This window comes from Gossypium hirsutum, chromosome D06 (genome assembly GCF_007990345.1).
Source record: "Gossypium hirsutum isolate 1008001.06 chromosome D06, Gossypium_hirsutum_v2.1, whole genome shotgun sequence".
In the NCBI taxonomy this organism is placed as follows: Eukaryota; Viridiplantae; Streptophyta; class Magnoliopsida; order Malvales; family Malvaceae; genus Gossypium; species Gossypium hirsutum.
Genome location: NC_053442.1, coordinates 6063690 through 6125174, shown reverse-complemented (window position 1 = coordinate 6125174; position 61485 = coordinate 6063690). Strand labels below are relative to the sequence as shown.

The 61485-nt window shown below is 32.1% G+C and overlaps 3 protein-coding genes and 1 long non-coding RNA gene across 9 annotated transcripts; 2 read left to right on the top strand and 2 right to left on the bottom strand.

The window, feature by feature from the left end:
• The first annotated feature begins 6222 nt into the window (after positions 1-6222).
• Positions 6223-11171, top strand: LOC107918181 (serine/threonine-protein kinase MPS1). Of its 4 annotated transcripts, none has more exons than XM_016847710.2 (6): positions 6223-6581; positions 6868-7245; positions 7433-8475; positions 9021-9221; positions 9925-10086; positions 10443-11171. In XM_016847710.2, the coding sequence occupies exons 1-6, from the start codon at positions 6440-6442 to the stop codon at positions 10995-10997; spliced, it is 2481 nt and encodes an 826-aa protein (XP_016703199.2). In that variant the 5' UTR covers positions 6223-6439; the 3' UTR covers positions 10998-11171. The 4 variants fall into 4 exon arrangements, with proteins under 4 accessions (XP_016703199.2, XP_016703201.2, XP_016703198.2 ...); XM_016847712.2 differs by having other exon boundaries at positions 6227-6581; positions 7502-8475; XM_016847709.2 differs by having other exon boundaries at positions 6227-6581; positions 6859-7245.
• Positions 11172-13975: 2804 nt separating this feature from the next.
• LOC121218252 (uncharacterized) lies at positions 13976-15078 on the bottom strand. Of its 2 annotated transcripts, XR_005914438.1 has the most exons (3): positions 15019-15078; positions 14402-14720; positions 13976-14295 (listed from the first exon to the last, which is right to left on the bottom strand). It is a non-coding gene; the product is annotated as an uncharacterized lncRNA (long non-coding RNA). The 2 variants fall into 2 exon arrangements; XR_005914437.1 differs by having other exon boundaries at positions 14402-15071.
• A 31676-nt stretch (positions 15079-46754) lies between these two features.
• LOC107907685 (alpha-galactosidase 1) lies at positions 46755-52038 on the bottom strand. Its single transcript, XM_041096427.1, has 15 exons — positions 51977-52038; positions 49132-49223; positions 48954-49010; positions 48822-48856; positions 48629-48732; positions 48459-48534; positions 48313-48371; positions 48172-48237; positions 47983-48066; positions 47841-47905; positions 47677-47759; positions 47499-47589; positions 47359-47408; positions 47127-47267; positions 46755-47029 (listed from the first exon to the last, which is right to left on the bottom strand). Exons 1-15 carry the CDS (start codon positions 52036-52038, stop codon positions 46937-46939), a joined length of 1158 nt encoding a protein of 385 aa, XP_040952361.1. The 3' UTR covers positions 46755-46936.
• On the top strand, positions 51847-59224 carry LOC107918183 (oxysterol-binding protein-related protein 1C). 2 transcript variants are annotated; one of them, XM_016847715.2, is made up of 10 exons: positions 51847-52801; positions 52900-53256; positions 55109-55208; positions 55694-56136; positions 56425-56580; positions 57345-57512; positions 57605-57745; positions 57886-58116; positions 58282-58395; positions 58724-59224. In XM_016847715.2, the coding sequence occupies exons 1-10, from the start codon at positions 52229-52231 to the stop codon at positions 58889-58891; spliced, it is 2451 nt and encodes an 816-aa protein (XP_016703204.2). In that variant the 5' UTR covers positions 51847-52228; the 3' UTR covers positions 58892-59224. The 2 variants fall into 2 exon arrangements, with proteins under 2 accessions (XP_016703204.2, XP_016703203.2); XM_016847714.2 differs by having other exon boundaries at positions 51848-52801; positions 55691-56136.
• The last annotated feature ends 2261 nt before the right edge of the window (positions 59225-61485 follow it).

The following is a 61485-nucleotide window of genomic DNA, read 5'->3' as shown; positions in this document are numbered from 1 at the left end:
TAAAAATGCATGGATTAGATAAGTAAGGTAAGGTGGGATATTTGGGGGAGAGAGCTGATCACCAACAACAAGGTGCACCCACTAATTACACCATAATTGCCCTGAAAAAAGCTGTTTTGATTCCTTTTGCATCAAAATTAGGCCACTCTGCTGCCCTCTAATTTAGCTTTTTAACTCCCCACTTTATTACCCAAATCATTTTTTTTAATTTATTTGTGACATCTTAATTATTAAATTATACATTTGACATGCTGGCTGCTGTACTGCTGCTTTTGAAATTTTGAAACTAAGAGAGTAAGCACGATTTGAATCCCAGAATTGCCTCTTCTTTAACGTTTTCGACAGAGGGTTTTTTGGGTCGAAATAGTCTTGCTGCTTTCTACCTTGCTTGTCTTGATTCAAACAGGAAACTTAGATTTAACTCTTTCAATCTCACCGGTTGATGAGTTGAATTCGAAATAGAGTTAAATTAGTTGATCTGTGAAACAATTGAATCGGGTTACAAAAGTTTGTAATTAAATTGTTTTTTGTTAATTTTGTGATTCTTTTAATAATCTGTTCAATTGATCTAAACATATCAGTTTAATCGTGAATTGGTAGTTTGATCAGTTCAATCACTAATTCGATTTTAAAAATCTTACCTTTATTTTGTCAAAATTTAATCTTCATATACTTTTAAACTGAAAAGTTATTCCACTTTAATAACATTCTTAAATCTTATAATATGTGAGTAAAAAGTTAATAATTAGTGATCCAACAATTTATATGCAATAAATTAGCAAATTTAAGATGTACTTCTCAATTAGACCCTTTTTGTTGATTGACTTTATTATTCATTGAAGACTTGAATCATTGTATTTGTAATTAACTCGACTCAAAAGTTATTTCCAATATATTGTCAATTTTTTTTTTGTTTTTGTATGTAAGAAAAAGTCTATAACTGAGTTCACATAATAATGAATTTTGTAAACATTGAACTGGAAAATAAAATTTAATGTGGCTTAAGTAATGTCACAAATTTGAATTTTATAAATGAAGAAAAAAAAATATTGGAAGAGTTTTAGGTGTCCAACCTAAAGTCAACATTAAATTTATTTAGAGCTCAATGTATTTATTGAATATAAAAGAATATATAAGATTAGAATTAACAAGTGTTGGTGTAATGGTAAGACATATTACACTCACAAGGGGAGACCTGTCTTCAAATCTTGAAGATGACATTGTTAGTTTGGATAAACCACAAATCCCGAAAGTTTCAGTAATTTTTTCACGAATTAATAAATACAAATACATGTTCAACCTCAGTATACTATTAAAAACCAATAAAATAATTTTGAAGCCTATTTTCTCGTAAGTGTACGATTATCATCTAAGTAATAAATAGAACGAAATATTCCTTAAAAAGTGTTTCAAGAATCAAATCCACAAAATTGAATGTGAAAATAGAATATCGATAATGACAATATATCGCAAAGAAATTAGAAATAGAAAAATAAAGAACACAGAGATTTTACGTGGAAACCCTTTCGGGAAAAAACCACGGGCAGAGGAGAAGAAAATTCACTATGTCGAATTCGAATTCATTACAAGAGAAATAGACTATGTCTATTTATAGGCTTGTAAAACCTTATTCTAATAAGAGTGAAACTCCTTATTCTAATCAATATTAAATAGATGGAGTTTAATAAGGTTTAAAAAAAACCTTATTCTAAAATAAAATAAAAGAACTATAATTCTATAGAGATTTTACTTTTATTTTATTTTACCATTGTATTTGATTTAAATAAGGATTCGGGTCACTTAATTCTAATAATCTCCACCTTGACACGAATTCTTAAGGAACAAGTTCTTCATCTCGAACTCTCAACGAACAAGTTCTCCACCTCTTCCATAAAACCCCTTAAGGGTTTAACTTCAACAATGAACACCAACCAAGTCTAAGCAATGCTCAAACTTGGTTATAGGAAATGACTTAGTCATCATATCTGTAGGATTTTCATGAGTACTAATTTTGCTCACAATAATATCACCACGAGCAATAATATCACGAACAAAATGATACCGAACATCAATGTGTTTTGTTCTCTCATGAAACATTTGATCTTTTGTAAGGAAGATGGCACTCTGATTGTCACAAAATACTGTATTGATTTGAAGGTCTTCATTGAGTTCACCAAAGAGTCCTTTCAACCAAATAGCTTCTTTACAAGCCTCAGTAATCGCCATGTACTCAGCTTTAGTGGTAGACAAAGCAACTGTAGTTTGCAAAGTGGCTGTCCAATTGATTGCACAACCTCTGATTGTAAAGACATAACCTGTGAGTAATCTTCTTCTATCAAGGTCTCCAGCAAAATCAGCATAAACATACCCAATGATTCCATCTCTAGTTCTTCCAAACTGTAAGCAAACATCAGTAGTACCTCGTAAGTATCTTAAAATCCACTGAACTGCTTTCCAATGTTCTTTACTGGGATTCGCCATGTATCTGCTAACTGCACTGACTACATATGATAAATCTGGACGTGAACAAACCATAGCATACATGAAAGATCCCACTGCACTAGAGTATGAAACATGTGACATGTACTCAATCTCATCATCTAATTGTGGGGACAAAGCCGATGAAAGTCTGAAATGGGCTACTAAAGGAGTATTACCAGGCTTAACATTCTGCATATTGAATCTGCAAAGAACTTTCTCAATGTACCCTTTCTGACTTAGGTACAATTTACTTGCTTTTCTATCTCTGAGAATCTCCATAAATCAAATCTATTAAATGAAAAAAAAACTAATAAGTAATCAACCTATAATTACTAATGGAATTGGGTACCTAAAGAAGTAAGCACTAAACTAAATCTTAATCGAAGGCTAAACACTCGACACCCAAAAGTAGATGCAGAATAAGGAATTAGTGACTAACATGTAATAATGTTAGTATTAGACCCTAGTGCTCTTTCAATGCATGTTAAGTGCAATGTTAACCTCTGACCCTAAACTCTTACAATACTTGTTCTAGCATATATTGACTTCTTGATATCAATGTTGGGTGTGCTAGTTGGATGATTCTAATAAAGGTCAACTCTTGCAATTCTACCCTAATTACGTTCATACTTATGATCATCACTCTTAAGCGATTTGAGTGCCTCCAATTAACAAAGACTTTGCATACATTTTTAACCAAGTCAATTAATATCAAACTACATGCTTCATACTATTAGTTGCCAAAAGGTTTAGCTATCCATAGAATCTAAACAAGCAACAAAAACAATATTCACAAATATTATCATGTATGCGGTAAAAATAAAGAGTTGGAGTTTAGAAATGATGAATGGTGAACTGCTAAACCTATATTATTACCTTTAAGCTTAGAATCCAAGTATCTTATTTTCACTTTCAACTTGTGTATTAAGTTGTTAACACAATGCTGGAAATTAAAGGAAAAGTTCTTTAAAATTGAAGTTGGAAAATATGTTGAGGCAAAATGAGTTGACAATCGTTAAGTAGCACTTAGCAGTGCCAACTGTAAAATGTCATTGATGTGGTTAAATACTTGTCTAATTTGGTTTGACAATTTAATGAAGAAAATTTTTAGACTCAATAATGTATTGTGTTATTAAAGATATTTTGATTCATTTATGAAAACCAATCCTTGGCATTTGAAGATTTGATTGGATTCGTATGAATGAATTAAGTACTTGAAATATGGAGATTTCACCGAGATATTGTTGTTGGTTTTGAAAAGTATATCTTCAATTGATTGTATTTTTATTATTGAGGTTGTAATAACTATTTTGAAGGAGTTATTTTATATTCATTTAGATTCCATATTAGTAAGTCGAAATTGATATATGCTTTGAGGCTTGTCTAGGTTATGTATGAAAGTTTATTGAGTGCATTCTAATATGTTCATTGAGGAACTATTTTGTGAGAGAGTGTAAATTGAATTGTAAACATTGTTAAGTGTTTACTCTCAAGTTCTTAGGGGGAGGAGTTGGAGGTGAATGTTTTAGTTTTTAAGTTCAAAGGTGAGATCTCTATACTTGGAGAGCGGTAAAGTATGACATAGGGAAGTCAAACTTCATAAACAAATCTTAGTGTTCTTTGAGTTTTTGTTTGGACAGATTTGACAATGACATGTTGTAATAATCACTGCAGTCTAGCACTTCTATTGCAATTCTCATTTTAAGCAAGTAAACAATTTAAGGTAGCGATAAAATATCTTACAAATTATTTTAAAAGGGAAATATAAAATATAGAAAAATAAAAGTAAAAGTGTCTCAAAAAATTAAAGAAAACCTAAGCTAAAAACAACAACAAAATAAACCTATACATAAAACTCTCTATCAACTTCCTCTCTTTCTCAATAGTTGAAAAATACCCATTTATACTAAGGTACTCGGATAATCCATTTTACAATTTCACCTTTAATGAATTTCCTTTTTTTTTTTTTTTGGTTTAAAGAGGCGTGACCTTGCAAGACTAGCATCGTGACGATGCCTTAAATTTCCCTAGGTTAATGAGTGTCACGACTCTCAATTGATAAGTTGTCTTCTTCTATTAGACAGCGGTTTGCGTCGCAACTCCATTTCAATGTCACGTCACAACTTTGCTTGGATGTTTGGTTTCTTCTCAAACATTGATGTAAGTTGCGACTCAGATAAAAGCTATGTCACGAGTTCAAGGCTGATATTTATAGGTATTCTTTAGAACAACATTCAATAGGGTCACGTGCTTCTCTTTTGCGTCGTAACTCCCATGTTTGCTTCATCTCTTTGAGAAAACTCAAGGCTTAGGCCTGCAACTCCCATCAATCTGCGTCACGACCACCATTGAAGTATCAGTCCACCTCCCATGAATTGACGTCTTCCATCTGTGAGATGAACATGTACAAATAAGGGATTAAACTTAAACACTAACAATTCATAAAAAATGTAAAAAATTCACTATATGGTATGCTATGATGAAAGATCCTGAAAATACTAAAATACTCTTAAAACATTAGTTTTAACTTAAAAGTATGCTAAGAAAATATGTTTTAACTTAAAACATGTAGTTCATAATAGATTTTTTTATTAATATTTTTTTTTTGAAAAACAGATAAATAGATTATAAGCATTTCAATTGAACTATATATAGAGATGACAATGGAGTAGAATTGGATATTACCAAATCCACCATGCTTGTTCTCCTACGCCATGAACGTTAAAATTTAAACATTATTGTCGGTCTCATGAATATTGGATAAACTTAATTATAATCACTACTACTCTTTCCTATTTGTTATTTATTAGTTATTTATAATTTTTTAATGTGCAATTGATATATAAGTAGACCTGATCATGGGTCGAGTCACTCGACCCGATTCGAATGCCTGTCCAAAAAGTGGAAGAGTTTAGACAAAAATATAGACTCGAAAATGGGTTTGGGTAAAAAATGAAGCCCATTTTCTAAATGGGACGGGCCTCGAGTAAATTTTTTTGTTCGACCCAACTCGAATTTGCAAAAAAAAAAACTATTGTGTTTTGTTATTGTTTCCACTACTTTGCTATTGTTTCTACTGTTTGTTGTTGTTTTGATGTCATTCTGCTATTATATTGTTATTATATTGTTATTACTATTTGGATATTATATAATTATTGTTTTATAGTTAATTTTGATATTATTTTAGAGGCATTTTCTTGTTAAGTTACACCTATTTTAGTGTATTTGATGTATTATATTTTTTAATTTTAATTTTATATAAAATAATATTATAAAAAAATTTAATACAGACGGGTTGGGCCGGGCTCGGTTTTAGCATTTTTATCCAGGTCGATCTTAGGCAAAATTTTAGACCAATTTTTTAGGTCGGACCAAGTCTGAGCCTAAAATTCTATTGAGGCCCGACTCAAGCTCAGCCCATGATCACCTCTACATATAAATATGGAAGAATAATTTTAAAATATGCCACTTAAATATTTTAGGGTTTTATTTCATAATGTATCATTACATTTTAAAATTAAATATATAAAGGTAGAATAGTAATTTCAGAATGAAATGAGTCAAGCAAATACTGGAAGCACTCCATGTTTTCATTCGAAGAAAAGAACATCAGACCTCGCCCCACATCCACATCCACATCTCTTCTTGTTTCAAAAGGGTATTTGGGCTCTTCCTGCGGAGAGAAGGTTTCTAAATTGAAATTGGCCCAAAGGCCACCATTTATTTATATATTTATTTGTTTATTGGAGAAAAAAAAAGAAAAAGAAAAAAGAGAGCGCCAATAAACCGTTCAAACTTGGTCTACTGCCATGGACGGACGACGACGACACTTTGATAACCCTAACTTCTCTTGACTCTCTGTTCCAATAATTTTTACCTAATATATATTTTTAATTTTTTTTTCCGATTGAAACTGGCCCTTATCGCCATAGACTCGAAATGCCGTTCAGATCCGGCCATGGACGGGGAGGCTAACCTTCCGGTTCCACCATCCGGCAATCTGGTCCGCTCGATTCCCAATCAATACACGTCATCATCTTCCTCTCCGCCCGGTCTCATCCGTGATGTCCAAGCCGCCTTCAAGCGCCATCGCTCACTCGGTACAGTTCATTTCTCTCCTCTTCGAATTTAATGTTCTTCAGATTTAAACCCCAAACTTTTACTTGGTTTCTATTTTAATTTAGTTTTTGTTTAAGGGTTCTTTTTTTTCCTGTTATATTCATCCCAGTTAAGCTAGTCTAGCTCGGTTTTAGGGAATTGGAAATTTAGGGTATTCGGTTTTAGGGTCTACTCAATTTTGCTTATTGGATGGAAATGTTGTTAGCTAATGAGATTATGTGTGGTTCAAATGTAAATAATATGTTGGAATTTTGGTAGGGCTTCCAGGTACAATGCAGACGAATGGTATAGTGCCTAGACGGACAGTGGTTCCTCAGCGCGCAGCTTCTAGAAATGTGGGTACGAATGCTGGTGCTAACAAGTCTCGGGATTGTATCTCGTCAAGCAATGGTCATTTGGTCAAGGGCAAATTTATGGTTGGGGAGTATCAAGAAGATGCATCCAATACAACACCTTCCATCACAGGAACTATCACCAAAACCTTTGATGAAGATTTCAACCCATTTGATGTTGGTCGAGATCCTCCCAAGGAGTTTGTTGATAAAAAAGAGAATTATCTGATTCCTTCGCATGATGTAGAATCTAAACATGTTGACTGTCAGAGAAAGGTTCAGTTTTTAACTGGAGATAATGCCACTTCCCAGGGTAATATGTTTACAATGCTCTTAAATTGCTAGTTTATGTTTCTTCTGGTTGCTTTGTTGCCACTGTAGTTTGTAGTTTGTGGCATTGTGACAAATATAGTTGAAATGTAGCTCATTATGTTTATGTGTAGTTCCTGTATTTGTCACTATGCTCTGCAATGTATTTTCTCTTCCCTTTTAATCTGCAGGGGCCGATGATGGAATGGCCATTGGATTGGAGAACTTATCATCTCATATGGATTCCCTTTCCTTGACAGAAATGGAATGGGATGCAGTCAATCAAGTAGAGGCATCAACTGTTGTCAATAATGAGTCAAAGCACCGGAATTTTCAGAACACAGAATCTGGCACCACTTTGAAGTCTGATGGTGGGATCTCTTCTTTGGCCAAAAGAACTACAGTTATTCAAGATCAGATACATCAGTTAGGAAACTTTTTAGGGCAACCCCTCACTCAATCTTCAGTTGTAGGGCCGCCATCTTCTACCATAACATCTATCCATTCAAGTTCAGCTCCAATGCTTAACCTGACAACTTATTGCTCTCATTCTCTTCAAGAAGAAGGTTCTCATGTGGAAAAAGAACCACTGGGATATTTTGATGTGAATTGTCAACTTGGAAATCAAGGAGATATGATGCAGCAGCCATTCCCTTCAACTAAGGAAACGAGTGGAATGTTACTTGATCAGACAGCTCTTGCAGCAAGGGCTTCTACCTCTGGCAATGATAAACAAATGGAGGTAAAGGGATTTGACTTGCCTAGAAAGCAAGAAGGATGTTTGGCAAATAAGGATGAACTTTCAAAGGATCCTTGTCCTCAATATACTAAGTCAATCAAAGGTCAAGATTCTGCAGGTGATGTGACTAATATACAATCTCAGGCTCCACCGCCAAAGGACTTAACTTTGGATGTAAAATTAGACCCTTTGAAAGAAGAGAAGCAAAGGAAGGCTGCAAGTAATAAAGGAGCATCAGCTCCTCGTAAAAGGAATTATGATCCTGATTTGTTCTTCAAAGTAAATGGGAAGCTGTATCAAAGGCTTGGAAAGATAGGCAGTGGAGGAAGTAGTGAGGTTCACAAAGTCATTTCATCAGATTGTGCAATATATGCACTTAAGAAAATCAAGCTCAAAGGTCGTGACTATGCTACTGCATATGGGTTCTGCCAGGAAATTGAATATTTAAATAGGTTGAAGGGAAATAACAACATCATCCAGTTAATAGACTATGAGGTACCTCCTTCCACTCATAGTCATATGTTCACTTCAGATATGCTAAAAAGGTTAGCCTTTTGATTGTTCCAGTTTGTTCATCAGCAACACAAGATTGACTAGCTATTATTTATTTAATGGATTGGTTATTATATTGCTCAATTTCTTTTCTATGCTACTCTAAAAGGCTTTTATTACAGCCTTTAACCTTGTACATGATGAAAATGTTGTGACAGTTTTGGAGGAATTGAATGGTGATATGGTGTGGAACTTAGTTATGTCTTATTTTCTGCTGTTACGACTATTGGAAAAGTGTATGGCTATTGGAGTTTTTAATTTGTCATAGTCTCACCAATGTGGTGCGGGCCAGGGCAGGGGTCTGCTACTGCTGAAATTCCTCATGGCACCATGCATGCAATATTAGATCTTATTTGGCAAGAACAGTTATCATTTTATTACAATAAGTGGCTTTAACTTTGGTGTTATATATTGTCAGCTTTCGTTTTTGATAGAATTTAGCCTGAAGCAATTTGTGTGGAATATTTAACAGTGTTTCTTGATACCAGGTTACAGATAAGAATCTGCTCCGAGAAGTCATGAATGGCAGCATGTCAAATAAAGATGGCAGAGTCAAGGATGATGGCTATCTATATATGGTACTTGAATATGGAGAGATTGATTTGGCTCATATGTTATCCCAGAAATGGAAGGAAATGGATAGCTTCAATCAGACTATAGATGAGAACTGGCTTCGATTTTATTGGCAGGTTTTAAAGCTAACCCTTACTGTGAATATTTGTTGCTAAGATATTCAACTTTTTCACTATATATGCTTTAATCTTCTAAGAGCATTTCCTCAGCATTTCTAAAAGTTCATTTGAAACTTCATAATTCTACTTGTTCGTGGTGGGATTCTTGAGTGGGAGTCCACCTAAATAAACATCCCTTTATTGAGGCTAACAATTTTATATTTTCTGGAGGGAATTCTGGTTGAACTGTTTTAAAAGTTCATTTGAAACATGATAGTTCTACTAGTTCATGATGGGATTCTATAGTGGCAGTTCATCTGAATAAATGTTCTTCGTTGAGGCTGACAGTATTATATTTTCTGGAGGAAATTATAGTTTTTGCCATTCTGTGTGTTACTTATTTGTATTTAGCTTTTGCTTGAATCTGTTAAACTATTTCTTCATTGTTCTTATATTTTGGGCATAAATCATAAAGTATGTTCTTGATAGCATGTCCCTTGAGATACATTTGCATTTTCCATTGGTGTAACTAGGGAAAGTTGTATGTTTTTGTTATCATCTTTAGTGAGTTGATTTTTCTTTTTTCTTTTTTACTCTTTTATTATCAGGAAACAGGGATAGGTTATGTTTCCTTGTTTATAGTTGTTTGCTATTTATACAGGGTCATTTTTTATATTGAGAAAATGCAGATTATTCATTAGTTTGTTGAAGCAATTTGCAGCAAATACTTCAAGCTGTCAACACTATACACAAGGAACGTATTGTACATTCAGACTTGAAGCCAGCTAACTTCCTTCTTGTAAAAGGTTCTCTAAAACTTATTGATTTTGGTATTGCCAAAGCCATAATGAGTGATACAACCAACATCCAAAGAGATGCACAGGTACCCATTACTCATTGGTCTTTTCAACTTTTAATTTAAAGTACTATGTCCTTTTATGAAATAAATTGTTAGCTTTTACATCTGTTGTTCAAACATACTATTCTTATCAGTTAGATCTCTGATTTTATGCGACAGAATGATGGTAAAATGTACTTTTAATTATCACATAGATACTGCTTTTTATCTATGCTCTGTAGCAACATGTTACATCATGTGTCAATTTATCTGAAGTGGTTGATCACTAGGTCAACAAAAGTGTTTTGATGTTTTGGGTCTGTACTCTATATGGCTAATGCTTTATAGCAAAATCTCTTGTACATAATTATGTTTTATGACAATTGAACACCCGATTACAGGTGGGTACTCTGAGTTACATGTCTCCTGAGGCATTCATGTGTGTTGAGAGCGATGAAAATGGAAATACTATAAAGTGCGGCCGGCCTTCAGATATATGGTCCCTTGGGTGCATACTTTACCAAATGGTTTATGGGAGGACCCCTTTTGCTGAGTACAAGACTTTCTGGTCCAAGTTCAAAGTTATAACAGATCCAAACCATGAAATAACATATGGACCAGTTTCTAACCCGTGGCTACTTGATTTAATGAAGAAATGTCTAGCATGGGATCGAAAGAAGAGGTGGAGGATTCCTCAGCTACTTGAACACCCTTTTCTAGTTCCCCCAGTCCCTCCCCAACTATCTTTGTCTCAAAACCAAAACTGTCAACTGCTTGATCTTATAGCTAAAGAATGTTCCAACAACCAAGATGCTTTGATGATATCAACTCAGCTGAGTCAACTACTTAGATACCCAATGTCACAGATAACATCCCAAGAACAACAATGTAAGTTGCTCTCTCAAATCTCAAAGCTTTGCTGCCAGCTCCATGAACATTTAAGCAAGTTAGGGTGAGAGTTGGTAATACTCTGCTTGAGGTTTCTTGAGCTCATTCTTTGGTTCTGTTGTAATGTTATGTAAAATTCACATTGTGAATCTCAGTCTTCTGTATTTTTTTTTCCTTTTCAGTTTGTGACAAAAAAAAAATTGTGGTATCAATTTTCTTGATAGATGAAACCTTACCCTTCATTGACAGTCTCCATGCTCGTTGAATTAATAGTGAAATTCAAAATCCAATACCATATGTATGGTCCAAAAAAGGGCCAATAATGAAATGCAAAATGGGCTCATGACTGGTGCTGAATTATCCATAAGGGAAGTTATAAAATGTTAAGTGTGCGAGAGCAAGAGCATGACATGAGAATATTTTAAGAGAAAACGCAAAGTCGGAATAAGATACAAAAAAAGAAAAGGTTTGGGAAAGAATATGCTTTTGTTGTACAGAATATTAGGTTTCCCTTTGATTCTTTCTTTTGAAAACAACAGTTGCCCAAGGCACCATATTTCATTGGCAGGCTGTAGTAGTTTCCATCTATCTTTACATCTCAATTCCATGATTCTTCTTCAAGTTGTTTACCATTTCGTTTATTATAATAATAATTATAATTAATAATAAATTAGGGTTTTAGTTTGAGACAGTTTTGACTTGTTCAAAGGACATAGTCTGAAGAAAACTTGAATGAAGAACATTCCATGCAACCTTCTGCTGGTTGCCAAACTGTCATGTTCTTACATGTGCACAACTCTGCCTACTTTTATTTTTTTAACTTATTATGTTCTAATAATACTTTGTTGTTTAGGGTTAGGTTTGATGTCCCATGAGTAAATACCATGTATAAATTTAGATTTATTTTGAGTCTCACAATTTTTTAGGTTTTATTCATTATTTTAATTTAAGTTTAAATATATTTCAAATAATTATTTGTAATTGAATTTGTCCTTGTCATTATCGGTATAAACTTATTAAAAAATATGGGTTAGATTTGAATTATGGAAAATAAAAGTTGGTGTCTTCTTAGTAGATGAGAATGAACTATTTTGAAGATTTTATTGATAAATAATAGCAAAATACCCAAGTCGGAATATCCAAAAACCTTGAAAATGTGACATAGGAACAGCCAATAGCAAAACAAGTAAACACCCTGGGTCCAAATAACCCTAACCTAACCCTAAAATGTGACTTACGGACACCAGACAACTAAAACACTTAAACCAAGATGTTTTAAAGTGCAACTTGTCCCCATATTTGCCCAAGGTGTTTCTTCAACCCCCATCCCACCTCCTTTCGCCTCCAAAAACCAGCCAGGATATTTTACAAATCTTACATCAAAACAAATCAAAAAGGGTGTTAGCCATTCAGGTTGACATTATTGGAATGGAGCCAAAGGGTACAAACAGCAGACCACTTAAAAGAAGGGGTCCATACAACAGAAACTCTCTTCATTACAGTATGAGTAATGCAATTATATTCAGGTTTAGTCATCCTCAGAGGGCTGCAAAAGAGCTTGTGTCCTATGTTCTACTGCCATTTCCATTCACGAGAACCCCCTTTTAATTTCTTGAGGTTCCAATTTCATCCCGCCCCCCCCCCAAGTTTAGGGTCCTTCAAAATTTAAAAAAAAAAAACCGACAATAACATAAACTGTTAAGGTTTGCAGCTTTTGTCTGTCCTCCAGCTTGTCTTTCATGCAATGAAAATGAGGTGTAACCCAACTTTGAATATGTATGTTAGTCTTAGGATTACCTGTCATCAAATGAACTTATCATGTAAAATTAAACAAAATCTGTTTGTCTTACTGTTCAGAACTGGTTTTAACTGTTTATGTTTGATTCTATTATAATGATCATATATTAATATGGGATTTTTTACATATTAATAATTCATATAATTTAAGGGCACGTTTGGTTCGCTGTATTGGATTAGAGGTGTAATGGAATAGATGTGTAATAGCAAATCAACTGTTTGGTTGAATGTAATGGAATAGAGGCGTAATAGTAAAACTGTGTTTGGTTGAATGTAATAGAGGTGTAATAGCATAATGGAGAAAACTAAAATGACCAGAATACCCTTAGCATAAATTTGTTTTGGTAAATGATTATTGTTATTGTTATTTAAATTTTAATAAGATTATTTATTATCAAAAATAAATAATTTAATCATATTTAAACATAATTATTATTTAATATATTTTAATTAAAATATATAATTTAATAAAATTCTTAATAATTAGCAGAAATTTGTTTTGGTAAATTATTTTATTTAAATTTTAATAAGATTATTAATATCAATAATAAATAATTTACTCATATTTAAACATAATTATTATTAAATATATTTTAATTAAAATATATAATTTAATAAAATTCTTAATAATTAATATTCTTATATGAATTTACTCAAATCATAATATATGATACTGTAAAATATAAATTAAAATAATAATAATTAAATATATTTTAATTAAAATATATAATTTAATAAAATTCTAATAATCAATATTCTTATATGAATTTACTAAAATCATAATATATGATACTATAAAATATAATTTGAAATAATTAATATTAAATATATTTTAATTAAAATATATGATTTAATAAAATTTAAAATAATTATCTAGATTCAAATTTAAGAATTATTTAAATGAACAAAAATATAATATTTGTTTCTAAGTTAATTATTTTAATAAAATAATTAAATATTTATATAACGGTGTTCTCATCTTTTGGTATTTTTATATGCAATTTTAAAGATTGAATCCAAACTTAAAAGAATATTTATTTGTAAGCATTTCACCGGTTTACTTCAACTCAATTATTGATTAATTTTTAATAAACATAAATTCAATAACCATTACTATTATCTTCTGAATATTGTACTGAATTTTAGACAATTTTTTATTTTGAGAAAGGAGTTCATCATAAATGCATCACCCCTTGTCTAGTTCTCTAACCAAAGCAGGATAAACAGAATGGAACAAAAGAACATCAAGTAAAAAATAGCTGTATCTATCGAACACTGCATTTCAGGGCTTAAATTAAGCATATGTCCCAGTCCATGATCACACAATTTTGAGACAAGATTGGAAGTTCATTGTAGTTTAGATAATTGATTTATACATGGAATTAATTTCAAGTGTTGTTTACCTCTGATCCTATAGGCTGATATACCACAGACTTGCTATTTCCAAAGTTGAAAACTACCCTCACAGCCGTTAATGTATTAACAAAAAATAATAAGACATGATGTAACTATCTAAGATGTGGGTTCGCTACCGCTCGGCTCATCCAACATCTCAACCACAGGAGCATACTGCACAAGTTAAAAGCAGGAATGGTGAGGGATGATGTTGTTTATATACATATATAGAGAGAGAGAGAGATTGAAGTTCATGGAGATGAAAAAATCAGAGAGAGACCTCATCATTCTCTTCAAAGTAGATTCCATCAACTGCACTTTTCTGCTGGAACTCCCATCAAAGTAGATTCCGTTACAGATTTTCATTTTCCATCCCCATTTCCCATCCCTCTCCCTTTTCCTTACCATCCCTCCTCCTACTCTTATGATTTCCCTTCCCCCTTCACATCGTTGCTTTACTAACCCTCTTCCCCTACTCTGATTCTTTCCCTCTCCCCTACCATCCTTCCCCCTACTCCGGTTCTCTAATAAAGCATCGTTTATCAATCTGGATCCTCTTCTCTGCTACACAAAGGGAGACAGTCCCTGCAACAACACAACTAACAAAAATTGCACCACCCAACACACTATTAAGACCCACTTCACATGTATTTGTCCCCAAAAATGCAGCTATATTGGCAAACACATCTGGTGCCCCATTTCTCAGTGGAAGGAGTGAAACCCCAACAATAGTTGGAGGCAACCTAAGCAGATGTGAAAGCTTCTCCAATGAACAACAAAAGTAATTCACTATCGTGTTGCCTAACAGATAAAACAAAGCAGCAAGCTAAACACCCAAAACTACATACCCTACTATCCTAAATCCTTCGCAACCATGAATACCAATGGAAAACTAACCTGTAATGAGCAAATCGGGGACGACTGCGATGTAGAAGTGTTGGAACAAAGAACCTGTAACCAATAAAGGGAAATCGATGTTACAAAAATAATCAGTTTATAAAATTGATCATATACTTTACCAAAGCAGCCTCTCTTTTAGTAACCATTCCTTTAGATTATTAAATATACCAACTTGGCAGCTTTGAATATATATGATTCAAAATGAATATTACAGCAAACATTATGAAAACAAGATAAAAACAAAGGAAATGGGTGATTCCGCAAAATATATTCAACTAAACAACAAATAAACTGTTAAAGAGTAATCATTGTAATATCAAAAGAATCTCGAAAACACAACACATGCTAAGGATGTTAAACACATAAAGGACCAGAAACAAGATAAATCAGATAGAAAGAACTAGGAAAAAAAAACAAGAGCTTGTATTAATGGAGGTTTTTTCTTTTGTCTGATATGTATGCAGCTAGTAGTATTTTTAGAGGTTATATATATATACAGTCAAAAACACTAGCTGATCTCCATGAATACCAATGCAGCTAGTAGTATTTTTAGAGGTTATATATATACGGCATTGAAAACGTGTTGAGAATTGATCTCAACACAAATCAAATCCTTCACATATGGGCAGGGTTTAACCATAATAAAGCCTCCCGAACAGCCGAGACTTGTGCTAAATGTGGTGGCATAGTCAGCTTAAATATTTTAACAAGTAGTTACTAAAAATTAAAAAATACAAGTAGAATTGGTTGGCATAGTCAGCTGTCTAGTGCTCCTCTTTTTTTATTTGAATTGTTACAAATATTTACTGGTATTCTTTGAGTAAAAGGTTATATTCCATTTATGTCTGTGGTTTCAACTTTTACCTCGTGGCACCATGTGGTTCTTTTTTTTTCCTTTGGGTTACAATTATCATCCTGTATTTAAATTCTATAAACTCAGGGAGTTATGCCACTAAATTTATCAGCTAAATTATAAAAATACCCTCAACTCAGAAGTCATCTATTCACACTAAGGTTCTTTTCATAATTTTATTAGATAAAATTGGCATGCTAATCCTCTATGTAACTGAAACTTAACTACAAGGTTTTAATTGGAAAAGAAAAATCATAAGGTGCTATGTGGGAATGGTTGAAATAGGAGTTGTATAGAATTTACCCCATATATTTTCAGCCTATGGTGTTCATACAGCCTATCTGAGTCTAGAGTAATTCAGGAGTGTCTCAATATATGTATATCAGGTGAGATTGTAATGTAAGTAATAATGAGCATTTTGTGAATACAAATAAATTATACAAGTAAATTGCTAACCTAAGTAAAACTTAATGTGTCAATGGTTGTATACATTTCTATTGGTCTGGTCTTTGTCTAAAACTGTCATTCAAATCTTACAGGCTAAAAGCATATTAACAACCATGGTCCAGATTGTTTCTTGAATTTTCTTCCAACCTAATTTGTATAATGCTTTAGTATGTTATTATTTGAGAATGTTTTGCTAGTATTGATATGTGTTTGCTTGCATTCTTAATTTCTGGTTTTAACAGTTGTGATATTAAAATAGTGCAACTCCTATCTGAATTTCGGCCCCTTTCTATGAATTTCATATTTTGTATGTTGAATAAGCAGTTTAATCGAATATCAGCTAACATTTTGTAGGCATATTTTGTTGGGAGGGCTTTGACTCAAAAGCTGAAGGAGCTTATACCTAGACAAATGTTTAAAGTACCAATTCAAGTAAGATGCGCACACTTGAAATATTATTGAATGTTTTAACAAGTAAGGCAGAATTGCTCTTTATGAAGAAAAAGAAGCAGAAAGTACAAATCCTTGTTTAAAGAAGAAAACTAGGAATTGTGCAACTTTTTTCAATCATCTGCATTATTTGATCACACTGTGCAAGCAAAGCATATGTTTCAATCTAAAAAAGCTTTGCAAAGTAAAAAAGAATCCATGCAGATCAGCAAGCAGTGATCTTATCGGCTTTACTGCTTTGCTTTACAAGTGTGAACTACATTCACACCATCAATATGCATCACTTAGCATAAATTTATTTCCCCTCGCTTCCACCCGATCCTTGGGATCGATTAGTATAACAAGCAAAACGTTCTGGAACTAGCACCAAAAAATGAAACAAGCAAAACGAAGAAATAGAACTAGCAGAAAGAAAAAGAGTTAACTCGATATTCAAGCGAGTATTTAGCACCAAAAACAAAAACGAAGAAATAGAACTAGAAGAAACAAGCAAAGGGAAAATTCTGGGAAAAAACCCAACTCATTCAAAAAATGGCTGAAACTATTATTACGAAAAGATTCATGTAAAATGCTTCAAGAAATTAAAAGTTTATTCATATCTCAAAAACCAAACGCCGAGACTGAGAGAAGAAACGATGATGACAGAATCATCAACGAAAGCAGTGGGAAATGGGAGGAGAAATTATGAGGACAGAAGAGGAGAGGGTCGGGTAGGGAGGGAGGGTAAAACAGAGAGTTGGGGAGGGAAGCCGGACGTAATACCTATTACTCGATTTGGGAAGGGATTAGAAAAGCAGGGAATTTGGAGATTAGGTGGGGATTGTATTACGCGCGTAATACCTATTACAGCGAACCAAACGCCGGATTAGGGGCGTAATGTAATAGCCGCGTAATTGGTCAGTAATGGATTACCTAATACACTGAACCAAACATGTCCTAAGTTTTGAAATATTTATTTTATTATTTATATTATAATTAATTTTCAGTCTAAAGTTTTTCAATGATGTGGTCTGAATTCGATTCATCAACAACTGGGTTACCTTATAAAAAAAGTTGTAAAGTGAATCCAAAACTTTGACAGTGAAAAACCCAAAAACAAATGCCATAAAGCCAAAAATCATGTAGGTAATTCATGATTGGTGACAATTTGGTCTTCTTTTTTTTTCCTGCTCAACATCCTATATTTAATTTTCTTTTCCATTCCATAAGGGTTGCTGACAGTCAAATGAGTTGTAACTTTCATCTTCATGGGCTTTTTTCTAATCTTTTTTTTTCTTCAATAAGGGGTTATTTTTTAATTTTAATTTGTTTACTGGCCACATCTGACCTCTAAAAAATGTAAAAATTTAATTTAATTCTTTAAAATTTATAAAGATATAAATTATTAAAATCATAAAATTATATTTTTATTATCGTAAAAATACACAATTTAATTCTACCCCAATTTTTTTGGTTTCGCGGTTATCTTAAAGCCATAAAGATATTATATATAGTTGTTTATTTAGATTAAAAGTTATCTTGAATTATTGATGCCATTTATAGACTGATCATTCCTAAACTAAGGGCTTGAAAACCTCCCATCTCTCTCTCTATATTCCTTTTTTTCTTCTGCTGTCCTTTGTATTAGCCTGCAATTTGTATTTAATTATTAATGGAGGATAAGAAAAGTATTTATAGAATAGGGACACCGCGTTATTTGTTTTTTTTAAATAGTTTAGTATCACACCAGTATTTTTATATTGAATTTCAGCATTTTTATCTTAAAAAAATCAGATCCAAATAAACCTTTTAAAATTCAGAATTAAATTACTGATGTGGTATTAAACCATTGGAAATGAATAATATTCATATTCTATATAATCATTTCTCGATTAAACTTTTAGCACATTTATTTTTTAAAAAAACTAATATTTAATAATCGCATTAATTTTAGATTAAAGTGCTGGATTAATTTTTTAAATGAGAGATTTTCCAATACAGTTTCCTTTATTTGTAAAATTCAAACTTAAAACTCTTAAAACACATCAAATTTTTAATTATTTAATCTTATAATTTAAAATGAATTTAATTAGGAAGTGAAACTGGACCAAACCAACCAAATATCCATTGACATTTGTAGATTTTGTATATATATATATAAAGAAATGGAAGAATCTGCGATTAGTGTTGTGATGTCTACATAAAAGGTTGAGTTTGAATGCATTCTTTAAATTAATATATAATATGGAAATGTTTTAGCAAGGGTTAAGAAAAGATTTTTTTATATATCTTCACTGCCCTTAAGCACTAATTAATGATTAATTAATGGACTCTGTCAAGTGCACTTTTAAAGCTACCAATGCATTCTAGATGATAAACAAAGTTGTTCATTATTTATTTTTGTCAAAATATGCTATAAATTTTTACATTTTTACATATTTACTACAATATGAGTACATTTCTCAACACATTACCTAATAAAATATCAAAATGCAAATGCTAAAGATGGTAAAAAAACAACACAAAAAGTGACACCATCCAATAGGGTTTTGATAATCTTTAAACTCCTATTTAAAAATTAAAATTATCTCATTAATCATCTTGATTATTTATCACGTAACAATCTTCATATACAAGTCTTTCAACATCTCCAAACATTTCTCGAGAGATAAGGATAAAGATGAGCATTTCAACACTTTAAACTTCACCCTTACTTTCCAAGTCAACAGAATCTCTCGTTAATCCCATCTTGAACGTCCATACTTCTTCATTTGCTACATTAATGAGATTAAATAAAAAATCAAACATACCAATCAACGACTTTGATTGCACCAAAGTTGTCGTTCCATGTGTTGTTTGAACATGTAGCAATCAAAATCACAACATTTTCAAATAGATGAAATACTGTATTCCTTTCTTTGAAGATTTGAAATGAATAACAAAAATAAATAAATCTTTTACAAGTTGGAGTAAAGTAAATGAAATAAAATTAAAAAATAAAAGTATTTTAATTATTTGCAAAAGCTTTTACAAAGTGTTTTTTTTTACATAGAAAAGCATGTACATATTTTTAACCCCAAACTAGAATTTATAATATGATAAAATTTATATAAATTAAATATGTTAAGTATTTTTTTTATTGCAAAATATGTTACAAGATGATAGGAGTACAACCATAAAGATGTTGAAATATATGTCAGAAAACATTATCTACGTACTCCATGCAATTGAGATGCATGTTATTGCATGCAACAATTGCATGGTAACATGATACATTTCTATCTAAAAATGCCCATAATCACATCATCTCTTATCAAGATTGATTTTAAATGAAGTAGTTGACACCTTCGTACATAATTCTTAACCTAAATGTGCGATGTAAACATGAGAATTCCATTACACAATGGAATTAATTCGCCTTTGATTGACAACGATTTTCCTTGTCATGTTTTCGCAGAAAATGTGTTTGCCTTTCATCATGTTAACTTCTTGTCTTTCTTATTTGACACAAAAATGGTTGCACCTATAATATGTTGATTCAACTAATGAAGTAATGGGAAAATCTTGACACACTTAGTAAGCCTTGTTGTCATATGATCATAGCGTTGGTTTCTATTATATGATTGTGCCCACTATTACACTAAAATCTTATCAACAATAAACACCAAATTTATGGAATCAAAATCTCATGAGTTCGTATGCTATTGAACGTAATGTATTTCATAATTCCATGACAACATCATACCTCACATATGAATATTTTTTAGCACCCCTTTCATAAGTAAATGGTATTATGTCTTAAATACATGATAAGTAAGTGTCCATTCACCGCAACTAGCAATTTGCAGCTGTCGACATCCCTTCCAAAAGGACACGTATTTGAGAAATAATCTCAAACTTGAGAATGATTATTTTTACCATATTCAATAAAGAACCCTAATTATGCCATAAAAATGTTTTTCTTTTTCAAAATCAATGATATTTTTTGGGGATTATGTGATGTTGAAGAAAGGAACAAGAAGAGTAAAAAAAAATTCTTTTTAGGCAATCACATGATAATGCATTGTGGACCCAAACATAGCTTAAAAGAGAATCTCGAATAAGGTTGAAAAGATTGGTTTGGGATGCTTTAAATGGATGGAAATGGGAATTAATAGCTAAGAACAAAGATACCATTTATTGGAACAATGGAATGCAATGAATTGGAGGATTGTAATTCAAAATCAACCCCATTTAGAATAACATCAATATGCCTTTCACTTTGCCCATTTATCTTTAATCCAACGGTTATCAATTGTTTCCACCTAAAGTGCAAGTATGGAATCACCATAATCTTATTTTAGTTTTATTTGTTTATTATAATTATGCAATTTATTCAATATAAAGCCTCATTACCTAACAATATAATTTGTTTAAAGTTCGGGTTAACAAAAAAATTAAATTCGTTTAGAATAGAAGCTGGGCTCTGGGTTAATTATTTAAATCCTGAACTCAACCTGACTCGACCCTTATTCAAGTTCATAATATATATAATTTTTTATTTTATGTATTATGCAATTTATATTGTATGAAATTAAATAAATTATACTATATATATAATACAAACATTAAAAAAATATGTTGCTTATATTTAAAATTTTAATAAATGAAAAAAAAATACATAATGGTATCAAAAGATTACCTTTTTTTTTATTCCACAATCACATTCAAAAAATTGTCATATGTCTCTTTCTTTTATTATTTTATTATACTCCTATAAGACATCGGTTAAACCCTTGATCTTATTTGTGGAGTCTAAAAATTTCACTAGCAGTATACTAAATATTTTCCCTTAAATAAAATTAATTATATTTTTAAAATAAAAAACTATAATATTAATGGGCTTAAATAAGTTTTATTTTGAATTGAACTTAAGCAACGATATTATATAAAACCAAAAGCTCACATTTTGGATTGAGCTTAAACAAAGAGATATATATTCATACTATGTATTATACTGATATCATGTATTGACTCGATCTAAATTTAACACGATCCAATTTATGAACACTTTTACTTAAAAAGAAAAATCTTTTAATATTTTGACCCCTTTAAACAATTCAAGAATGTAATTACTTAATTATACAATTTACCTAACTTTGTTTCAAAAGGCACATAAAGCGTATTTTATTTTGACAATGTGCTTCAACACATAAATAGAAGGATAATGTACTTCAACACACTTAAACATATATCATCATATATTGACAATAATACTCACAACAATCGAAATAATACTCGATCGACAATCTTAAATAACTATCAATTTTGTTATTACCGTTTACTAAAAACAATTTCTCTCTCCATATCTCTATCAACTTGTATGCGCATGCAAATATTTTTTTTTATTTTAAGTTCCAAGACAAGGGGGGTAATAATTAGGGTTAAAATAATAAACAAAGGGGTTATAATAATTAGATTAATAATTGGCATTTGATTAGGTTAGGGAGGGCATTTTTTTCAAAGTTTAGGACGGTCAAATAGATGATGGCATCCGCATACATAACAAACGCCACGCCACAGCCCACCAACTTATAATAAAACACTTAATTATTACAACCCACGATGATGATGATTATGCCCAGCTCACTTCTTTACAGTTTACATCATTATCACTCCACCAATGTATTTAACAAATGTCTATTAGTAAAAATTAATAAAGGCTAGGTTGGATGGAGGGTTGAATGCGATGTGGTACGTTTAGCTTATTTTTTATTTTATGTTATAGTGTTGTTATAATATTTAATTTTATTGTTATCGTTGCTTTTATACTAATCGCAGATAAATGCACCGCCCATCGAAACCCACCCTAAGTCTCGGATTTAAATCTTATTAATAAAAATATATTGTTAAAAGAGATTTGTCTTTCATGTGAAATTTTAATCCTGTTCAACTCTAAATTTAAATGAAATCTAATATAATTATTGGCAGCGATATTCATGGATGGAGTTAGGTTGAAACTTGATTCCAAAAAAAAATCATATTTAATTTGATTTAATGACATATTTTATTATTTAAAAATAAAAATAATTGTTTTTATTTAAATTAATTTACAAAAATACATTAATATTAATAAAATAGTTTTATTTTTATTATTTTTAAATAGTGAAACGAGTGATAAAACTAAATTATAAACCGTCTTAATTATTGGATGCCAAAAACCTCGTACAAAAAAATCATTATCTTTGAACATCTTTCTTTTTTCTCTTATGTACTAGTTTAATCTAGAGGTGATCATGGGCCGGCCGGGATGGGTCCAGATAAAATTTTAGGCCTGTTTTCTAGGCCCGAGCCCGGCTCAGCCAGAAATATGGGCCTAAAAATTTGCCCAAGCCCGGCCCGAAAGAAAATTGTTAAGCTCGAGCCCGGCCCTGCCCGGCCCATATTTGATTAATAATAATATATATTTAATATATAATTCGGATTAAAAGTCCAAAAAATATATATTTAATAAAAAGTATATTTAATTAAAAATAAAAATAAATATTTAATATATAATTCAGACCGGGCCAGGCCTGGGCAAAAAATAATCTTACTCGAGCCCGGCCCATTTTCTAAACTGGCCTCATTTTTTGCCCAAACCCATATTTCTGGCCTATATTTTCACCCGAATCCTCTCATTTTTCGGGCGAGCCGTCGGTCCAGGCTGAGTAGCCCAACCCATGATCACCTCTAGTTTAATCTAAGTACTGAGCAATATACAAGTACCAATTGAATGAATCAAAGTTGGCTTGTTTCCAACAAATTCAAGATAATTTGGCTAATGGGTATGAATTTTTTTAGTAAAAAATCGAAAAATTAATTATAGAAAAATTACCTCAATTTTAGATTTTTCTGTTAACAGAAATTTTTATTAGTCGATTTAATTCTAATGAATATTGACGTGACTAGCGAAAGTAATCAAACGTGACTAATGAAAGTAATCAAAAACTAACATGTAGCATGCCACATAGAAGCATCTGACATGACATGTCACGTTAATATATTTCCACATGACATAGCATAACTTCTCATTATTTCTGTTAATCACATCAATGTCTATTAATTGTAAAATTAGTCAGTAACAATTTTCATTAGCGAAAAAGTCTAATTGATTTTTTTTCATATTAAATATTTAATTGAACGCACTTTTTCCATAAGTGCGTAATTCATTTTTTGATTTTTACTAAGCAAGTTTTTTTTGAACAATCTCATTATAAGTTCTAGTCATATCTGATCTCTTTTTGACACAATGTCTAGAACTACCCATAGCCCCTTCCCAACCCATAAATAGGAGGATAATACGCTTCAACGCATTTGAACCTATGTTTTCCTGTATTGGCAACAATACTCATGCTAGTCGAGTTGTAACACCCCACACTTGGCCTAAACGTTACAATCAGATCTTGAAGAATTACACTACTTGTTTAAAACTCAAAAGTTAGTCTTAATTGAAAATGTCAATTTTAGCAAATCTCTCTCTAAATTTTAGAAAATTTGCGTTGAAGTTATTTAATTTACAGAAAATCACTTAATTGTTTACCTAGTTTTACAGCGGAAATTTTAAAGTTGTTAGTTTTGGAAATTGTGGTTCTAGTTTGTGTAAATGAAAATTTTGCAATTTTAACGACAATAAAATACAAAAAAATTCAATGTATCAAACCAAAATCGAAAAATAAAGTCTCAAAACATTTACATTGTCCAAAAAGTCAAGAATTAGTTTTAAATCATAAATCGTCTTTTTATTAAACGAGAAACCAATCTGAGCTCCCGCACACCGCCGATCTTAAGTCCGCTGATTACCTAAGAAGTCAAATTATTGGGTGATCTTACAAAGTTCAATGTGTAACTCAAACCCTTATGCACACAACAAATATCAGACAATCATTCATATTCAATAATTGAACGGACATAGATGGCATAGGATTTTTATACAATGCAACATATTAAACAGATCAGATACAGATGGCATGGCATACCATGCGATGCAACATATGATATAGAATAGAAACAGGTCCTACCCCCATCCATTACACACCATCTTTGTCTTACCCAACACACCGAATAGGGTAATTAATATCCATCCAACCCTACATAACAAATAGTGATCATATGTCACTGTACAGAAATACACAGTCAAGCTGCCAAATATAATGCGAAAAATCACCAAAATTAGATATATGCAGTGTTTAACTGCCAAATACAAAAATTTGTAGTGTTACCGCCAGAAATTGTAGGACTTAGTTTGCTAGAACTTCCTCCATCACATATCATATCCCACCCCAATGCATATGCAAAAACATCATACATACTCAGGTGTACACAGACTAGACATGCTCTTATATGCTCGACAAATCAAAATGTGTTAATAATGTATACGATTTCACAGATCAAATTCAGAAACACCGTATAGAGACATGCTTACTTATACAACAATAATACAAATTTAACTTTATGCTTATACACACAGAATGTTTGCATTTAATCATCATGCAGAATCTAACGATTTTAACCTATTTCATAAATGGCCACTTAACCGTTACAAAGTTTTACGAACACACATTCGAATCACTTAACTAATGAAATGGGCCCACATGCCCGTGTGGCCCATACGGTCTTGCATACGGCCAAGCACATGGTCGTGTGGCGTTGACAATATGGTTTTCGGTTTCGCACCATTCACTGATTTTTTAGAATTAAAGTTACACACCTAACTATTTTGTGATGCCGACACAACAACAATAATTCCAAATCCTATAACGAAACCAACTCAAGTTGATTAGCACAAAACATCGGATCCGAATCAAAATCTGACCCCTACTCAATTAGAGTATTCAACCACAAGAGTTAGGGCATTTGATCTAGACATGTCGAATCAGTCCCTACTTAGGCAAACAGTCTTTTCCCTTTTGAAATAAAGTCGACGACAACCTTAAATCACCAAAGAGGAGTTATGTGCTTCCTGATCCACACCTAGTCAGAAACACAAGATGACTAAACTCTGCAGGGTTACATACTAACAATCGACCCAAACACAACCTCTCATTTACATAAAACCCGAATGAAACACTTACCCCTAAAGGAAAAATAGAAAGCACCTACGCAAATATGCAACCACAATGCTAAACATTTTCGAGTGCTCAAGACTAACACCCAAAAACCAAAGGCTGGCAGTGGCTCAAAGGAATTTACAGTTAAACAACCTTAACCAAAAATAGAAGATGACAACTAAACAAGGAAAAAGGGCATAAACGAAAAATCGTAACCGTGCAAAAGGGCAATTGAGAAAGAAGAAAAGAAAACAAGGTAAAATCGACGGGAAGAGAAGAGAGAATAAAAGAACAAAAGGAGGAAAAAGAAAAGAAACTAAAAGAAACAATAAGATGGAGACAAATGGGGAGAAAAATCCTCAAAATTATTTTTAAAATCCACTAAATCTTATTTTCTATCCCTACCAGATTTTCCAAAAATTGAATTTGGTCAAAATTTTGAGCATGGGTGGCACAACAAAGAGAGGCAAAAATAAATTTTTCTTTACACTCAACAAGATTCAAACATGGACCTATGGGTAAAGCTAAAGCCTTACCACTAAACCAACAATTCATTCTTAACAATTAACACTCAGAATTAAAAGTAAGCAAGATATTCTAAGTCAGAGGTTGAGACAAAAATAATAAAAATTCAACGGAAAAAAATTGAACACAAGACCTTAAGCACACAACCAAACACTTAACAACTAAACCAAATCAATTTACTTGACACAACTCCTACAATATTTATTCTGAAACAGGGCTTAACCCCTCTTGGTTCACTTACCCAATTTCTACTAACCCAGTTTTTGAGATGTGACACGAGCTAAGACTCAATCGACACTAAGCACGTTTTTGACCATTTAACTTTTTTATCATTTTATATTTTAAATACTGATCGATTTTGACCATTTAATATTCGAAAAAAATAGTCCAAATTATTGTATTGTTGGTTTGCTTTATTAAATTAAATTCATCAATTGAATATTAATTTAATATTAGAAATTATAAGGTATAAAACAAGAAATTTGAACTCAGTAATCCTCCTATATGAGTTGATACGGTTAATCTATACATGCACCGGCAAAAGGAGGGAGAGGTAGGGCCTGGCTCTAAAATGGAAAATTGTTGCTTTAATCCTTTCAAAATTTATAAAACCATAAGTTAATATACTATACAATTATAGTTTAGCCCCCATAAAATGCTAGAATTTTGATTTAGTCTTTTTGAAAACTATCAATATATAAGTCAAAATAATGATGAAATTACATTTTAGCTCTTGTAAAAATATAACTTAATCTTGATTCTTCTAAAAAATTTTTTTTACTTTGCCCCTGTAAATAAACATATTACTTATTGAGGGAAGGTCAACTTCTTGGGTGATGTCTTTGAAGTGTCGTTTCCTAACTCCCGATGAACCCTTCAACGAGTTAATATTGTCCTCATTCAGGATTTTATTTCTCGATTCTAACAAGACCTGAGTGCTTAAAGCTACTTGAAAAGGCGACGGGTTCGACGAGTAGGAGTGCCTTAGGATGGACCACATGCAGAACCTATGAAAAAGGTGTGACCATTTTCACTTGGTAGGGTTTAAGCTCGTACCCTGTAACAGATAGGGCACTTACGGACAACTATGCTACCACTTGAGATAGCCAAACCCAAGAACAATGGAACAAGATATATTTTTAATAGATGGTGTACTCTACAAGAAATGTTATTCCTTACCCCTCCTTAAATATCTTATACTAGAGGAAACCAATTATATCATACAAGAAATCTATGAAAGAATTTGTGGTCACCATATGGGTGAAAAAATCATAACTCAAAAAAGTCCGCCTACTTTCAAAGTGGCTAGATATGCATTCAAAGCTATCTAATTTTCTATGTCTGTATACCTTCAAGGTAGCTAGATATGTCTTCAAAGCTATCTTATTTTTCAAGCTCACCAACCTTTAAGGTGGTCAGATATACCTTCAAGATTATTTTATTTTCCAAGATATATCGACCTTCAAGGTAAACCTACCTTCAACAATATTCTATCCTCTATTAAAATTTACCTTTTAAAACATCCTGTTTTATGAAAATGATGTTAGAAAATTCGTTTGAGTTAGCACAACGAAATTTTTTCTTCTAAAACAGACTTTTATCGTGATATTTATAGTAAAAAAAATTTGATCAAATTAAGTATATGTGTTCCAAGATTGGGGAGATGTTCAAATCGCCCTTGGGCTTTAAGATGTGCTCGAATTTGTCCTATCAATCAAACTATAGTTCAAAATCTTCAAGCTTTTTACTGAAAGATCTTCGATGCTTAAAAAGTGGAATCTAACTCAAACAATAGAACACAAGATGAAAACCCGAGACTTCAAAGAGGGTAAGTCGACTTCCTCTATTTGTGGGAAGCCAAAACTGAAAATCTACTTCTAAATTTAAATTATAATCGATAGATGATTGCAATTATTATTTCACAAACTTAGAAACAAAACTTAAGAAATATATAATTTATTTGAGTTCAAAGAAATATAACTCAAATAAATTTTCGTTAAATTTCGACAGAGTTTTTTCTTGGAATGAGTACATATATTTTTCAGCAAACACGTATATTTATAGAAGAAATATTGCAAAAGTTATACTTCAATTCGGTATGCATAAAATAATTATTTAATAAGAATCTTAGTCTTGGTAGGACTCCGGAACCATAGAAGCCAATGACACTAAGGGAAAATATTGCTTATGTGTCACAACACCCTATCCCATTTGGGCTAGGTGGGCCAACCTAGAGGTGCTCATAGGTCGGATTCAACTAAAAATTCAGGCCCATTTACTAGGCCTGGGCCTGGCCCGGCCTAAAAAATGGGCCTAAAATTTTGCCCAAACCTGACCTAGATAAAAATGCTAAAACTTAGGCCCGACCCGGCCCGCCTGTATTAATTTTTTATATAGTTTTTAAATATATATAATACATCAAAAATACTAAAAACATCAAAATAAATATTTCCCAACAAATAAAAAATAAATTTTAAAAAAATGTAGACTTAAATAACACTAAGATAAATACAATTTAACAAGCAAATGCCTATAAAATAATAACAAAATTACAAATGCCTTTAAAATAATAACAAAATTAACAATAAAATAAGTTTTATACAATATCCAAACAATAACAATAAAATACTAGCAACATAATAGTAAAATAGTAACAAAATAGGGAGAAAATAACATTAAAAAACAAACAAAAAAGTAGATTTTTTTTTGTCTTTTAGTTAATTCGGGTCGGGCCAGGCCAAAAATACCTTACCCGAGGCCCGACCTATTTTTTAAACGGGTCTTATTTTTTGTCTAAGCCCATTTTTCGGGCCTATATTTTTGCCCAAACCCTCCCACATTTCGGGCGGGCCTTCGGGTCAAACCGGGTGGCCTGACACATGATCAGGTCTAGGCCAACCCAAGTTTGATTTAATTATATGTGTAAATATTCTTCAAAACACATATAATTATCCAATCCAACTTTTAAATATTCTTAAAAAAATAATTATTAGAAAATTAATTAATTTAAGTTAATAATTTACATGACCCGATTCTTCTATTAAAATCATAACTTTACCATATTAGAATTTATATGCAAATTAATTTAATTGTCTGAATAAAATATAACTATGATGATTATTTTATTTTGTTTTATTTAGTTCTCACTTTGGATTAAATTATTTAAATTTATTTATCTAATTAAATAATAAGCCAAAGGAATTAAATTAAATTCCAAGTCATCTCTTGCCTTTTTGAGAAAATGCATTTATTGTCGAGAGTAATTCATAGAATCTATTTCTCATGCTTCACTTTCATGTATACATTCAATCCATTATTATTATGCAATCTGTATTGAGTTATAGAGAGCTAGCAAAGGGACCAACCGAAAATATATAATTGGAGCTTAAATCATTTGTAATTAAATTCTGGCTCTTCATCTATTAATATCAAAGTTATTTAGTCGCAAAATTAATCCATTAAAAGCATCTTGATTGATCTCTCCATTATATACCATTACGAAAGCTACTTATAATAAGTTTTTGTCTAACCTTGTCATATGTATTACCCTTATAGGATATCTTTGATCATTTCGAGGATATATTATCTACAAGCCATGTTCTCCAATCACCATGAATTTGAGGTGAGTATTATAGTTAGGTGTAGATAGAATCCCACAGTTGTGTGGTAACAGAACAATTGCGAAATAAATGTTGTAGGGTTCCTTTTTGGAGCAGAGAGGACATATATCGAATATATCCATACCACGATGTGTTATGAATTGTCTAGTGGGAAGAGCTTTTAACCTACATTTCTAAAGGAAAGAACTTTAGCTTTGGTGGTAGTTTAACTTTCTATATCACGTTTCACAACCTATCCTCAGAGCTAGTAGGAGTATCATTCCAACTAAAAATGAAGGAACAAGTGCTTGCAAGAGAAAAAGATCCTGATTTAGATGGACCCCAACATATGAAATCATTACTCGAGGCATTACAATGGGCTAGTGTACTAAAAAATGAATCCAAGATGTCTTGTGGTAATTGGTAGGAAATTGCATTCGGGCCAATAGTTAGCCATTTCTCTCTAACTTGTGCAAAAGTCCAACAATCCTCCAATGGTATCAAAGGAACTTGTAGTAATTTCTTTAGGGAGGCCCTCCTCATCCAATTATCATTCTAGAAGTTGAAAAGTGCCTATTCGAATAACCTACTAGAGTCCCAATTTAAGAATCGGGCTGATATTTCTTTAGGAAGACCAAATCAGAGAGACATTTTTCAACCTGAAGGGATGTCGAGGGTCATATAGATACTTAATAATAAGAGTTTTAGCCTAGAGCATATCATTCTCTTGAATCAGGCGCCAATCGAGCTTAACCAAAAGAGCTTGATTTTTGGGCTTAGCTTTAGGGATTCTTGGCCCTCCAACGATTTTAGGACATGTAACCATCTCTCATTTAACAAGATGACCATGTCTCGCTTGTTCAAAGCCACCCCACAAGAAATTTCTATTAATGTGATCCAGTTGAGAGTGGATGCTAGATAGGAGCATACCATATTGCATGAAGTAATTAGGAATAGTAGCCATTGTAAAGTGGATAAGAACTATCCTCCCTGCGGGAGAAAGAAAATTAGCTTTCTAGGAATTCAATTTGGCCCTCACTTTTCAATGATAAATTTGTTATCAGCTTTCAAGACTCTTTTCGAATGCATCGGGAATCCAATATATTTTCCAAAATTTGAGACCGCCTGCACCTGTAAGGCATTAGATATTGCATTCTTAGTGGAGATTGGGCCCATGGGAGAGGATGGGAGAGAAAATCACACATGATTTGTTGAATTTTATAGTTTATCCTAACTCGGACGTAGAAGTATGAAGGATACACTTAATGGAGTTTACAGTTTTCTCATCTGTCTTAGTAAAAAGAATAACATCATTTGCGAAAAGTAGATGAGAGAAAAATGGGTCGCTTTTAGAAGCTCAAAAGGGTTATACTATTTTTGAGCACACCATTGTATTTCAAATACACGTGTGATAGGATTTCTAGTATATAAAATTGATAATGAAATATTTTAATTTCACAAATCATGGTAAAATCTTTTAAAAATAGTAGTAAATTATTTAACAATTTTTTTTAATTTTCAAGTACAATACAATAAAATCAAAATACAAATATATGTTTAACTATCAAATGTAAAATATCCAAATACTAATAAATTAAGAATTGAAATAAAAGATCAAACTACTACAACACAAACAAATTAGGAATACTTGAATATCAAAACCTAGATGCCCCATTGGCAATTATATAACAAATTTAGGTGAACATAAAGGGTAAATTAGCCAAATACCATTTTTTAAAAATTTAATGGAATAGGCTGATTTCTACAATATTTACTGAAATAGGCCAATTTTGGAGAGAGAAGGTGAAAACACATCCAGCTAGACCCATTTTCAGTTGACTTTGCAAGAAAACGCTTTTAGTGGGGCGCGCTTTCTTGCACAATTAGCAAAACGCATTTAGCTGGACACGTTTTCACTTTAACGAGGTTGAAAAGCTCCCCCATTGGACACGTTTTCCCTCAATGGTAACATCTTCCAACAGTCGAATTCCCCAGCAGCCATAAAAATAGTTAGTTTTATTTCTATATAAACCCAAACCGTTTTTTCATTTTTTTCATTCAAATCCATTTCTATCAATTCTCTCAAGATTTTAGTTCTAACATTTTAATTAAAATTCTCTCAAGTTCGCATTGATTTAATTTTGTATTTCAATTTTTATTCGTTTTAATTGAATTCTGTAATGGCAAATACTCGTATTCATTTGGATGGCAACCACATTTCTGCGGTACAATTGCAAATGGTAAGAAAACATTTCTAATTTTTATAAATTTGTTTAAGTTCATCATTAAGTTGTTAAAAAGACTATTTTTTATTTTGTTTTTTTTATAATCAGGTTGAGGATTGGATTTTGGAGACATATATACACAATCTATTTTTTAGGCCATCCCTATGATTGAACCTTATTCGGAAGATGCGAGATTATTGCACGTGTCCCATATACTAGGGTCTAAATTAGACCCCACACTTATCTGCGATTGGTCAAAAGATAAAGACACGGGACACACACATTCTATCTTTCATGCAGTGAGTGTATAATCACACTCAAGGACATTTAATTACAGCTCGATTTATCGGTGGATGGGCCATTCGTTACGGGATTAGTGGTCATTGGTGATTAGAGCTCCATTTGCGAGCAACTGCTAAGCAAGGTGACAGACAAGTTTTTCGGTAGCCAGATAAAGATGAAATGGTTGCAAGAAATTTTCCAATATCTCTATGAGAGTTTAAGTCCCCCTTGAAAGAGAAAAATACGCCCGAGCGTACATCTTGAGATTAATTAGAGGTGTTCTAATGCCCAATAAATCTCGAACTCTTGTACATTTATGGCAGCTACTACAACTCGTTGACTTGAAAGAAACAAGCCGACTCTGTTGGGGATTAGTTGTGCTGGCAACGTTGTACCAAAAAGATGTGACGGGCGACACAATCACAAAAAAATAAAATTGGTGGTTGTGTACTACCCTTATATTTTCCCACTCGTAATAAGGTAAAATTAATTCAATAATATAATTATCATAATATTATTTCATTATTATATTTTTGAAAGAACATATTATTTGAATAGGTGGAACCATAGCCTGAGTTATGTGGGACTAACCTAGGAGCTCGAAGATATCCAGCTACTATTAGATTAACAATCGGAAGCCGAAGTTAATTTTTAAAATTTTTAATCAGATAATATTTATGTAAGGATTTCAAAAATAATATTAAGTAGATAATAAACTTTATTATTTCGTACTATAGTTTGAATGAACGCCATAATCCGATCCGAGAATTCAACCATGCATCCCATTCAAATTCTTGGTTAATCCCAATTCAACAATGCAGGGTATGCTTTCAGTGCATCTTTCTACCACATCACTGAATTTGCACCCTAGGCAGAGCGTTTTCCTTCTCCCATTTTTAACCCCCTGAAAAGTTTTTAGAATCTGGAAATCCCGATCCTCATTTTTTAGATATCCCGGGATTTTAGAGATATTTTCAAATTAACCGAGGCACATTTTTATTTTCTTTTTCACTCGTTGCCCACTTAGTTGCCTATATACATGGGGTTTTGTTCCCTCTACTCCATCAACGCTCTTGACTACCTTTCCTCACTCCTAAAAACTTTTCCACACTATTGTTTATATTTTACTTTCAAGTGTTTAACTTTTTTTACGAACATATTTATTTCTGTTTGAGGGAGAAAGTGTGTTAGTTTTACGGTTTGTTTGAGTTCACGGTGATACGATGGCACTCTGAGACCCACGTATTTCATATGTTGTGCCGAGACGAAACCATTGTATTAAAAGTCCATTGCATTGCAACTCAAGCTCTGAAGTTCGGGGTGCCTATGCGGTCACGGGTTGTAGTCTAACTACGAGTCCTAGTTGATGGACATTAATGTACAGTCACGAGTTGAAGTATGACTCGATAGCCCACTTGACAGTGGTTATGTGGTCACAGGTTCAAGTTCTTCCTCATCGGAAGTGGATGGTTTGTAAAACCAATACATAAGTTTAAGATCATAATCGTAAGGATAAACGCAGGGGATTTCTAGTATAATTCACTTGTTCCTTTTCTCCATCACCCCCAAAGGCAGTATCATCAACTTTCCTCTTGTCTGAAATCGGTGACGAAGTTGGGGGCAAGTGCAAGTGCATTGTTAGGGGGTGAGCGACTATTGCATTAGACATAAGCTGAAGGTCGTTTCAGGTTGACAGTGATTGTTGTGATTAAATCACTCATTAATAACTACAACCGTTATCGCCCTGACTCGACCTCCAGCTTCTTTCCATTACTACTGTCATTCACCCCCTGACAGGGCTCTTGTATCCAACTTTGTCACTGTTTTAGACAATAGGGATGTTATGGATCCTATTTTTGGTAGTGAAGGAGAAAATTTATAACTTGGTTATACTAGAAAGTCCTTGAGTTTTTCCCTACGATTATCATTTCAAACTTCTGTATTGGGTTTACAAACCATCCTCTTCTGGTGAGGTGGAACTTGAACCCGTGATTGCATAATCATTATCAAGTGGAATCCCAGGTTATGCTCCAATTTGTGACCCCACATTAACATCCGTCAACTAGGAGCTTTTATTATACTACAACTCATGACTGTATAAGCACTGTGTACTCGAAGCTTGAGTTGCAATGAGATGGACTTCTAAGGCAATGGTTCCATCCCGACACGAAAGTAGAAATGTATAGGTCTCCCAACACTATCGCATAACCGTCAACTAAAATATACCTTTAAGCTTTCACAATATCTACATTAAACACGAACATAATCAAATCGATCTCCCCATATTTCCAAACCTAAACCATAAATATTCTAAAAAACCCTAAATCCGTCCGAGGAAAGAAGGTGAAATGTGTCTTCTCTCTCCAAAATCAAACCATTCCGATAAATATCACAAAAATACCTATTCGAAACATAAAGGCAACTTCGTGGTATAGCCGAACATTTAACATGGTTGTCTTTGAATGATTGTTCGAAAGTGGGGGGAGAGAAAAGGTCGCATGTAACCAACCGTTGATGATCATTTGAGGAGAAATACATTCACGTGTCGAAAAACTAGAGCCTCAGATCAGACATCAGACGCTAGGAACAAAAATTTGTTCTACAGTTCACGAGGCCGGTGGGTGAGTTATGGATAGCAGATAACCTCGTGATCTGGTTGAAATGCCGCCACGTGTTACCACGTCAGATCTGTCCACCTTTTTTTTTTGACTGTCTTTCAGTCAAAATACAAAATAAATAAAACAAACGAAACACGGTTTATCCAGTGATCTTATGCGTGGCGGTACACGTTAACAATGTGTAGTTTCCCTCTAACTTCACAGCCAATAAAAGTGACCGCTCAACCAGTGGAGAAAATGACACTTTAAATAAATAAAAAAGGTAAAAAAAATATGCGTATTTTAGAAAATAATATTCCACACGGCGCTTGTTAAAGAAGGAGGCTAAAATTTCTAAGATCTCAACCATTATTGGATCTTCTAATTACAATCTTCCCTACCAATTGCGTACTAATTATAAATTTGTTTTAAATTCAATGTTTTTGGTCAAATGTTATACAAATTCAACCATCAAAATACTTGGAAAGACATCACAATTTTTAACAGTCTTATTATAGATTCTGATCATATCTATTCTTTTTCACACAATACTTAGAACTACTCAAAGTTTCTCTGTAACCCATAAATAAGAGGATAATACGCTTCAATGCGCTCGAACCCACATTCTCCTGTATTAGTAACAATGTCCATGTTAATCGGGTTAATATTCAATCGACTCAAAAAAATTTTCTTTTCTCATCATATTTATTTGTTTAAACATGTGATTTAATTTGAAAGTGTATACAAATTTAGTTCTTTAATAAAACAAAAAATATCATATTCATACAAAATTTGAAAATGATTAATGCAGTCTTTAAACATGCATGGGTTATGAAGAATAAATAAATAAAAGAACTATATAACATATCATTTTCTTTAAGTGTTGTTTTTAAAATTAGTGAATCAACTCACATAATCACCTTCTTAAATTAACCATTTTTAACATATGATATGTTGTTATATATAATATTTATTATCTAATTAATTTACTCAATATTTTCACGTTTTATTCTAGAAATATAATTAACTAAGAATGATTAAGTAATGGGGTACCTAATTTTTTATTCAATTAAATCACTTATACTATGTAATAATAATAAAAATATGTAAAAAAACATATTTATTAAAAATTTATATAACAATAACGTAAAGTTAAAGAATTAAAATTTATATAAAAATTTATTAAAAACATATTTTTTATTTATTTTCTAATTGAATTGATGTTTAATTAACTTGTGACGCCATTTTAATTAAAGATTTTAAGTACAATATGGATGGTATAACAAATATATTATTTGTTTTATAAATTAGTTGTGTTTAATATTAAATTCTAATGAGAGTATTATCATTAATATATATATTATTTAAAAATTTAATTAAGTTGGATATTAAATTAATTGTAAAACAATAAAAAAGACTATTTATTTTATAAAATGAGTTATATTATTATAAATGTGTTTTTATTTTTTAAAATTATTTATATAAATCAATAAAAACTTGTACCATTTATAAAATTTAAAGTACGGATTATTTAAATTTTTATTCAATTTAGAAAAATAAAAATAAAAGAATCGTGAAAGATATAAACTTATTTGCCAAAAGAAAAAGATACCAACTTAAATAAATAAAACAATATTGATAAAGAAAAAAAAAAGGGGGCGTAAAAGGACAAAAAGGGTAAGAGCATTGAGCAAGAGCCCATAGAGAGCTTAGCCTCAAATGAGGGCATCCTATCCTATACCCACTATTGTCAGTAGAATGACGCATCCCCGTACTGTCCTACAGGTGATTCCACAAATTAGTAGAAGTAGAACCTTCTCTCCATTTCCCCGTTTCCGTTAAATCACTATATTTGGCAATCACATCGTTAAAAAATAGATAAATTACACTACGGTTATTAAATTATTAGTAAATTTATATTTTAGTCAATTAATTTTAAAAAGTTATAAAATGATCATTAAATTACTTAAAAGTTTTTTATTTAAGTCATTGAGCTGTTAAGTTTTTTGTTAAAGTCCAACTAGTGAACTTTAAGTGACGATTTGATAATCGATACAGTAGTTCAGTACCCATTGACGAGTAGAAGAACATACATTAGATTCAAATTAATCTGACAGACAGTTAGAATATCAAAGAAGAAAGTTATTTAGTTTTTGGTTCATAGATTCATAACGTTCAAAGTTATTTCATGAAAAAAAAATAAAAACTAAATAAGAGAAGGGGAGGAGAGCTTTCGATTGGTGCAGGTGGTGCAAATAGAGAAGGTCATATAACAACGTTTTAATAGTCCAATGACTTAAATGAAACTTTTGAATAGTTCAATGACTATTTTGTAACTTTTTAAAGTTGAATAACCAAAACGTAAACTTACTAATATTTTAATAACCTTAATTGTAGTTTATCCTCAAAAAATTGTCCCTCGTTCATGATAATACTTAACTATCACTAGATTATAGTTGAGTAAAAATAATTATTTAATAAGTTTATAAAAAATGTATAAATATTGCGAGAGCTGAGTTGCATGTATTTTTTTAAATTTTATATATAAAAAAAGATAAAAATAATCTCGAAATAATATTTACCCTTTTGTAAAGTAAGGTTTTTAGTAAATTCACAATTGACTTAAGACTTAATTAAATATAACATCAACTCAGTCAAAATTTAAATTTTAATATACATAACTAATTTTAAAATTAAAATAATTATGTTACATGTATTTAAATTTTAAGATATATAATGTATTGACGTAATATTTTTGAGTAAATTTTATTTAAAATTATTTTAATTTGATTTTAAAGTAACTGGAAAAGGAATTTTAATGGATTCGATTTTTTTTTGTAATTTGGATATTCGATAAATAATAATATTTAATTCAGATAAAAAATAATTTAATATTAAAATTATATTTATAAAAAAATTTAATAATTGAATTATAGGTAAAGTAGTTATGAATAAACTTTCATTTATTTTGAGTTCAATCCTTAAACGTTGAAGTTGTTTTATTTTTAAACCAATGAAAATAGTAAAAGATAAAAATAACATTATATTAATATCCATTAATTTTTTAAAATTATTTTTAAATAATGTTTTTACCGAATTGATAATAAGTTAATTTATGGATTCTATTAACTACTTTTATTTTTATTTAGTCTTAAAATTTGATGGTTAACTGCCATGTCAAGTGCTTAAATCGAGAAGACATTTTTTTTATCTTGCATATTAAGGATATTTTTGGATGAACGATATGTTTCAGTGCAGTGCGTTTAGTTTTTTTTTGTTGTCTCATGCATAATATCTAATCTCATCACTGTAGTAACCAATCTTACTACCACCGCTATTTTTACTCTAACCAGAGGTAAATGCACCATCCATCCAAAGGGACTCTAAGTGGATACTTTATCTAGTTACTGTTTTACATGCAAAAAAAATCCAAAAAATAGCTTCAATTTAAAGTTTTTTTCTAGAAAATTTTGAATTAAGGAAAATATTATCATTTTAAATGAAAGATTTTTTTTATTCAATAAAAGTAATGGGTAGCATTTAGTACACTGATATTTTTTATTCTTCAAGCAGTTTTGAAAAATTAGCATGTATTTTTATTTTTAATATTTAATATTTAATATTTAATTATATTTTATAAGATATTTGTCAAGTCCCTAATTTTACTAATAGAGTCTAAAATAAAAAATTTCCCAAAAGTAATGCTTCCAACGTAAAAGGATATAATTACAATTAGAAAGTAAATTATTACATGCATAATTAATAATTGAAATATATCCAATTAAATTAAATCAAAATGTACTGGTAGTTTTTTTTTTCTCAAAAAAAATTTAAATGCTCTTATAACTTGCTCTACAACTAAAGCCTAAAGGAAATAAAACGTTTATCTAACTGAACAAATATATATATAGTTGATTTATTGTTAATGTTTAAATAATTAAATTATAAAATGATAGTAAATATAATACATGGATTTTGTAACTTTTTTATTTTCTATTTGAAGAAAATGTTATGAATTTCAGTTAAGAAAGATAAAACATAGCTAACTTTATATTTATTATATTAATTTATTTTTTTTGTTGACAATTGCATTAACTAAACTGCATGACTTACAAAGAGAGAGCAAACGAAGATACATACATATAAATAAGTTCTTTTAAAGTAAACTTTTTATGTAATAATTCATTCCCATTTTTGAATTGAATAAAGTTTTTAAAAGTTAGCCTTACTCTCGAAAATGAGAGTTCTCGCAAAAGTTCTTTAAGGCACCGAAGCAAACTCGAAAGAGAAAAGAGTAACGAAAGAACAAAAAAGTCACAAAAAAATATCGCACACTAAGTGTTTGAGTAAATGCTCTCAATATATTCTTTAACTCAAGAATGTAATGAATACAAATGAAAGGGGAGGACTCTATTTATAGTTGAGCTCCCTTAGATCCAACGATACAGATCAAATTACATCAACAACTGAGCTTAGTTCCCATCTACAATAAGAGGGTGCTAAGGGATTTAAACTCTATACATCTTTATTCTTTAAGATTTACAATAATTATCTTGGTAAAAATACAAGTCACTAGAGTGTTTACAATTTAACTAAGATCCAAGTAGATGGACATTGAGTCTCTTTCAAGCAATGAGTTAGTCTTGTCGGGATAAATGACCCCCAATAAACAAGAGGAGCATCAGAGTGTGACTTGATCGCGGGCTTTTTTGCATGGCCCGTGACACAAGTACTTACTCTGTTAAATCTGGTTATATTGAGTTGATGAAATCTTCCCCTTAAGGTGGAGCCTAGAAGCCTTCCTCTTCTAAGTAAATTAACAAAAACCATTGGAAGCTTCTATGGAGTTTGAAGGTCCCAAGCAAAATCAAGCATTTTTTGTGGAAGTTGTGTACTAATTCAATTGTTACATTTGTAAATCTATTTAAAAGGAGAGTTGTTTCTCAACCTGTATGCCTAATCTGTCAACAAGAGGAGGAGTCTATTGAGCATATATGTTTTGGCTGTGAATGAGCTCATAGGGTTTGGTTTGCTGGTTGCAATGGCTTCAGAATTGATAAGATAAAATTTGTAGATTTGATGATTGGCTTTTTGAGGTGTTGTATTTTAATCAACTGTTGGTGGAAGATAAAGTACAAGTGGCGTTTACAATTTGGTACATATGGAAAGGTAGATATGACGTGTCATTGGGAAAATGGAAGTGGATATTAAAGGCACTATTGGTAAACTTAACTCCGCTTTAAATGAAGTGTTAGATTCTTTTCAATCTAAGAATAAAGTCCATAAAAATGTTTCCTGTTCTGATGTTAATTGGAGGGCGCCACGAGAAGGTTTTGTCAAGAGAAACTGTGATGGAGCATTAAAAAAAACAACAAAAGGGCTGTTAGTATTATTGTTAGGAGAGTTAATGGTAAAGTGTTAAATAGTATGAGTAAAAAGAGGCATGTTTACAGTGCCTTACAAGTTTAAGCCTATGTTGTTAATGAGGGTTTAAAGTTGGCAATTGAGTTGAACTTTCAAAGGCTGATTGTTGAGTCAGATTCAAAGAAGTTATTGGTGATTGTATAAATCTCAAGGGGATAAAAAATGGAGAATTACTAAAATCTTTGAGGATATTAATACGTTAAAGCAAAATCTACTGGAGGTGGTCTTCTTTTCTGTCAACCAATCAACAAATCAAGTTGCCAATTGGGTGGCCAAAGGATATAGAAAGGGGATGCTACCAAAAGGATGGGTTCTTAAAACCACCATATTCATTGACTCACTGTAACACCTCAGATCTGGCGGGTTTAAAGTTTTGGGTGTATAGCAGTAAATAGACTATCTGGCGTAGTCTTATTCGTCTAAAAGACTATTTTGGCATATATGTGCAAGCGTATAGTAACCGCCACATGAGTTAGTAAGAATTTGACTTCATGATATTCTGCTACGTTAAATAGAAGTTTGTGTTAATTGATAAAGGGTAAGTATGGAATGAGTATTCACCAAAGGTATAGTACGCCTAATTTGTCTTGAATACTGTGCTAGTTAGATTTTATGTAACGTGGTTAGAAAGTAACTAAATAACCAAGCTGGATAATTATGATCAGAAGGTGCTTATTTATATTTCCCTCGGAAACTGTAGGTCATTAAGAAGGTAAGTTCTGAAATATATGACACTTGTTAAATTCCACGAAGTAAGTTGAGTCATATTTATGTGTGAAAGATGGGTTCTGAAAGGGTTCTTTTCTCTTCTTCATTTTCCTTAAGTGGTATTTACTGATACCTTCCATAAGTTTGAATGTATCTTACATCGATGATTTAAAAGCTATGATTCTTTTATGATCATAGGTTATTTCGTATCAGGGTAAGTATTTCGGGTCTACATGTTAAGTTCTGGATGAGTAAATCTATATATGGTGATTGAATAGTAAAACTGTAAGTATAAGGTTTTTACATGAGATTGTCAGCGATTTATATGATAAGTAATTCGTATGTACAAGAATAGTAAAAGTGAAATTATGTTTCTAAACAATGGTTATTGCTGGTTCAAGATGGATATCTAGATCTGAAGTTTTGAACTGCAGTAAGTGAGAATCGGGGGAGTCTCTTTTTGACTCTTGCATGTATATTTTTCATACTGAAATATATCTATACGAAAGTGATCAAACTAGAAACTAAAATTTATGATACTTATACAATTATAGGAATAAATTTATGATTAAAGAAGATATAAGTTAGTCTGCTTGAAAAGAAGTTCTATAGGATGTATGAATAGTGTTATGAAATTTTGAAATCTTGGGTCTAGAATGTGTCTGGTTCGTAGAGTTTGTAAAGTGAGCCGAGTCACCATGATGGTAAATAAGAAAGTTCGTCGGGGTAGTAAACACAAACTCTGATGTGAAACCCTGAAGGAAAAAGTTTATGGCCATGACATACTCTAAAAAATAACTGCTGAATGACATTTTATCTAATGGGGTTTTCTGCATGTCTCAAGGAGGTGATGGGCAAACCTCACTCAATATGAGTTTAAGCAAATCCATATCGTAAATACGACAGTTCTGGGATGTCTATATGGCATTCTGTCAACCTTTGTAGTGTACTCTGAATGAATCACCTTTGGGGCATACTTTGTATAGATAGCCTTTGTGGCGTACTCTGAATGAATCACCTTTGTGGCGTACTCTGTATAGGTTGCCTTTGTGGTATACTCTGTATGGATTGCCTTTGTGGGGTACTCTAATTAGATTACTTTAGAGCGTGTTCTGTGATAAGGATTTATGACACATTTGGTATATCGTTTGTTTGTCTTTGATGTGTTCTGTGAAGCCTACTGAGATAATAAACAAGAGATTCTATATGATTGCCCATATGGCGTACTTTGTTAGGTTTACGTGGAGTGAACTGTTAGGAATGTCTGGTATGATTTCTGTCTAAACGTCTATCTCTATAGTAATATATAAGTAAATCCTTTTAATTTTGTAATAAATATGGTTAAGAGGAGGTATTGATATGTTCTGAGTTAAAAGTGAATAAGTCTTAAGGGTTTTCATGAAAAAAAGATGTGTATCTGAATGTTAAAAAGGATATCCGTTATGATGATCTGTAAATGTGGAAAGTGAGGGGTATTGAATCTTCTTATAGAATTATTCTGAAACTGAATTAGTGTTATCTTGAGTTAGGGGATTCAGACATAATACAATATGGAATTCATATGAATGGTCTAGCAGTACTCTTCTGCACAAGTATGTGTAGTGTTGAACTAGGATACATCTAAAGATGAAATTGATGGTATTTAGTTCTACCTAGGCATTCGCCAAACATTTATGTATTCGCCCGTGATAAATGTTATTGAACAACTATTTGAAATAAGAGTATGTGTTAAGACATGGTTGTTGAAAGTGGACTCAGAGGGTATGTCTGCAAAGAATTTATTATGTGACAAGAGATTTATGGAAATTTTGGAAGGATTCCTTAGTTAAATATATAGAAAGATGGAATATGACAAGAGCATGATAATTGGCGTGTAAGAATGTGATAAAACTATAGTGGTATCTGTCGAAATCAATGATGCAGAATAATGGTTGACACAATAGTTCATATAAGATTCCAATTATTCCATCAAGGTATTGTTATGTTAAGCTCACTAATTACTCATGTACTTACAAGATTTGTTACTGCATTTTAGGTACTTGAGATGAGACTTCGCCTGAAGGGACAAAGCCAATAGTATACCAAATTGGTGACGGAGTGGGCTATTATGCATATAGTGCAGATGTGACATAGTTTAGGAATATGCCTTTTGAGTCTATATTAAATAAACTTCCATTTTGTAAGGATTTGTATTAAGTCTGTTGTAATAAGATTATTTTAAGTTACTTCCCTTGTTTTCATACAATAAGTTTATAATTAAAAGGTCAAATAACATGATTAAAGAAATGAGAAATTGCAAAATGTTTTCGTTAATGGTTTAGCTTTACGAAATAACACTCAAAATCCAGGCCTCGTGAATTGAGTCAGGTTTAGGGCGTTACACTTACATTCTGAACAAAGAGGGTCTTTCATGTCCTCATCTTTAATTTTCCCTGTATGGCTTAAGGCATAAGTTGTAGCTTTGTTCTACTCTCTGTAGTTTTTATCTTTTTCTCTGGTTTTGTCAACATGTTTCCTTTTGTTTTGTTTGTATCTTTTTTCCCTTATGGTAATGAAATTCCTTTTTATGGCAAAAAAAATGTTTAAAGCATTAAGTGTCTTTTTAATTCATTGGAGATCAATTGACAGGGAAGGAGCTTGTAGAGGCTCGCAGACTTTGTATTAATTTTGATCTTATCACTTTTCGTTTTGTTCCTTGATTTACCAATGAGGTTACTCACAGTCTCATCCATCGGTCCATAGGTAATTATTGCTCTTTTGATTTTGGTTTGGGCTACCTGAATGGTGTTGGACGATGTGATTATTACTTAATCTTCATTTTGTCCTTGTGGGCTTTAGGTTTTTCTTTCAATGTTAGAGTTGTGTGACCCGAATCTCGTTACGTGTTAAAGAAATAAAATAGAAAGGCAAAATAGGAGGATCTATGGGGCGAAGGACCGAGGGCCGAACTCCTCTTGTATAGGACTATGCTTCTTCTATTATACATTGACTATAGTAAGGTTGTTTAACCCTTAAATAGATGTAGTCGAACTCCTCTTATATTGTGTATTTTTCAACATAGTGAATTTCTCCTTTTCTGCCCGTGTTTTTCTCGAAAAGGGTTTTTCACATATAATATGTATGTGTTCTAATTTTTCTTTCTTATGACTTTACGAACATTCCTACTGTCATTATCAACGTTAATTATAACATTCAAAAAAAAATCATCAAGCTGATCTCACTCTAATCCATAATGATTTTAAATTTCAAAAATCCACAAAATACGGACAGCAAAATTGAACGTTTATTTATTTATACATGTTAACCTAACCAAATACTTCGATGACACTAATAACTAATTAACATTATATTTTTCATAATTAATTTCGAAATTTCCTCTTATAGAATAACAACTAAAAAAATGAAGAGAAAAGGTGGGTGATGAAATGCTATTTTCGTGGGGCAAGAGACGTCTGATTGTTGGGCAAATGTTCGGCCTACAAGTACACAAATTCTATTTTGCTGCAGTCCAGCCAAGATCTATAGGAATAACTCACACTCTCACTATTTGTTTTGAACGCTCTAATGTAATCCAGCTGTAATTATGCTCCTTTTCAATTTCAAATCTAGCACTTACTTTTTTTACTCTAGCCTTCATATTTTATTCAACACCCACTAGGATTTAGTTTAAGCACGTGATTAAGTTTTATTCCCTCTTAAATTTACTCTTATTATAAATTTTGATCATATCGGACTCTTTTTAATATAATGTCTAAAATTATTTATAATCTTTCCTCAACTCATAAATACGAGGATAATACGCTTCAACGCATTCAAACCCACCTCCTCTTACATTGACAACAATGCCCATACTAACCGAGCTAAGACTCAATCGGCTACTCTTACCATATGTTTTAATTATTTGCTTCATTCTAGTTATTTATTTGTTATTATTTAAAATTTTGATTGAATTGATATAATGAATTAAATAGATACGAATTCAGTTGGAAAAAGAATTAATATATCATTTCCGTTAAGCGATTATAATTATTATTTTGATGGCACTTTTATCTTTTCATATTTTTATATTAATTTTATATAAAAGGATTAAAATTAACATATTCGAAAATCGAACATATGTTTAATAGATTTACTTGAGTAATTTTTTTCTCACTCACATTGTGTATAATATCACTAGTTGAGCTGCTGTCATAAGTCGATTTGATACTAACTTAAGGAAAATGAAAATAACATTATAAACAATTGAACTGCATTTAATATTCTTAATATAATATATTTATCTTTTCCATACAAAATTCGTACATATTGCATGTGCGTTACTATTATTAGTTTCAAATCGTATATTTTATTTTTTGCTGCATTTTTTTATAATTGGAATGGAGAATGAAGTTACTTGGAATTGAATTCCAACTTTCATGCTCACAACATAATACTCTTGTCACTAAGCCAAAAGATTGTCGGTCGTTCCATGTTTTGATTGCATAGGAATCGAACATACATCTAATACCATTTTTTATTAACTAAATGGATAAATGTGCATTTTTTTACCATGGTTATAATTTAACAGAGGGATATATATTATTTGCAGCATCTTTATGCCTTCAAAAATCAAAAGATGCTTTTCTTTGTTTTAATATATCTGTTTTTATTCTTGATTGGGTTAATTACTTGCTTGGTTCTCATTTTTCTTAATTAAAAAACAGAGTTAAAAAAGGGAAAGATAAATAAATAAAACTCCAAAACCCTTTATTTATTTATTTATTTTTTGAGTAACTATTTCTTTTAATGACAAAAAACGAAGACTTCGTGCCGGTTTTGATAAATACAATGCCTGCTGCTGCTGCTGCTGCTGCTGCTGCTGCTAACTGTGGACAAAGGGATCAAAGGAATAATAGCCTTTAAACATTTGGAGCACGTTTGGTTCGCTGTATTGGATTAGAGGTGTATTGGATTGGATTAGAGGTGTAATGGAATAGAGGTGTAATAGCAAATCAACTGTTTGGTTGAATGTAATGGAATAGAGGCGTAATAGTAAAACTGTGTTTGGTTGAATGTAATAGAGGTGTAATAGCATAATGGAGAAAACTAAAATGACCAGAATACCCTTAGCATAATTTTGTTTTGGTAAATGATTATTGTTATTGTTATTTAAATTTTAATAAGATTATTTATTATCAAAAATAAATAATTTAATCATATTTAAACATAATTATTATTTAATATATTTTAATTAAAATATATAATTTAATAAAATTCTTAATAATTAGCAGAAATTTGTTTTGGTAAATTATTTTATTTAAATTTTAATAAGATTAATATCAATAATAAATAATTTAATCATATTTAAACATAATTATTATTAAATATATTTTAATTAAAATATATAATTTAATAAAATTCTTAATAATTAATATTCTTATATGAATTTACTCAAACCATAATATATAATACAATTTGGAGACCTGGATTTGTAGTAATTAAGTCCAATTCATTTCTGTTTTTATCATCTTCAATGACTTGAATCTAATGAATAAATATGAAAAAAATCTGCAAGAGTACAGCAACCACATCTGACATTGGAGTAAAAAAGCTTACTTCATTCATATTATTAAGAAACTAATTACAAGTGCTAATCCAACTACATTAAAGAGGAAAGCTTTCTTCATCAAATATTTTTAAAGAACTAATTCCTAATTCCAAAATGCTAATCCAAAAGAAAAAAAGAAAAGAAAGTGACCCAATTCAAGAATCACTAAGTTCAAGAAATTGGTTTCAACACATACATTTTGCATGAATGAGGGTTCAACATTGTTGTAATATTGCCCACAAATCGGTTCTTCAGTGTTTTATGCTGCAAGAGATTCATATATGTGCATGAATAAGTGAACTAAAGCAATGGAAAATGACAATAGGATATACTATAAAGCTTGTAGCTATAATTTGAGTACCTCCCAAAGTTCCCTAGCTTCAACTACAGTGTTGGGGTCTAGTCCCATATCCTCCCAGAACGCGGTTACAGAATAGCGAACTGAACCCCTATTGAGAATGACAACTACTGTCCTATAGCTGGAAAGTGGCGCAACCCAAATCTGTTACAAGGCACCGAAAAGGTAAGTGACCAATCCGAGCATGTTATATGATCATATGGTTAAGCAAAAGGGGTTGTTGCATAGGTTTCACCTCTTCATCACCGTGCATCCTAGCCTTCCTAGCTTGAATACCATAAGAATCTAATGCAGAAGATCGCATTAAGTTAAAAAAGTTCGATAACTATTGATGCATTAAAGCGTTTTTGAAGAACTGTACTTCTAATTATGTACCTTGGTTAACAGCAATGACCTCTTTGTTTGAAATGATCTCTATAGTCTCTTGTGTCATATTCCTTATGTCGCAGCCGAGAAGAAGAGGAGCCTGCAATAGCATTCATGTTTTTCAGACCAGATATGCAACATCATGCATATCAACAAGCATAAAAAAGGTGAATATCAATTGTAATACCTTGGAAATAGCCCATAAGCTGAAATGTACTATATATTCATCTTTCGTCATCCCTCCATTCCCGATCTCAAGCATGTCCGGATCTATCGATATAACAAGAATTGTAATCACAAAACATTTAATATGGTTCAAAAAAAATTACAGAACTAGAAGAAAACTCTAACCATTCCAACCACCGGGCCTTGCATATTGAGCATACAATTCATTTTGATCAGCTCTCGAAATCATACTGCCAGGCAACAAAATATCGTAAGTTATACTCTAGGCCGACTCTAACATCCTCCAAATACGTTAACAAATCTTTACCTTTCCCATGTATCAGTTATGTCACAAGTTGTCCTCCAGCTATTTCCTACATGGAAACCCCATTCAGCAGGGTGCATTTCTCCCCTAAGAAACAAAAAATCAAACACATGGCAAAGTAAAAAAAAAAAAAGAATCAGAAAATCGTTACTTAAATTAAAAGCTTAAATCAAACTGTGATTTAGACAGTACCATTCACACAGAGAAAAGAATATGGGGCGGCCAGCCTTCTTCAAAGCTTTAGACATAACAGGATATCTACACGAAAAATTAAAGCAATATATAAGCATATAATATGGCTGCAAATCAAAACAAAGAAGACAACTACACCACCTTTCAATTGGCTTTGATCCATCATGGTGACAGTTATCATACTTCAAATAATCAATACCCTGCATACAAAACAATTATCGCACGAACCAACTTGATTAAGCTTTAGGTTCAATTAAAACAAGGGAAATGATCACTGAAAATCATACCCAGGAAGCAAAGGTTTTAGCATCCTGTTCTTCGAAACCGAGTGAACCAGGCATTGTCTTACTACAAGTATAATACCTGTACAAAATGAAAACACTATTAAATCCATAAGCAATTGTCATATAACCTATGCAAGATCCATACAATTGAGCATCAATAGTAAGTACATTACCCTGCATCTCCATAGATTCCTAGCTTAAGACCCTTGCTATGAGCATAATCTGCCAAAGCTTTTATCCCAGATGGAAATGTCGAGTTCTTAGGCATTATATTGCCCTGAAATTTGATCAAAATCCAATAATTATAAGCCACAAAAAAATATTTTTTAATCCTTACATACTAAGAACATCCAAAGCTCTAATTACCTTGTCATCACGAGCAATTTCAGCCCAGCAATCATCTAAGAAAGCAAAAATGTTGAAAATCAATGATGACAAGTAAAGCGTATTTATTTTTTTAGATTAAAGTAAATGAAAAATTATAATAACAGCATATACCTATATTAACATATACATATCCAAGCTTGGAAAGACCAGTTGAAACTAGAGCATCAGCTGTCAATAAAAACAAAAAATATTCATGTTTAAGCTAATGTATATAATACTTTGAAAAAAAAAGAAAAGAAAATAATTTCAAATAAAAAAGCATATATATGGTTACTAATACTATATTTACCGGTTTCTTTTACCATCTTTTCATCAATATCGCATCCGAAATGATTCCAACTGTTCCACCTGCAAATTCGAATAGGGTATACAAAACACGTACTTATTAAACAAGATATCTACTCTCTCTAAATCATATTACTGAATTACTGGAACTTTAACAAAACATAAAAATATTGCACGGAATAATGTGCCATCTTTGGCTGCAATGAGGAAAATAGAAACTCAACTCATGAATGTAAAATTTGTCATACGAAAATGGAAATATGATTTACTGAAAGAAGTATATGCTTTAAACTTTTTGATGTTGCTCTTTCAAAAATCAGGATTTATAAATTACACCGCACATAATTTATATGAAATCACCATCAGAAAGCAAGGGATATTAAACCCAAAAAAACTTTCGTTAACTAAAACTACAGAAGAGTAAAAGATTCATAACCATGAAATCAGCATTAAACTACTGAAGAATAAAAAGCCACAAGTGCAATTATACAATAATTCCAATGAAATCAGCAACAATTTCATAAAATAAAATAGCAATTTCAACAGAAACTACTGAAGACTAAAGATTCATAACCATGCAAAAATATTTGATAAAAGATTGTCGAACAAAAGAATTGGCAGATTAATTTCGGTCCGAAATAAAACTCACCCGATATTGGATTAGAGGTGATGACCCGAAAAACGCTTCACTTTCAAAGGATTCACTGGATTCAGCTATCAGGTATTTCCAATTTTGTGAAAATATTGAAGAGCAGTAGAGAGTTGCAGATAGGGTTGGGAGGAAATGGGAGGAGACAGAGATTGAAGAAACGATGAGGACAGAATAATAAACAAAAACGGTGGGAGATGGAAGGAGAAATTTTGAGGACAGAATAGGAGAGGGTCGGGTAGGGAGGGAGGGTAAAACAGAGAGCAGGGGACGGAACGCGGACGTAATAGGTATTACAGGGATTTGGGAAGGGATTACAAAAGCAGCGAAAAAGGGGATTAGGTCGGGATTGGTTTACGCCCGTAATGCCTATTACAGCGAACCAAACGCCGGATTAGAGGCGTCATGTAATACGCGCGTATTCGGCCTGTATTGTATTAGGTAATACACTGAACCAAACATATCCTTGGAATTTTGTGGCAAAGCAGCTAAAGCAAATTTATACTAACCAACATGCTGCTGCTTGCTTGCCTTGTTTGCCTGTTTACACCCTTATCTTTTTTGTTACTCTATATTTTATTTTTAATATTTGTTGTAAATAAGTGAATATTGGCAACTATAAAATAAAACTTTTATATCAGAATTATGAGAATTTAAATATCAATTTTTGGATCAAAATGCATGCTTTTTTAAAAAAAATATTTTTTAACCATAATTTTTTCTCATTAAGTATTAATTTTAAAAAATATTTTTGAAATAAAAATATTGCTAAAAAATATATTTTTTAACTTTTCAAAAAGGTTTTAGGAGAAAAAAAATGCTTTGCAATAACATTTTTCAGTCAAAAGCAGAAGGAGAAAATTTTAACCGTTACTCAAAAATATTTTTTTTACCTAAAAACACTCTTGAGAAACAATATTAAATTAAGGTAAAAGTAATGCTAAACAAACAATTTTAAAATCAGAAGTGCTTTAGAAAAATATTTTTCAACCCAAAGGTAAAAGTAAAATTTTTTTTAGCTTTTGCTTTTGGCAAAAGTACTTTTAGAAATAAATGATAGTTTTAACCCTTATAATGTATTTTATATAATATTTATATGTATATGTAATTATTTTCTTATTAAAATTTATTTTAAATATATAATATTATATATTTAAATTTTTATTGGTCATATTTTATTATTTAAAATATAGTTTATATATTCGAATTAAATTTTATGAATAATTGATATTAATTGCTTAAAAATATTTAAAATTTATATTTTATATATTAAAATATTAACAACAAATTATAATAAATTGTTTTTTATATTCTTACTAAGATATCATAATATTAACTAATTAGAACATTATTTAAATGTATATTTATTACTTTATAACAAAATATTTAAAATGAACATTTTATTTATCAAAAGTATTTTTTAGGCAATACTAAACACTTAAATTTAAACTCAACTTTTCAAAAGTACTCCTCAAAATCATTGTTTTCACCGCACTTTTTAAAAATTCTTCTCAAAAGTAATACTAAACTAACAGTATAGATTTGAAAAACGCTTATGTAACTGTTTACTCTTTAATTATTTCTTTTATTATTATTTTATTGAATGTATGATTTGTGCTCCAAAGTTATTAGGATGAGATACATTTTAAAATAATTTTTTTATTTTATTTATAAATTATAAATAAAATAAAATAAAATAAAATTATAAATTCCATGAAAATGGGTTTTTAATGTTTTTGGATTTTGTTAGTGTGGCCAAAGTGGCAGTTGTCAAAAACTCATAACATTTGGGTGAGAAGGATCGTGTACTGCAGCAGCATAGGATAGGACCACCCTTAGCAGTTAGCAGCATATATAAATAAAACGGAATCCAAATTTCATTATTTAGCCGAAACCCAGCGTTTAAAAGCCCACTTTCAACTCTCTTCTCCTCAATCTTTCCCCACCTCTCCTTTCTCTCCACGTGTTTCAATCTCCTTTCTCCACTTGTCTTCCTCTCACCAGCCGTCTGCTCTTCTCATTTCTCCTACTCCTTCCCTCACCTAATCCAAACCCGCCTCCCCTTCATTAATCATTTATATTTCCCCTTCCCCCAACGACCGCTTCATAGTTACACTTAAGCCCTCTCTTTATAGACTTTTTTCTTTTTAATTTCGTGTTTTTTTTAAAAAAAAATTTGTTTTGAACCAAACGGAAAAACCAGAAACCGAAGTTCATCGGATTCCGGTTTACTCCGCCCAACTTCTTGTTAACGGCCGCCATTTTCCTTCAAAACGATAACGTTTTCAACTGTTCATCATTTTGTAACCGCCTCCGGAATTCTTCTCACAAAAAGAAGAACATGAAAAGTTCAACTGCAACCGCCGTGCTCCGTCGTCGCATCAGCTTTTATCAGCGCCGGAATATTGCAATTGTTTTTATTAGGAAATAAAGGAAAGAACCGAGTTGCCTTATGCATCCTTTTTGTTGTGTTTCCACGGTATCGGAACATTCCCCGGTCAAACCATTAGCCGATCAAGTTATCTCCATGAGGCCCCCTACTGTAACGACCGTAACTACTACTACTTCCTCTTCGGCTCCCACCACCAGATCCAACTCGGCCCGATCCACGGCTCAAATCCAGTGCCAGTCCAATCAAAACCATCATCGCAGCAATAGCGTTGATTTGAATCGGGTGGTTCAGAGGAATGGAATACCGTCGGGAAGAGAGGCTACGACCGCCACGGCTCCTCCGCCGCAAGTGGATGTAAAGATAAACGACATAGTTGGAAACGGGATATCGGGCGTGCTTTACAAATGGGTGAATTACGGGAAAGGTTGGAGACCGAGGTGGTTCGTTTTGCAAGATGGAGTTTTATCGTATTATAAAATCCACGGTCCTGATAAGATCGTCGTTAGCCAAGAGACGGAAAAAGGATCCAAAGTTATCGGCGAAGAGTCTCACCGTATTATCTCCCGCCATCGTAATTCCATTTCTCATAATTCTGCAACCCGTCGAAAACCCTTCGGTGAAGTCCACTTGAAGGTCAGAGCAAAGGAAACCGCTTGACCAAAAATAAATGAATAAAATCAAGGGACAAAATGAAAATTGAATTGATTTTTGAATTCTTGAATTTTTCTCAGGTTTCTTCGATAAGGGAAAGCAGATCAGATGATAAGAGATTCTCGATCTTCACCGGAACGAAGAGGCTTCATCTAAGAGCCGAGACGCGGGATGATCGGGTTGCGTGGATGGAGGCGCTTCAGGCGGTTAAGGATATGTTCCCTAGGATGTCCAATAGCGAGCTCATGGCTCCAACGGACAATGTGGTGGTTTCCACGGAGAAATTAAGGAAACGGCTGATGCAGGAAGGTATAAGCGAATCGGCTATTCAAGATAGCGAGCAGATTATGAAGAGCGAATTCGCGGAATTGCAGAAGCAGCTGGTGTTGCTTAAACAGAAACAGTGGCTTCTCATCGACACCTTGCGTCAGTTGGAGGTACATGTTATCGAAATTAGATAATAATATGCTTCTGCGAGTAGTCATTTAATTTGAATTTTTTTTAAAAGATTATTTTTTCCAAGCAATTTCATCGGTTCGCTATTCTATTGCTTCATTCATTTTTTTATGAATTATGAAGGGGCGTGGTTTTTTGAAGGATATATTTATGTATTTTTGTGATTGTTTTCTTTAAATTTCATCCGAAGTTAGTTGATGTAGGATTTGTATGTTAGTCACTGAATCATAGGTGACATTCATTAATATTTCAAATAAAATTTAATTTGTAATCTTGAACAATTATGTCATCCACCTTTTGATTACTGTTTCTTTTAGTTTCATCTGATAATATAGAAAAGCAGTTGGTCTGCAGCTAGTGGTTTTTGGTAGGCTGTTGAAATCCTTCTACGTGGAGATGGCTATTGTTCAGAGCAGGAACATAGTGTTCTTCTCTATAAATACCTAGAAAGAGTGTGTGTCTGTTGCCATTAACGGTTGCTATTGATTTCTGTTTTTGATGTTTATAGATGGATGACAGTAAATTAACTTTTATTAGTGAAAATATCTGGCTGTAATTTTGAAAATCTTTAGTATTTCTTAAGTGCCTTTTTGATGTTGAAGTTGCACAAATATATGATTTTTTAGGGATGACTGAGGGGAATTGTTTTCTCTAACTATAAAGGTCTCTTGAATGCCAGTTTCAATTAGAGAACTATTTCATGAAGGGATATTTTGATAATATTTTTTAAATGGAAAAAAGGTTCTAGTTTCCCCACTTATCTTCCTTTAAGCCAAATGTGATTTTCAAACCTGTCTGCTAATATCCTTTTTATTGCATGTTGTTGCTAGTAATGCTTCTTGGTAAGACTCTCTGTTAGAGAAGTTGAGAGGACTTCTTATCTAATCAGTCTGTCTTTTGAGGAAGTTACTTAGATACTGTCTAACTCTCCTATTTCTTGGTGGACAATGCGGGGAGTGGGCATAAGGTTAGGGTCTCTCTCTTTTATGGAGTGTCCTTTTCATGAGCTTTTACTTCGAGAATGTCAGCATGTACAATATCTATTCCCCAATGCAAAATAACTTGTGTATAACTTTAAGCTCAAACTACCCATTTCTTTTAAAAGTTATTTCCTGAAGGTGCCTTTCTTTAACTCTGCGATGAGCTCTGCCTTTCTTTACTGAAGAAAAGAATCCCGATTTCTTCTCCCTCTTTAAATTTGTTGGTGCCATTCAGATTTAAGTGTAACCGACTAAGTAAGGAGTCCTTTTTGGTTAAGTTTTCAGTATCTTCTTATTCATGAAAAGATTTAGTATAGCTCTAGTTGAAGTTTGAGGTTATGTACTTCAGCTTTGTCCTTTTAATCAATTCTTACCTGAAGGTGCTTGTTTGTTATGAGCTTGGCATTGGAGTAGACTTTTAATGTCCTTGCTACTCCTACAATTCTGTAGCTTTATGGACTGTAGTTGGGGCAGCTAATATTTGGAATTGATGAAACTCCAATTGCTTGTCCAGAGGGTTACTGAACTGCTAGAAATTTATATGTGCAGGAGCATATGAGGGATATAGGTAGCTTTTCTCTTGGGTTTCTAAGATAATAAGTTATAAATTAGAATCTCAGTAGTCCTACAAGTTGCAAAGCTTATGCTACACCTTAAACTGGTTGACTTTCATTTTACTCCTTTTTTTTCTCCCTTTACTGAAGATGGTTGTGTTTTTGGGTATTTGCAGCAACACGCATGCACTGAAAGGTGCCCTGCTGCTTATTTTCAGTCAATAATTGGCCTTACCACTAAAGTTTGCTTCTTTTTTCAATGTTCTGCTAAGAAACTGCTATTTGTACTTTTTTTGTAGACAGAAAAGGTTGATCTAGAGAATACAGTGGTTGATGAGAGCCAGAACAAGTTGAATGATCAGGGGGCCTCTTCTATGATAAGGCAAGACAAGTCTAGTGGTAAGGATCTTAGGCAGTAAAACCATTTATTAGAACTGTTGGTTCTATAAGAAAATTTATTCTGGACTGATGGTTATGTGCTGAGATGTGGTTGGTGCTTATAATCAATGTTCACATTCTTATTAGTTCAGGAAGTTCTTTTTTGTTCTATCAGCTATGTGCCTAAGTTTTAGCTTTACTTATTTGTAGACAACTGATAACGCTCATTAAGTCAGGTTCATATATTATCTGGATGGGTGCTTGGCAAACTGCACTTGCCAACTTGAATTCAAAATAAAGAACTTCCTTTTTCATTTCCAAATCTGCGTTGTATCTTTGCTATAGCTTATTAATAGTTATAGTGCTTATTGCTTGGTTATTAGATTGCTTAAGTTGTCTTTGGTTTAATCTTTATTCAAGTAATTGTTATTACTTTATTGTTTTCATAGAATTGCTACTTACATTGAGTTTTTTCTTTTGTCTTTGTTCAAAATTTTACTCAGAAGGCAGTGTAACTGACACAGATGAGGATAATGAAAGAGTTGATGCTGCAGAAGAAGAAACTGATGAAGATGAACACAATTTCTTTGATACTCGTGACTTTTTGTCATCAAGCTCTTTCAAGAGCAATGGATCTGATTTCCGGACATCATCTTTCTCTTCAGATGATGGTCTTAATGGTTTTGATTCTGAAGATGACATTGATCCTTACATTAAATCAGTTGGAAGTAACTTCCCTTACATTAAACGCCGAAAAAAGTTGCCTGACCCAGTTGAAAGGGAGAAAGGTGTAAGTCTTTGGTCAATGATTAAGGATAATATTGGGAAAGACCTCACAAAAGTTTGTCTTCCTGTTTACTTCAATGAGCCTCTCTCTTCTCTTCAAAAGTGTTTTGAGGATCTGGAATATTCCTATCTGCTTGACCGTGCATATGAATGGGGGAAAAGGGTGAGTGTACAAATTCAAAATTATCTTGTTTTAGAATTGGTGCTATATAAAGTTTTCCTAATGTAATAGTTCTCCATTACCATATCACTTGTTTCTTTAATCTTGTTATACATCTTGGCTTTATCTGATCCCCCCACCCCTCCTCCTTTCTCTATTTTAAACCTATTGAAATTTGACTGTGCAAAAGGCTTGTTGCAACTTTTATAGCTGCTCAGTTCATGAACTTTGACAATCTGAATCTCTACAAGATTCCCCTGAGACTCATAATTTTTCCCAAAAAAACTGCAGGGGAATAATCTCATGAGAATTCTTAATGTAGCTGCATTTGCTGTGTCTGGATATTCTTCAACAGAAGGGAGAATTTGCAAACCCTTCAATCCATTATTAGGGGAAACATATGAAGCTGACTTCCCAGATAAAGGCTTACGCTTCTTCTCAGAGAAGGTTTGTCTGTGCTTGAGATATTATCTATCCTTGTTGTCACATTTGTTTTTCTGCATTTACGCAACATCGTCATTGAAACTTTAATGCATATTAACCTCTCTTCTAAAGTCAACTGTTTTACTGAAGAATGTTCCTGGTTCACCTGGTCAACCCAGAGTGTTAATTTAGCAATCAAATTCAGTCTGCTCAAAACTTTAATACTTCCTCTTTTTCATAACTAGTTTACCAGGCCTGTTGTAAAAATTGCTGTACCCCAAGAGCCCGGCAAATTTAGTACATTATTGATGCTTTGGTGCATATTCCTTCTTTACCTTATATCTCCTTGGCTTTTTCTTTTGGTTTAAGTTCTCAATAGAAAAAAATTTCTGAGTTAAAAACCTGACTATAAAAGAAGCTAATATCTTCCTGTCTCCTGGCGGACTCATCTGTTGGTGGAATCAGCCACTATAATGTCAAATTATTGGGGGAAGTGAAACGGGAATGCATGCTAAAGAGTCTTTATACCTCATAATTTCAAACTAGTGTAGTTTTAATAGATTATCTTAAACATTAAATAGGGTGTTGATAAATGGGAATGCTATTCTCTTTCCTTTATTGGAAGGTATGAATATCCTTTAGTGTTTAGGGTACAGGGAAAAGAACATTGCACTACTTCATATATATAAATAACATTTCTCCGAGGTCATCTCTTTTTCTTATTTTATTTGTTTCTGAGTTAATGCTATATTTGAAGTTGATGAGAGCTATTCCATATTTGGTGTCAGGTCAGTCATCATCCTATGATTGTAGCATGCCACTGTCAGGGTACAGGATGGAAATTGTGGGGTGATAGCAATTTAAAGAGCAAGTTTTGGGGTCGCTCTATTCAGCTGGATCCAGTTGGTGTTTTGACCTTGGAGTTTGAAGATGGAGAAGTGTTCCAATGGAGTAAGGTATAACTTCAAAACTTATGTCGTAATTATACATGCATAGACATGGGTTTTTTTTCTTGTATCCATTTTGAAAATGGGCTTCCTTTTTCCAGGTGACAACATCAATATATAATCTCATATTAGGAAAGTTGTACTGTGATCACTATGGCACCATGCGAATAGAGGGGAACCGTGAATATTCATGTAAGCTGAAATTCAAGGAGCAATCTATCATAGATAGAAATCCTCACCAGGTGATCTTTCATCTTCCTCAATTATATATTTACTCAATTACATAAGCAACTTGTATTTTGATAGAATGATGTTGTTCTATGATCCTCTTTTTAACCGTCATTGACATTTATCCATTTTTAAAACCTTTTTCACCCTTCAGGTACATGGTATAGTTCAAGATAGGAATGGAAGGACAATGGCTTCATTATTGGGGAAATGGGATGAGAGCATGCATTATGTGAATGGAGATTATTCTGCAAAGGGAAAAGGTCAAGAGTCTTTATCAGAAAGTCATCTCCTTTGGCGGCGGAGCAAGCCTCCTAAATATCCCACCAGATATAACTTAACACGCTTTGCCATCACATTAAATGAGCTCACTCCTGGTCTAAAGGTGATTATGATAATCAGTTGTTTCAATTTAAATACATGTATATTTTACAAATCCAACTAATGGTTTTCATCTTCTATTCATATGGATCATTCACTGTCTTCAGACTTGATGAACTGGTTTGCAGTAACTAGAGAATTGATCTTAATCTCTTTTTTATGATTACAGGAGAAGTTGCCTCCTACAGATTCAAGGCTGAGACCTGATCAGAGATATCTGGAAAACGGGGAGTATGAAATGGCAAATTCAGAGAAGTTGCGGTTGGAGCAGCGGCAACGACAGGTAAGTTTTATGTTTCTTTTTCTTCATTGTTGTCAACTCCATGTGTCAGTGGTGCAATTTGTTTTTATTCGTTTCAGTCATTGAAGAACAAAGATCATGATGATATTATGGAAGAAACACTCAACCAAAGTCTTAGACTTGTTCAGAATAAAAGATTAATGACATAAACGTTAAAAAGCTTTGGGGTATAGCAGATGCAGGAAATAATAGCTATGATTAGTGATTAACAAAATCCTATTAAGTTGTTTTCTAGATTGCTGTAAAGGATGTAGGAAATAGATTTGTAGTTTTATGTGGTGTCATCTCATTTGTTTTCAATCGGATACAGGCTCGGAAGATGCAAGAGAGCGGTTGGAAGCCAAGGTGGTTTGCCAAGGATAAAAACAGTGGGACATACCATTATATTGGTGGATATTGGGAGGCTAGAGAGCAAAAGAAGTGGGATTCATGTCCTGATATTTTTGGCCAAATCCCTTGTGATCAGATCCTTGAGTAAGTGCCAGCAGCAGCAACAAAAGTTGCCCATCTTAAACCATCTTTGATTCTTTTGTCATTTTTTTTTTCTCACAAGAGATGGGGCACCAACACATCCGCTGGGCCAAGAAGGTTGAAATGCCCCATGACAAGTGACAACAACAATGTAAGTAAGAAAAAAAAAGGAAGAAGAAAGGGTTTAGAAAATAATAGAAGAATGAATGAATACATTATTATTTTCCCCATCCACTAGTTTCTCAATTCACATTTGATGATTTGAGTTTGAGCCTTACTGGAATTGGGTTACGGTTGTGGGATTTTCGTTTTAACAAATGATTAGAAGACTTGACAGAAATTTTATGGATAAAGAATACAAGAAATATTTTCCTAAACTTCTTTTTAAACCAAAGGTAAAAGATTGGTCCCTCAACATGAAAGGGGGCATCTTAATCTCTATGCATACGTGCATGATGTCATGAGCTTTATTTATAAATTATCTTTGGTGTTTCTTATTTTATTATATATATATATATATAAATTATCTTATGGTGTTTGTTTAATGGAAAAACCTAGAGACATTGACTTAAAAAGGATGAACTCACAAAAGCCTAAAATACTATGTAAGATTGTCAAAAGTTTTCAAGTTTAGCCAATCCAAACAAAGTAGATGAAGGGAGATTAATTTTCATCTTCCCTTTATTTTGTTTTTGATTGGTAAAATTTGAAAACTTTCAACAATCCCACATATTAGTTTAAGTTTTTGTGTGTATAAATAAAGTTAAGCTTCTAGCAAAATTTTAAAGTTTTTCAGAGTTTTTTTTTTAATTGAAGAAACACCATAAAAGAGCTAATAATTAAAGTTGTGTTAAATGTAATAAGAAATAAAAGAAAATAATCAAATAAGAAGAAAACATAGTTAAAATGTTCAACCAAACTTGATACAGATTGGAGTAAAGATTTGCGTAGAAAGAAGTCAAATATATTAAACTGGTCATCTATGAATATCGGGGTTTTGGTCAAACAAGTCAATTAATATTCTCTTTCTTTATTCCCTTTTGACCTTCTCAATCTTGTTTTCTATCCCCTTTACCCGATTTCTAGTGGTATCGAAAATTGCAATTTCAAGTCCTTATTTTTGTAAATTGAGTCCGTAAATATTAAGAATATTTACGGAGTTAATATATAGATGAATTGAAATTTGAATAGTTAATTTAGTCGAAATTGTGATTAATTAAGCCAGAAACTAAATTGTAAAGTCCAATCACTATAGATTTTTAATTAGGAAATGGCTTGGGGACTTAGATTGCATTCAACCAAATGTCCAAAATAGCAATTAGACAATGCACAAATAAGAGACAGTGGACGGTAATGATGTGTGTTAATTAATTAAGCAAAATGTGGTTAATTAAAATGAAAACGTGATTAATTAAGTTAATCAACTATTAATCTAAGTATATATAAATGAATTGGTGGATGGAGAGATAATGTATCATCTTCTCCAACCGACCAAAAAAAATATCAAGGGAGGACATCATTTTAGGTTTTTAACCTATTAGGCCTTTAAATCAAGTAAGTCTCTAGCCATTTTTTTTTATATTTATGGAAATTGAATCATGGGAGCTTGATTTAGCTAGCCCAAGTACTATTTTGTAAAACTGTTAAAGATTTAGGAAGTTATCATTGTTGAGAATTAGATGAAATTGGTGTGAAATTGTTAGAAATTAAGCTTAGATTGAGAAAATGACTGTAAAGCTTAGTTGTTAGTTTTGTACATTAGGGACCAAATTGAATAAAATGAAAAAATATTGTGAAGTGTTGGTAGGAATAACAAGTAGGAGGTCCCTAATGAATATATGTGAAATTAGATTTCAATTCGAAGCTTTAAATTGAAAGTTAAGTTCGTCTTAGATTTAGGGACTAAATTGAATAAATTGTAAAAGATGTTTGATATTGTAATTGATTGCAATTTGAGTGTAATTTGATGATATTATATGTTTTGTGATTTTATTTAGCTAACGTTGACATGGAATTGTCAAAAGGAAAAGGAAAATCGAAAGTTGTCGACGAGTAGGTCAGAAATTTGGATTGTATTTCAATGATTCGAGACCAATTTATTTATTGCATATTCATAACATTATGCATTATATGGTATTGAGGTGAATTGGTAATGACTATTTGAGTTGAATTACTATAGTTGAGGTTGAATATCAAAATAAGGACTAAATTGAATATAATAGAAAGTTGTATGATCTATTTGATATGTGATAATTGGTATGAAATTGAGTTAAATTATGCTATATGATATGATTAATTGATAACAAATTAAGAATGGGGAAATTTGAATTGAACTATATATAATGAATCAAAAATTGATTACCATATTAGCTGTTCAGACCAAGTCGGATATAGTTGGCATGCCATAGGGTTAAGATATTGATTGGAAAACCATCGTTGTTGGGCAAGCCGAGTGGTAGGTTATACATGTAAAGTCATCGTTGCCGAGCAACCCAAGGTGACAGAGTAATTAGAATGGGAAAACCATCTTTGCCAAGCAACCTAGAGTGGTGGTAGTATATACATGTATAGCGTCATCGTTGTCGGACAACCTGGGGTGAT

Excerpts from the sequence above, each read along its gene's own strand:
- LOC107907685 (XM_041096427.1), bottom strand. The coding sequence starts at position 52,038 with ATGGCGGCCGTTAACAAGAAGTTGGGCGGAGTAAACCGGAATCCGATG. Across the intron at positions 48,535-48,628 it reads GGAATCTATGGAGATGCAGG|GTATTATACTTGTAGTAAGA; the intron begins GTAATGTACTTA and ends CATTTTGTACAG. Across the intron at positions 47,409-47,498 it reads GGTCATTGCTGTTAACCAAG|ATTCTTATGGTATTCAAGCT; the intron begins GTACATAATTAG and ends CTTCTGCATTAG.
- LOC107918181 (XM_016847709.2), top strand. The coding sequence starts at position 6,440 with ATGGACGGGGAGGCTAACCTTCCGGTTCCACCATCCGGCAATCTGGTC. Across the intron at positions 6,582-6,858 it reads CAAGCGCCATCGCTCACTCG|GGCTTCCAGGTACAATGCAG; the intron begins GTACAGTTCATT and ends GAATTTTGGTAG. Across the intron at positions 9,222-9,924 it reads GGCTTCGATTTTATTGGCAG|CAAATACTTCAAGCTGTCAA; the intron begins GTTTTAAAGCTA and ends AGCAATTTGCAG.
- LOC107918183 (XM_016847714.2), top strand. The coding sequence starts at position 52,229 with ATGCATCCTTTTTGTTGTGTTTCCACGGTATCGGAACATTCCCCGGTC. Across the intron at positions 56,137-56,424 it reads CATATGAATGGGGGAAAAGG|GGGAATAATCTCATGAGAAT; the intron begins GTGAGTGTACAA and ends AAAAAACTGCAG. Across the intron at positions 56,581-57,344 it reads TACGCTTCTTCTCAGAGAAG|GTCAGTCATCATCCTATGAT; the intron begins GTTTGTCTGTGC and ends ATTTGGTGTCAG.